Genomic DNA, 72089 nt, shown 5'->3' on the forward strand with positions numbered 1-72089 from the left:
TTGTAAATTTGATATGCATAATAAAAAAACTCAGAGAGAGACTCGGCGTGTTGTGTCGCTCAATTGTTTTTGACAAGTCACGTAATTGCTTCGCAAAGTTGATGAAGTTTGCTTATTGTTTCTCGCGATCCCATTTCTGTTTTATACGTGTCATTGTACAAAACATTATTTAACGAGTGCGCTATAAATAAATAATGCGCACTCGTTAAATCATTTCCTGTACAATGGCATGTATAAAGCAGAAATCGGGCCGCGAGGCAACTGATCAAATAGGCATTGGTGATAAGGACTGGCCACAAAGACAAAAATGTGCATAAAAATAGCCTGGGGTCACCTATAGGCAATATCATGGCAACATACTTCGACAAGCGTTGTCCAATATTGGCCTTCCAGAGCTTGGCCAATTGTTGGCTTGTCGCCTTTCCCAAGCGCCAGCCAATGATAGCAACCGAGGTATTGCCAAGCTCGGACACATTGGCCACTGATGATTTGCCATGCTTGGTATTGGCAATTACTTCTGCTTGGGCCGCTACAGCTACTGCTGAATTGTCGTAATCATCACCATTTCGCTTTATTTCGTTTCGTTTCATTTATTTCACTATTAAGGTCCCGACGGCATTACATAAGGGAGGTCAAGCGGCGAGGTACAACGCAATGTTCAAAATAACCCACACCAAAGCAAAACAAAACACACAAAAACCAGGATGGAATAAAAACGAAAGCAAAACAATGAAAACATGAATTTGGTCTGAAAATATAACAATACATATTTGAGAAATACAAAGTAGGGGAGAGGACAAATATAAACTACACCACAAAAACTAAAGGTTGGCAGGTAATTAGGAACCACCAAGTTCCACAGACAAAAGGTCATTAACCGTAGTGCCGAACGTTTTGCGGTCGGGGATAGATGCACAGTGCTCGGGTAGGGCATTCCACATGACTATTGCGTGCGGAAAAATTAAGAGGTAAATGGTGATGTACGGCGAGGAGTACGAGCAATGGGACTGCAGTGATGTAGGCGTGCTTGAGTTCTGTGCGCTGGTAGAAGCAATGGGGTACGTGAGCGGGGATGATAGAAGTATCTGTGAAAAAGGCATATACGGACAATTCGGCGGGATTCAAGCGTTGGGAGGGAGAGAAAGAGCGCTTTCTTGCAGTCCCGCTGGTTCTATGGGAGTATTGCGAAGATGTGAAGCGGCCGGGTCGGTTATCGAATGACTCTAATTTGGTTTTTTGATAGGCTTGTGATGGGTGCCATATTGCCGCTGCATATTCAAGTTTTGGGCGTACGAAAGTCATAAAAGCAAGCTTTTACTTCAGTGTATGCGGACTTGAGGTTCCGTCGAACGTAGCCAAGAGTTCTGCATGCTTAAGGGAAGATGGTGTCGGTAGGGGTAGTCCGCGATAGCGAAGGCGTAAATTGAACCCCGAGATATTACTGCAAAGCAGTTTATGTCTGATTCCGCCAAGCCCCCCCCCCCCCCCCCCCCCCCCATCAGTTTTCATACCGATGTCACCGGTTTACTCGGCGCCTCTCTAGGGCTCCGCCTCACCACTTCTGACACCTCTTTCACAAATACGTTTCCCCTCGCCTCCACCGATGCTCCTTTGACAAGTTGCTCAGTTGGCAGCTAGTGGCGGTATGCTGTTATAAGATGTTTCTGAAAAACAAACAGATGCGCGTGTGGACATCAAAAAATGCAATGACGATTACTACACTTTCTAATGCGAAATTCCTGCGCAGCGCTACCTCAGCAATGGCGCATATCTGCTGCGTCTCAGGAAGTCCTCGCGTTATCAGCGAACATAGGGCAGCGTGCGCTACACTGCTGCTACCTCACAGTGCGTCGCCGCTGCCCGCCAGCATGTTGAAAATGGTGTTTAAACCTCCCGCGCAAATGGCACGTGGTTCGGACAAGCCCCGCACATGGGAGCAGTAGGCACGTTGCTGAATATCGTGTTTGAACGTCCCGCGGCAACATCACTGGGTTTTGATTAGCGGAGAATGGCACAGCGTCTGGGCAAAGTGTCAGGTGCAGGCAGCTCTGCGGACGCGACATATGAAACATGTGTGAGGGAAAGCCAGCAAGAGAGATGACGCCGTAGCCGCACGCGTCGTACTCTACTTCACCCTTGTCTAGACGCTCCTCTCCGTTTCCTTTCTTTCATCGCTGCTGCGTTCGCTCACTCCGTTGCGCGTACATAAACAGACGCCGTTCCCGCGAATCCCAGGTAATGGCTGCCAAAGGGCTGCTCCCTAAAACTAACGATACCCCCCGTCGCCGTATTCACTCAAATTTACTTCGCCAAGTAGCCGCCCACCCCCGCCGTAGAAGAGGAACTTCCCCAGTTGGAATGCTGGCTTGAGCCCATATTTTGTTTTCAGCTTGGAAGGCCTTCCGAGCGACATTTTCCTCGAAGTCTTTCAGGCCTAAGTATGTGCCATCATCGGTTGCCGGTTCGTGCATGAAGTGTTTGGGGAAGAAAAAGGGGGGACACGCACAGCTAAACTTCATGCCGCTACAGATAAAATGCCGGTTGCACTGGTAATTAGAAGTCGAAATTACATGGCTCAATGCGGTTAGTCGGCTGTCCTCCACAATCCAGTGGTTCGGGTGTGGGTTGATGTGTTACACAGAGACATCTTACAGACACCGTAAGATGCAGACGAGGGGGAAGGAAAAATTACGGTCTCATGTTTGTACGCTAGAGTAGAGATCAAGGCTTCCAGGATTAAGTCGTTATAGGACGGATGCACGCCGTTCGTTCGGAAGAAGAAGAGCAACAATTGAAGCGTTCGAAAGAACACAAGCGTGTACGGGCGTAAAAACATCCGAAAGCTGCTGGCACCGCCGGTCCCGCCTGAAGTTCTGCTCATGGAGTAGCGGCGAAGCTCTTCCGGATGACCAGACAATTGCACGCTTGGAACGCCTGCGTGCGCCAATATCACTTGAGAGAACGTTCAGGGAATGGTTTCGACGGCATCTGTCACTTCTAAGCGCCCGCTATTGACCCGTTGCCGGTTTATGTGTCCTTGAGTTTGGGAAAGCAATAGCGAAGACGTGTTAAGACTTGAAATTTGATAGTAAATCCGCGGTGAAGTATTTTTCTTTGGCTTCAGCGAATTATTTATTTTACTGGTCTGTGCAGTGGCGATATTTTGCGCAAGCATCTGCTGTGTTTTATAATTACGCAAATCAGTACAGGAGTTTTTTTCTGTTGACTAGAGATTTTAAGCGCCTAGTAAACTACTGATTGTTTAGTCAGTTTTTTTTTCAAAAAGTAAATAAATTGATTTTTCAGCTTCTTATGTGTTTTCATAAATATTTCCTAGTTAGCATTGACGGTGCGATATTGGTTGGTATGCAGTAAGTTTTCAAAGAATAGGGCTAGATGACAATTTTTGCGCCATAAGGGCCTCTAATGTAATCGGTGATCTTTTTATTTTCAGGCACTTTTTTGTAATGGCAAGGATAGGCAAATGTGAAAAAAATAATAAATGAGACCAGGTGACCGAGTTACGCTAGATACGTGATCAGGGTTCGTGGTAAGTAACATGTCGAGTGTGTGATTGTCTCTAACGGGACATAAAAGGAATTGCTAACAGTCAAGCGTAAGCTGAATGAATTTGTTTCGCTCGTTAGTTGCACAAGTACTAGGAGTGGAAATGAAAGTGAACATTTCGACAGACTTCTGTCTGGTTGGGAAGTTACTGAACTGAGATTTAATTAGGCTCCAACCAATACAAAGGCAAAACCCGCATTTTCATTTCCTACCCCGCATTTTCAAAGGGGTAGGAGTACACATAGCCCAAAAGCCTTCGACAACTATAGGCTGCTTAATCCCCCGCCCCAAAGACCGGCCGACAATAGAGAAGGCGCCCGGGGTCGTCTACCGCATTCCGTGCACGGGGTGCAACGCCTTGTACATTGGTTAAACCAAAAATCTGCCGGAGAGGATTAGGCAACGCAAGAACGACGTCCGGAAGCAGAATAGAGTTCGCAGCGCAGTCTCCAAACACTGTGAAGTGGACGACCACAAAATTGACTTCTCCGGAAAGGCCATCCTCGAAAGGGAAACGCACTGGAGGAAGCGCCTTTTCCTCGAATCGTGGCATATTCAACGCACACCTGGGAATGTTAATCGCTCGCTTCGCACTCTTCCCTCGGTGTACACACACGGATTACGTGCCGCAGCGAGGGGCTTTGTGTGAGGCCAGCAAATGTGAGACTATAAGACCGAGCTGCAGCGTGGCCACTGCCATCCCTGAAGAAGAAGCCGAGCCGGCTTCGAAACGTAGGGTTTTTTGCCTTTTTGCCTTTGCATTTGTTGGAGCCTAATTAAATCTCAGTTGGAGTGGAAAGTACGATCCAGAAATTGAAGGATAATTAAACTCCCCGAAAAAAAATGTTCATCGGGAATTTTTTTGGCGATAGTTAGAGCACGCATGAGCAAGGAACAGACCGAAGTGTGGCTACCGAGAGGCCGATAGCAGATGTCCAATACAGTATAAACAGTACGATTACGCACACATACCCAAGCAAGTTCAAGACAGTCGTCGTAAGATAGGAAGTACAGAGAGGATTACGCCACCACGCCTTCGGTCCGACCGTTCGCAGCGCTATACGGTGAAGATAAGATTATTCGGGAGTACTTCTTTATCACCAATGTCAGGGTTTAGCCAAGTTTCAGTTAGGAGTACAACGTCAGCATCTACGTCTTGAATTAGGGTGTAGAGAATATCACGTTTGGAAATTATGCTGCGGCCATTTGTTAAGGTCCGTTGAAGGGTTGGTATGGTAAAGTGCGAAATTTGGCTAAGATCCGTAAGGAGAGCCATGCATGCGATGTGAGTGTGTGGTGGTGGATACATTTGTAAATATTTCACTTTCTTTCGTCTCTGCTGGAAGCTCTTGGGTGCATTCTACAATGCTATCAGAAACCGAATTATAGGAAAAGCAGCATTTGGAAACCGGAAGCATGCCAAGGTTAAGTTTAAAAGCCCATTTTGCGGGCGGATGTGCTTTTGTAGCTTATATCGAGTCAGGCGAGTAGCAACAGCGAAATCTTCTTTAATGTAGAAGTCTTGACGAAATCTTCTGTTCTCGAAATCTTCTCTAAACTTGGATCCACAAGGTAGGATACCATCTTTTGCTTTGACGTTGTAAATTTAATCATGATGGGTCCGTTTTTCTCGGCAGGAAATGTAATGATGCGGTGGGCGCGATCCAAGTTGTTAGAAAGCTCCGGAAATGTGAGTTCGGCAGGAGAAAATGTTTTAACCTTTTTTTCACACAGTCGCCCTGTTTCCTTAGGATCGTCATCGATACCAAAAAATGTTTTGGGGGCATGCGGTTGCGAACATCAATGTCAGCAGCATTTAGCATGGCAAGTTCCGGTTTATGCTGACCTGGTTCTGCATGGATCTAAATATTACGTGAGCACTCTTGTTTTGTCCAAGTCCTGTCATGCTTTCTTGGGATGAGGGCAAAATATTACGATTGTTTAACTGCGTGCGTAGTGAATTTGACTGTCTTGAAGCACCGTAATGGCGCCCAGGATAGAAGAGATAGGTTTAGGCGGTCCAGGATTTAGTTCGACGTACACGGAGGGCGGTAGTATCAAAACAGACAGTATAACACAAGCAGTCATGTCGCAGTACAAGTTGAAGTTTACAACTTGCTGAGAAGTGATGCCCCCTCCCTCCCCCCCCCCATCAGCAGAACACGGTCCCTTGAGCAATATTGCTTAGAATGGACAAGGTAACTAACCTGGAATGTTAATAGTGATTGAACATCTTTTGGCATTCGGTGTGGTGCCCCAAGCGGGCGTTGTAGCTTGCTGTTATGTGTAGCACTGTGTCGGGAGACGTGACGGGTGACGTAGAGGCTGGTGGTTGTTGCCATGCGAATCATGATCCATCCAAAACTGTATTTCGGCACGATTTACATATTGAAATTCGGTGCTTCGTGAGTGAAGCTTGGAGGCTGGTCCGGGTGTCCATTGAGGGCTTGGAGTCGGGGCGACGCTGGCTGGGAGCCAGGAAACCACGACCGGGAAGGTTAATTGTGCATTGAACATCTTGTGGCATTGGATGTTGTGCCGTATGTTTTATGGGCGCTGACAAACTAAACTGCGCTAAAACCCGCTTGGCTTATCGTTTTGGACGATATGCCTAAGGGCTAGATGGCAGAGCTTAAGAAAGTCCATGCTTGGGCAGCATTCTCCTGTTTGTCCGTTTTGAAAACGCGTGTTTTGCGTCTGTTTATTGTGACGCACCTCCATTTGTAGGAGGTCTTTGGGTTGAATTTTCCGCAGATCTTCTTGACTACACCTATTTTAAACTATTTTTATGTGTCTATTGTTCCCCTCGCGAGCCACAACAAAAGGACGAAAAATCGTCCGCTCCAAGTAGTTTGCTCCGAGAAGCCATAGCTCATAGCTCTGCGTATTTGCATAGCGTAACAACCGGGTGTTCGCTTTTAGCCAATAAAGTCTTGCTCAAAACGGGCAATTCTGGGACCAACACCGAAATACCACACCTGAAATATATTTCAATATCATGGGTATTGAACACTAAAGTATTGAAAAAGTGCAAGAAATGATGCTTCGAACATTGATGAATTTGGGAAAGTAAAGAAATTTTACTCCATCACCCGCATTATGTACTCTGCCTATCCCTTTTTCGCTTGTCATATTTGTCTTCTGTATCAGATGTGTCATATGCAGCTGTACTTGACTGTGGGTGCAATAAACATTTTTTTTACTTCTGTAGGTTTGCCACTTTGAACAAAGAAAATACCATACTAGAATTCTCAGCTTATCGGATGTACAACTTCTTCTTGAAAAAAGAATGGTAGAGTCCGAAAAGCTGAGCTCAGCGGCAAAAGCGTTATCCCATTTTTTTTCTTTTGGAGAACGACTGAAAACATTTTCAAAGCTTTTTCTGATGCTGCTTCTTGGGAAACAAAGCGGCAATTTTTATTAAACAATCAACACTTAAGGAGAACCTTGGACCAATGCATTTCATATTGCGGTAAATACTGTTTTATACTTACATCCCAGCTTCCCATTTTCTTTACCCGAATTTTAGCATTGGTTTTATGCAGCTTTCATCAGTTCTGTAGGTACGTCCGTTAATGTAACTGTCGTGACAACACTAAATAATCATTGAATAAGTATGCTCACATCTCCGGTTGCGAATTGCGTGTTAGTTTTAGGTAGGTTTTAAAGTTAAGTATATTTAGGCCCCCTAACTTTTTTTCACAACCGTTTTGTTAAGGATAGCTGAGCTTCGGGAAGTCTGTTGAAAAGGTGAATAGGAGTACCAGTTCGCACTATACTTATGTGACCAAAAATAAATAAAAATATCAATCTAGCTCGCCCCCCTCGCGCGGTGGCTCAGTGGCCAAGGCGTTGCGCTGCTGAGCGAGTGGTCGCGGGTTAGATTTTCGGCGGCGGCCGCTTTTTCGGTGGAGGTGAGAAGCGAAAACGCCCCTTGTTCAAGATTTTGGCGCACGCTAAAGATCCCCAGGTGGTCAAAATTAATCCGGAGCCCTCCACTACGGCGGGCCTCATCGCCTGCGTTGCGTCGGCGCCTTAATATTATTGGTATTTATATATTTTGTATTTGTTTATTTATTTATTTATGCCTTCAATACCCGGAGGGCGTTACAGAAGAGAGTGGTTAAGTTTCGAATAGACAATACAATTACACAAGGGGAGATAATACGTTACAGTAGAAATGCGGTTTAAATATAGAAAACGATAATCTTTCCAGAAATTATACAAAGCTAATAGCAATATACAGGCGCAAAAAATAAAATAAATACAAAGCGAGCATATGAACTTATGGAATGCAATTAAAAACCACTATCAAACAACATCACCGTATCATACCAAAATACAAGCAGAAGAAGATACAAAATGAACACATGAACACACGGAAATTAAACCCACCTACCAAAATGAAATCACTATAAAAAATAGGAAGACCGAATACATGTTCGATAAATATACAGTGAACGTGTGTAAACAACACGACGCAAAAAAACTGTTAAATGAGAACGATAGTAGCGTTCGGTGGCTGTTCAAAATGCGCGCGCATCGGTGATTGTGGCGATTGAGGTTGACAGGAGGATAAATTGTTTCGATGTTTTCGGGATGAAGGAATCAAAAAAGAGAATTGTATTGCAATGCGGAGTTTTAACATTGTAGGGATGATCAGTGCGTGGTTAGTTTTTTTTTAAGTGGGTCAGTGTGGTAGATTTTGTGAAATAGATTCAATAGAGCTGCTTTTCTGTGCAAAGAAAGATTGGGTAAATTAAGAATGAGTTTCATAGATGTTACACTTGATATCCGACAGTAGTTGGACAAGATAGAACGTGCGCTGCGATTTGGAACGGATTTTAAAGCGTTAGTAAGATAATAGAATCCTGGGTTCCATAGTGCGCCGTGATATTCTAGCTTTGGACGGACTAGTGTTTTGTAAAGCATCAATTTCAGGTCAGAGGGGGAGCATAAAAGTTGCGTCGGAGGTACCCGAGGGTCCTGTTAGCATTGTTAATTATGTATTTCACGTGCGTTTCCCAAGATAAGTTATAGATTAGTGGACTCCTAGATATTTTAATGTCTTAGTCTCTTCAAGTTGGCGGCCTTCGATAGTGTAAATGGAAGCTACAGTGGGATTCAGACGCCGGTAAAGTCGCATTGGTTTCAATTTATTAATGTTTAGACGAATTTTCCAATCGGTACACCAGTTAGAGACTTTGTTTAGATCACACTGTAGCAGTGACGAGTCATAATTTGAAGAAATGCACAGTACACAACCACCCATAAACAATCTGATGAAAGAGTTATTTGAGCTGGGTAGATCATTGATATAAATTAGAAAGAGAACGGGACCAAGTACAGATCCCTGAGCCATGCCTGATGTGACTGAACAGAAAGAATACTCAAAATCATTAGCGGTTACAAATTGTATTTTATTAGACAGAAAATGTTTAATCCAAGGGTCCCGATTTAGGGGCCAGATTTAGCATTCGAAGCTACATGCAAAGTATCTAATGACAGACAAGATCGAATGCTTTGGAGAAGTCCAAGAATATGCAGTCAACAAAAGATCCCTTATCTAGAGCAGGGAAAAGGTCATGTGTGAAAGAAATGACCTGGGTCTCGATAGAAAATGATTTCATAAAGCCGTATTTGCATGAACAAGAAAAAAAGTATTTTCCAGAACCTTAACCAGCTGGGAAAGAATTATGTTTTCGAAAAGGTTACATGGAATGGTAGGTAATGAATGTGGACGGTAATTTAATGGGTTGTGCAGTTCGCCCGACTTGAATAATGATACCACCTTGCCTATCTTCCAATCGTCAGGTAAGCAATTCGAGGTTAATGACTGGGTGAAAATGTGAGCAAGAATTATGGATGAATATACTTCGGTGCTTTCGAGAAATTTTGAATTTATTCCATCTACTCCAGATGGCGAAGATAATTTTAAATTTCTGATGAGCGGTAAGATTCCACCCCAGTCAATAACAACTCGTTCCATTGGTGAGAAAATCGACCGCTTCGCTAGGACACAAGTTACTATTTGGGGACGGTTGAGTAGACGCCTTCTTAAACACGTCATTCAAAACAAACCGCTGTTTTGGGATGTGGGATGACGGCACCGTTTTCATCAACTAAAGATACCGCGTTGTTTTTTGGAGCACCTATTATAGTCCAGAATTTCTTGGCATTTTCAACAAGCCGGAAGGTAAGTGCATTGTTGAAGAAAACACGCTTTGCTTTTTTAGTTATATCCTTGACAACAGCAAAACTTTGGTGGTACGTAGCCCATGCATCAGGGTGGTTGTACTTGCGCGCTTTGCGAAACTGTCGCTTCTTTCAATTTGAAATGCGCTTGAGGGAAATATCAAACCAAGGGTCACGGGGTTAACAAGGCGTTACGCGCGAGGGAATATAGTTTTTTATAATAGGGTGAATTTAATCTTTAAAAATGGGCCCGTTAGTGTTTAGTGTAGGTTCATACAATTGGACCTTGAAATCATTTACGAAGGCCTCCAGCACAGTGGTAATAGCTGCAAAGTCGGCCTTGCGATAATCCCTGATGCGTTTCGCTTTACTGACGGTTCCTTCAGTATCTGTGTTTACCGAGAAGTGAAAAAAAAACGTTCCTGAAGTCGTGGCGTGAGGGCGCGCGAGTGGACGAGATCTGGTAAAGTGGTTAAAATTAAATCACGTACATTAGCGTTTCATACGGAAGTGCGTGTCGGTTGCATTACAAACTGTGAAAAATGAAAAGTGCTACACAAGTCAAGAAGTTCTGTTGCTTCACGGGAAGAACATGAAATGCTCGAGCCACTTGCGCACCAATTTATTTGAAGGTAATTGAAGTCGCCTAAAAAGAATAGTGGAGAGTTGTGGAATCTTAGAATAATGGCGTTAATTACGTCATAAAGATCACTGCAAAAATATGAGGGGGCGTTAGGTGGTAGATAACAGGCACAAAAGATAGCGTTTTGGCATATGTTGCGAACACATGGGCAGCACTCTTCCAACGCAGTTGCAACCGAAATATGGAACGAGGGATGATGATTCGCGACAGCAATGAGGACAACTCCTCCCGACCTTGTGCCTCTATCGCCTCGACAGAAGCAAAATTATTTGTAACATTCAAAAATTTTGCAGCATAAAACCTCCGCACACAGCCACGTCTCCGTTAGAATAACTACATCGGTATTACAAGTACCGATAAACTAGGACTATTCATCGCGCTAATTCAGAACGCTGCAAATGTTTGAAAATAAAAAAAGGAAACTTCATTCACGGAACTACTAACATTTCGCTATGAAGAAGCAGTGCTGGGCATGCCTGTTTGAGCGCCCAAAACAGTGCCAAGAGGAGAAGGGGAATTGTCGTCAACGTTACTTTCGCACACAGTGTCAGTGGACGGAACATAAACTTAGCATGTTTTTGTTAATCATCAATTTGTTTTAACGAATGAAAAAGTGTTTGCCGCCAGCTTTACCAAACTCAACGAACTTCTTGCGCGTGCTTCGAGTCGATATGTACGTTCAATCCAGGGGGTTTTAGTTGTGATCGGGAAGAAAATATCGACTCCTTAGTTTTGAAATGCAAAATGTGACTATTAAAGGCCGGCACGCATACGGAAAAAACATTCCAAGGCGATGGGTGCGTTCGATTGCCTCGTCCGGCAATTCAATTTTCAAAGCAGAAGAAAATGCATCACGAATCTTGGTCTCTGATTCGGCCCAGGATTCGGCCATGGTGTCGGACAGTCCGTAAAAAATAAGATTTTGGCGCCGAGATCCGTCTTCGAATTCATCCAGACGATGATTTAAGGATTCTGTTTCGCTGCGCATAGCATCAGAAAACAAGTGCCATTTGTCAAGCCCAGAACAACCAACGTACGCGGCAATAATTTCCTCTACGGCAATCAGCCTTTTAATAATCTCGGCTACGTTTTTTTCCACAGTTCAGCTGAATTATCTTCAAATCATTTAGTTGTAAAAGCACCTCTGCATGATCCTTGTCAATTATTGCGTTCAGGGATTTTAAAAGGAACAAGAGATCATTTGCATCCCCGTAATCTATCTTTACACCATCTTGTGGTCCAGGGTTTTCTTCACCGTCATCACCTAAGAGCAATAACTTTACAACAAAAACACAACCGCAAAGTATGACAAAAAAGTACTTGGGCATGGGATGAGCAGCAAAGAGACATTGCTGAAGCGTTTAAAAACAGAGGGGCGCGGAACAACCTGTGCAAGATAGCAGAGAACATGACGGAACCGCATGACGGCCGGTTTCGCATGCCCTTTGAAGGTTATGGTGTCTGGGTCGTCCTTATATAGGCGCTGATGAAACGATGTCGACGTCGATGGGGTGGATACGAAAGTTGAAGGTAGCAGGATTGCGCCACGATTGTCAGCTGGCAACAACGGGCGCTCTCCAAACATCTCTTGCGCAGAACACGATGACGTCATGGGTGCATTCCTCTTGGGTAGTGCTTGCCACATGCCGCTAGTTGAAATGACCTGCGCAAGATAGGAGAGGAGGACATGACGGAAACGCATGGCGGCCGCGCTCCCATGCCTACTCGGTAAACGGCTTCCTAAACGGCAATGGCCCCTTTATCTGGTGAAAACCTGTGCATCTTGAAGACATTTTTATCGTGTTGTTTGATACTGATTGCACTTTGCACGCGTTGTAAGTGAATAACTGCTTCATATTTTTTGTATATAAGGAGGGGCCTGGGAAAACCGTGATTTCGTAGGTGAGGTGATAAAATGATACCTCTGAATTTTTTCACCCGGTTAAATCTTGTTAACATAAATTCCACTGGTTTGCCTGTAATCATAATTTGCTGTTACCTAATTCACAGTCTAATTATGGAAAACAATCTGCCTACTTTGCCGCTTTTGTGTTTTGGAATTCCCTGCCAACTAACGTTAGACTCTCTTCGTCATTGCGTGTATTGAAAGGGTGTCTTCTTGAATTGTTTCTACAGCCGTAACCATATTGACTCTTTTAATTGTCTAAATGCAACATCCTGCCTTCTGTTACCCTTGAATATGAGTTAATTTTGTTGATTTGTTTTATCTGCTGCCAATATTTCATGTACCATTGACAATGCGCTTACTCACAGGAGGTCCCCTTTCAACCCTTAGCTATTGGACCTCCTTCTGTATTGTCACTCACGTATACATAATCAATGACCAAATAAACTTTTTTTCTGATTCTGATTCTGATTCTGAAGTGTCCAAGATTCGGTTGAGTCTGGCAAAATGTTGTGCCCTTAACCGAGCAATGTGAGCAGGAAAAAGGTCTTTCAGAAGCAGTACCGGTGACGCCTTAAATGTTTTGAGCAGTGGAGCTGTGGCCAAGCCCCATCACGGAAGTGTAGCACCGTGAGCCATTAAAAACAGAAAATTATGTATTCACAAAAATTGAACCGATCACAAAAATTGGCACCGATAACCCCTCTATACTTGTCTAGCCTTCCATAGGACCGGGGCTATGCGCTTTATTGTGTATGGATGCTGCGCGATACAGTGATAGTGCTCCCAGAAGACAGTTCTGGCAGCATATTCTGTAGTCTTCCAGTACCTGTGATCTAGTCAGGGGTGAACAAATTGTGTATACAATAATGCGGAGTGAGTGCAGCAACTGTTATTATTCGCGAATGCAGAGTGTGGACATCTTTCTGGCGTAACCTAAGCGCTGAGTTTAAAAGAATTTCTTGTCAGGGGTCAGTTAAGGCCATTCTGTAGCCTGCGTGGATAGGGCCTATCCTTTGTTTAAATTACTAATTACTTATAAAGCAGTCGGCCCAGTATTACCTAAACGGTACAGATAAGATATTCCACAGCACCCCGTTAAGTCGATGAACCAATGGTTTCTGTTACGGGTTTCTTTAAATTTTTATCAGAAGTCAAGTTTTCACAGCTCATTTTTAACAGTAATATATCAGAAATCTCTTTCTTTGAGCGATTTTATATTTCATTGGCTGTTTTAGTTCGACCTAAATTTACACCTAAAAATGTTACATAATCCTTGTTGTTTGGGCTCTCTCCCCTCGCTGGCTTTGTACTACCACCATCTTCTTCGGCAACTGGCAAAATCTGCAACCATCATAATCTTCGTCTTGTCAGTGGTGAGTAATGGACAGTTTTACAATGACTCAAGCAAACAAAATCATGGAATGATTATGCTGAGATCGAACACAGCACTTCTCGCGAAATTAGTTTTAAGTTGACGGGATTAAGCTCGATGGAATTTTTTTCTTGCCTATTTGGCGTTTATGCCCAACCACCCCCGTTTCTGAACATTGATCGTGCGTATTCCGCAAAGTTTCACTGTTTGTGGCGGAAGGAACAATGTATTATTATTCTTTATTTTTGGGCAATGGTGTACTTGAACTGTTCAATATTGAAGTGAGTACATTGTTTACTGTTAGGAACAAATGATCTGTACGAACGGGGAGTCAGGAGCCATGCTACGGCTTATTAACAGACACATGGAAGAAAAGCAATCAATATGCGAACGTTTAAAAACCGCAAGCAGAAACAATATTTCAATAACACAGACAGTAATAAACATAAACAAGTGGTACATCAGTTATTGTGGCTGGAAAAGCAAAGAAAATGCAAGCAAAAACAAGGTAGTGCTTTGGGGAGGGGCTCGGTGGCGACACTGTGTCCACGCAACTGCTCAACTCTGGAAACAAGAAGCTCCACATCGAGATTACTGTCTCCCGGTGTATAATGTGTCGGTGGCCCGTGGGTAGGTACTGTAGCAGAGAGCGTAGGCCTAGTTCGAGATGAGGCCTCGCTGATGAAGTCCTCGCTACCAGCAAACCGCTCCCTTGCCGGGTGTTGACAGATTTTACTCACGCCTATGTCGCAGGGGTTACTAGCTTGGTATTGCCTTCTTCTACAAGCTTCATTCTCTGCGTCGGTTTGGCTTTCTCTCAGTCAAGGGTTGCGGAGTCGGTTCGTCAGATTGGTTATGACTTTGCCGCACCCTTTCATAGCCACTTCTTTACCAGCACAGGGTCAGTTGTGGTTGCGTGATTAATGAATAACGTGAAATTCATTGAAACTATAATTTTTTATCAAACCTTTGGTTAGCCAAGCATAAAAAATATTCTTTTATCAATTTGATATTTCTTTAGTTCCTCTAAATGAGTGGAGATACCAGTTGAAAGACTGGATTCTCTTTTTAAACGCTGCCACATGGTATTTCTTCTAATGAGTTTACTTTTTAAGACCAAACAAACAAATTACGATTTTGTTGTTTTGACCAGAGAAGTTGTCGCGCATGTTGATGGACTGGTAACTCTCGCGGCACACAGATTGCCTGGTTCTCAATTGAAAACACATATATCGGGCTGCATAGTGTGAAAAGGATGCGAAAAATTGAAATGTACCAAAACAATGTAAATAAGATACTGCAATGTTGATACGCAAGACGCATTTACGGAATGGTCAAGCATGAGGACCAGAAATTATAGACCAGTTTCGATCCTTCCAGTATTATCAAAAGGCTTAGAAAAGATCATTTACATCCGAATGAACAATTTCTTATCCAAGCACTCCGTGCTTTCAGAGTGTCAGTTCGGTTTTCGGAAATGCAGGTCAACAGAGACTGCCCTGCTGAAACAAAAAGAAACAATAATTAAGGCATTTGAGGCAAAGCATCTTGCTCTCGGGATATATATAGATTTTTCAAAGGCATTGATGTAATTAATCACACAATTTTGTTGGACAAACTTTTTCATTACGGCATCAGAGGCTCGGTCGCTAGTCTTATACGATCATACTTGGGATACCGCCGTCAAGTAGTAGCTCACAATAACATCTTCTCAGACATGCAACCAATTTTGTCTGGTGTACCACAAGGCAGTATTTTAGGCCCTTTGCTGTTCCTATTATATATTAATGATATCTTTTATAGTTCATTGCCAGGTAACATGATAGCATACGCGGATGATATCACCATGATAGTTTCGCAGAGCACAGAATCAACATTGTCAGTATATGGCAATCAATTTCTCGAATACCTTCGACAATGGTGCGAAAAAAATTACTTAAGAATAAATACCAACAAGACAAAAGCTGTAATATATCGAGCGAAAAACAAAATTATACGTGATAGTATTCAACTGGTGTATGGAAATATAGTTATTGATATTGTTTCAAACATAAAGTCTTTAGGCGTAGTCTTTTCAGAAACACTCAGCTGGGATCTGCAAATCAACCAAATACGCAATAAAATGAATAAAATAAACGGTGTAATATGTAAACACAGGTGCTCTCTTCCAACGAGAGTGAAGCTAGTCATATACAATGCTTTTTTGCTTCCAGCCATAACATACTGTCATACCGTGTGGGGAACAACAACAAAGAAAAATATTCAAAAGTTACTTGCAGCACAAAAACGAACAGTTAGACTAATTGTAAATATACCATGGTATGCACATACAGAAGGCTACTTCAGACAATATGATTTAATTAAAGTTAATACCTTATACGCCTTTAGATTGTTAGTTATGTATAAGAATGCAATATCAAGAAACAATGAATCATTTATTTCCATGCCTCAACTCACACGTCATGCCACTTCTTACAACGTACGCCAGCGCCTGGCGTGGTTCCTGCCTTTTTTCCGTACTAACTATCGACTACAGTCCTTGTGCTATATTTTACCATTGTATCTAAATTGCCTTGAAAGTAATAACATCTGCCTCGAAAAAACTTCAAAGAAAAAATTGTATACGGTTCTTTACCTGTTCGAATCACTGTGAATTGTGTTGATGATACTGCATTAAATGGTTTGTCAAGCAGCAAACTGCGCGAATAGCAAATGCCTTGTGCTGTGTTTTAGAATTGTATTTTGGGTTTTATGCTGTGCCTTTTAAGATATGTGCTATGATTTTTATGCCTGTGTTTATTTTATTTTGTTTGTTCTCGTGCAAGTGTGTTTTGTGATTTTATTTTATCCTTCTGAGCGACCAACATATTACGTAGACATTGAAATTGTGCTTTGGCCAATGTACGAAGCGAAATGTATATGAAATAAGCTGTCGGGTTGGGCGTACGGGGTCTTCAAGCTGCGTTTTTTGCAGCTTTTTCCCATGCGTCCTCTCTCTACTGTACCACAGCAAGAGAGAAATAAAGTTTCTATTCTATGAGGCACTGACAGCGTAACGCACACGCAAATCTGGTGTACTACTGAGCACAAGGATACGGGTTCGATGCGACCCCGGTGTTGGTTTTTCTGATGCAAGCGAAAAGAGAAAGCACCCATGCGTCGAAATTTCGAACCATGAAAAGTACCACCAGGTGTTCGAAGATATTGTGACAGAACTGTTGAATAAAAACGATAAGCACAGCAGGGGAAGGTGTTGTTCTGCCTGTATATAAAAGAGGATAAAGAGGTTCTAGCTACTGGTCTCTTTTCTCTCTCTCTAGCATTCTTCAGCATTGACATCGTAGTGAATACATTGTATTTCTGTTCTTGTGGATCGTAACATCTTGGTGAAGGTTTCGGAATTTCCCATCTACAACAAAACTCCCTAGGAGTCGTCAAATTAGACCATGAAGGTTTCAGAAGTGACGCTGCATTGACGACCCCGACAAAAAATGCTCTGCCGCTTCACCTGCACCTTCCAATCTTCTTGATGTCCTTGTTGATGGAGTTCATGTCCAGGCACTACTTGACACGAGAACGAACATATCTGGGATAAGCCGACTCAAGAAAGTGCTCACTCCTGCCACATCCCGTGCTTCTTATGTTGCTGATCAAACTTCCCCTACATTTGTCGGTATGTGCACCGCTCGCGTCGTCATCGCCGATCACCCGGTTCCCGCTTTGTTTACTGTCTTGCCCCAGTGCCGCCATGACCTCATTCTTGGCGTTGGTTTTGTTTCTCAACATCCTGCGCTTATCGACTCTCGGGAAGGAGCCGTGCCCAGTAAATGTGCCCGAGGAAGTGCAATGTCGCTTAAGTCCGACTGAGTTCATTTTCCTCTCACCGTGAGCTGCTACTAATGCCCTAATTTCGTTCTATTAAGCGTTCTATGTTTCAATATTTCTATTAACAGCGATGTTCTATTAACCGTGACGGGGTACGTTCGCACACCGTGCGCACTTCCGCACACCGTGAAGCTCGGGTGGACGCACGCCATGGTCATGTGTCCACCCGAGCTTCAAGGTGTCGGTGGCTGGCTGCAGCCTACACCCAGCCAAGCCAGGAGACTTTCCAGGCTTCTTTGTTCGCAGTGGAACCGGCAGGCAAGATGTTTCAGATACTACCTGCGTGTCTACTGTGCCCCTTCTGTCAACCCGTCTATTGTTGGCGGGTTCTTTTCGCAGGGTACTAGCAGGCGGATGACTTACAGAAGTTTCTCATTTCATTTCATTTATTTTACCCTCAAGGCCAGAGGCATTACAGAGGGGAGTGGGTTACAAACACAAAAGCACAGATAATACAATGCAGCAAAAGAGGTAGTGTATAACAGGTCTATGTGGTTCCTAAAGTAACAATGTTAGCTAAAGTTATGCTAAAGTTATGTTAGCTAAATGCGGATGTTAGCTAAAGTTATGCGAAACTGTTGATGGTCTTCAATGGCGGCGATTGGTCCGGGAAGGTGGTTCCAGTCATATGCTGTCTGAGGCATGAAAGACTGAGAACAAGATTTTGTGTTACAGGACATGATTGCAACTTTATGACGGTGATCAATGCGGGCAGAAACATATGAAGGCGCGAAACCAAGATGGAATGCAAGTAGGGATTGTGATAGTATATTCTATGAAATAAACAAAGACGAAAAAACTGAGGACGATGGGCGAGCTGGGGCAAATGCAAGGTATTTTTCATGGATGTTACGCTAGATGCTCTACTGTAATTGCCTGTAATAAATCGCGCAGCGTTGTTTTGAACGAGTTCGAGAGATTTGATTAAAATTTCTGTGCCAGGATCCCATATTGGTGCAGCATAATATAATTTAAATCTTACCAAGGATGTGTACAAAAGTGTCTTAAGGGAAATAGGAGCAGGTGAAGAGTTACGGCGAAGGTATGCAAGCATGCGGTTGGCATTGTTAATTATTTGTTCAATATGCAATGCCCAAAGAAGCGACGACGTTATGTGAACCCCTAAGTAGCGATACGACGTTACGGCTTCAAGCGGGACATTGTTGAGGTGATAAATGGCTGGAGAAGATGAAATCCGTGAGACACGCATAGTTGTACATTTAGTAGTGTTTAGTTCCATGTGCCACTTCCTACACCATGCGGATACCGCGTCAATATCATGCTGAAGCAGGCTAGTGTCGTTATCGTTGATTATTTCGCGAAAAATAACGCAATTATCGCCAAATAGGCTAATACTAGAAGACACATAATCAGGTAGATCATTATTATAAATTAAAAAGAGAAGGGGGCCTAATACCGAACTTTCAGGCACGCCAGAGTGAACAGGGCTAGGAGATGATTCTTGGTCATTACACGTTACGTACTGTGAGCGGTTCAGAAGAAATTGTTCTATCCACAAGAAAGTGTTACTCTCTATGTCACGTTGGCTAAGTGTGAAGACAAGGGATTGATGGTATACTTTATCGAACGCTTTTGAACAGTCAAGAAAAAGGCAATCTGCGCATGAACCACGGTCAAGAATGGTATCAAGTTGATGAGTGAAGCAAAGTAACTGCGTTTGGCAAGAGAAAGTCTTCCTGAAACCGTGCTGATAAGGCGAGAAAAATGAATTTGTTTCAAGGAAAGTTACTAAGTGGGAGTACAAGATATGTTCTAAGATTTTACATGGGATGCCGGTTAACGATATGGGTCGGTAATTGTTAGGCGAGTCTTTTTTACCAGACTTAAGGATGGGCACCACATTCCCGACCGTTATTTCCCCTTTCTTATTTAATCTCGTGATGATGCCGGTGGCCAAGCGACTATCCCGCCTTCCACACGTCCGACACACGATCTATGGGGACGATATAACGCTATGGATGGCGGGGGGCAACACTGATCACATAGAAGCGTCGCTACAGGAAGCGATACAACAAATCGAAGAAGGCCTGCGGGGGACGGGACTTCGATGCTCGCCACAAAAATCTGAGCTTCTGATCCTCCCACTTCTCGGATACTGGCGTAAACCGTCCGCTGCAGATGCAGTCAATGTAACGCTGCAAACAGAGGACGGCTCTCATATCCCCCACGTCAAGCGCACCAGAGTGCTAGGCATGCACATTGATGCGAGCAACGACAACCACACCGCCCTAGATCGACTGTTGACGAAGACGGGAATCGCCACCCGCCTGATCAAGCAGGTCTCTACGAGGAAACCTGGAATGAGAGAGGCCAACCTCCTCCGTCTCGTACAGTCATTTGTGGTAAGCCACATATCCTATGTAGGCGCTTTTCACAAGTGAAGACGACATGAAAGGGACAGGATAAACGCGGCGATCAGAAAAGCATACAAGGCAGCACTAGGTCTACTCGGCAGCACTAGTAACGACGCACTTGCACGACTGGGAGTACACAACACGCTGGAAGAGATAAGCGAAGCACAGCGAACGGCGCAACTCAACCGGCTAGCTACCACCAATGCTGGCAGGGAGATCCTCCGAAAGATCGGTCTACGACCGCCACAAGTCGAATCCTACGGACTAGAAACTCCCGCGCAAGAACGAATCAACAAAGAGGTAGTACGTAAGCTGGTCATACTACCGCTACCCCGCAACGTACACCCAGAACGCAACGAGGAACGCAGACGGGCCAGAGCCAAGGTCCTGATCGAAACTCACGCAGACGACTCGCAAGCAGTCTATGTCGACGCAGCCAAACACCACTGCAAACCGGATATATTTGTACTGGCAATTATCCGGGCAACGGACGGCCAGACGATCAACGCGTGCAGCATACGTGCCACGTCGGCGGAGCAGGCGGAGGAAGCCGCCATCGCCTTGGCTCTCAGATGCCGACCGGAAGTAACCACGATACTCAGCGATTCTCACTCAGCCATCACCCACTACAGCAGAGGGTACACTGGAGCCCCGGCGGCCAAGATACTACCCAATGTCAAAACCACCACCACACACCTAAGATGGTTTCCAGCCCACACGGGGACCGTCTCTGGACGCTTCGCCAACCGTAACGAGGAAGCGGACGCCGTCGCGCGTGAGCTCGCGTGCCGCACGACGCCCCCCGCCCCTCGGAAGCGGAAGAAACGACCACAGCTAACCTCGAACCACTCATGGAATTCGGAGAGATACTCGGCTGGTACCGGGAGACCCGCCGACAACTACCCACGCCTCATCCAGGTTTAAGCAGAAGAGAAGGTGTCCTTCTACGACAACTACAAACCAGGACTGTCCTCGCACCGGCACTCGCTCGACATGTGAACCCCGGATTGTTTGCGAGTGTAATGTGCAGTGCCTGCGGGGACGGACCGGCTACCTTAGCCCACTTGATGTGGAGGTGTGGTGTTCCCGTGCAGGGGAATACCTGGGACTCGTTTCCACCGGACATTGAACAGTGCGTCACGTCGCCCCATCAGGCGATGCAACTCCAAGCTATCCAGCGGCTCGATGCTGCGCTCGCCCGGCAGAGGCGAATGGAGACTCCTCCTAGTAGCCAATGACGAGTCAGGCAACATGGAGGTCTAGCGAGACAGAGGGGTGGCGAAGCCCTGCGCGGCATGACCCACTCCCTCACACGCTGGATAGTGATAATAAAGTCTTGTTCTCTCTCTCTCCCGACCTTCCAGTCAGCAGGGACTGTGTGTCTGTCTAGTGACTGCTGAAAAGTATAAGCCAAAATAACCTAGGAATGCAATACAGTGTTCTTAAGAAATTTTGCAGTGATAAGGTCAGAGCCGTGACTTGATGACACTTTCAATGATTGAATAATTTTGGCAACACCTTGTGGATCAATTATTATAGGCGTCATTGGCGGGTAATGCTATTCGGTCTCACAGGAAGGTAAATCGCGAGAAGAGGTTACAAAATTAGGAGAAAATACACAGTTAAGTACGGATCGACAGTCAACATTCGGTATAGAAAGGCCACTAGAATCGACTAGCTGTATAGTGTTACGCTCTGGGTGATTAATAACGCGCCAAAACTTATTAGGATCGTTAGTAAGCGTAGAGGGCAATGTATGTTGAAGATACCTTTTTTTGCACGTTTTAACTGGCCAACGTAGGCGTTGTTAGCGAGTTTGTAAGAAGCCCATTGTTGGTCGGAAGGAAAGCACTTAGCTTCCCTGAAAGAACGTTTCTTACGATTAGATAGCCGTTTAAGGTGGGTGTTGAACCATGGTGCATTTGGGTTAGAACGGAGACTGCGCAAGGAAATGTATTTGGTTATCAACTCGTGTACTTTATATTTAAAAGCGTTCCTATTCGTTTCAATCATTCTTTCGTCAATGTGCTCTAACAAAGGGCAAATAAACCGGGAAAGTTCGGTGTTAATAATGTCAAAGTTTGCATTGCGGTAATCACGTATTTGTTTGGTTGTGCTGATCGTTTTTGTGACAAAGGTTCTAACATCAAATGAGATAAGCAGGTGATCACTAAGTCCTGGTAAGTACGATACTTCAGGGACGAGTTCGGGGTTAGTAGTCAATACTACATCAACGGTGTTAGCGACTGCATTTGAAACTCTTGTTGGCTCGAGAATTAGTTGTGACAACGAGAACAAAGAGCACAGGTCTAAAAATTCGGTACATTGAGTAGAAGTCGGCATGCATTTCGGAGGTACAGCAGTCCATGAAATTGACGGAAAATTGAAATCACCTAATAAAAATAGCGAATCATTCGGGTGACGTGTCGTAACAAAATAAGCGCACCGTGCAATTCGGAAACAAAGAGGGAGGGCGGTAGCAGACCCCAAAAATGCATGTGCGATACCCAATTTCTACACATACACAGACAGCTTCAAGCTCAGACTGAACATGAATGACGCGTGACGGTATAGATTTACTTATTGCGAGCAGTACACCACCGCACTGACGCAAAGGTCGGTCGCGTCGATAAATATTAAAACTTGACTCATGCAAAAAAATTTCGTGGTCATTACATTTGAATGCAACCATGCTTTTAATATTGATATTATGTCGGCGTTACACGTATCAATAGCAGAGGTAAGAGGTTCATTTTTGTTAATGACACTTCGCGTCTTAGCAAGAAGTATGGAAACATTTGAGGCTGGTGAAACAAGACCGTCTTCCCGCTCGACTTCCTATGCTGAGGAGTTGCGTGATGATGGTGGTGAGGCGTTACACACCGAGGATCTGAGTCTTTCACACTATCTGCCTCAGCATCATTGGTAGCAGCGTTGCGTGACGGGACCAGTGGAGCAGAGTTTGAAGTTCGGGACGTTATGTTAAGATTGCTGTCGGTCTACGCATCATACGCAAAGTACTGATCATTTATGGGCAACTTTTTGTATTTTAGCGTAAACTGGGGGGCATGCGGTTGACGTTTGGCGAATTCCAACAGTTTTTTCCTTGCGCGTCGAGTTGCTGGGGCGAAGTCATCCGAGACCGAAATGCCGTTCTGTTTAAGTTTGGGACGCAAAGAGAGTATTTTTTCTTATGTGTGAAATTGTTTAACTTCATAATTACTGGGCGGCAATTCGCCTCACAAAATTCGCCCAAACGATGCGCACGTTCAACAGTATGGGAGGGGAATTCGCTGCCTAGTGCTGAGGAAATAGCCGCAAATGTTTTTTGTTCTATTTGCGCCCACGTTTCGCGCGAGTCAGGAACATTATGAAATATCACATTATTTCTCCTAGCTCGATCTTCAAGATTGTCCAGCCGGCAGTTTAAATTTACGTGTTATGACGTCAAACGCTTAGTAGTTTCCTGAATACAAGCGTATTTTGTTTAGGATCATGTTCCCAACGCTTCCGAAGAAGAGGCAGCTTCCTTTGGATGGCCAAGTCTTAGTTCTTGGTAACTGTCAGGTTCCCAACCGTTTCCACGTTCTCCAGCACGGGCCAACGTTCTGCCTTCCTCCGGACCTCAAGCCGATAGATAAAGTCGGCATGAGCCGCTCCTTCTCGCACCTTGCAGCGGAGTCGGATTTCAGACTTTCCAACGGAGTGTGTGAAGGTGATTGGTAGTCGGAGGGAAGGCCACAACGATGTGCGCAGGTGGGACGGATTGTGAACTTTTTTGCGACTAGTGACATTAGGGTCCTTGTGCCTGAAACAGAGTTTTTTTGTGCTCTTGCCTGAGGGAATGTTTTCTCAAAAAGCCAGTGCTGCTATAGAGAAAACGTTTGTGCCCGTGACTGTTCAACCAGAAATGTAAAAAGGCAAGCCGTTCACCTCACTAAGAGGCTGAACCTTGTTAGCCTATCAGCTTCTGTAGAGAACGACAAGGGGACGCACAGCTGGCCGTCATCTTCAGTGCCTAGTCCCACAAAACAGGCATTCCTTGCAGTGCCATTGTGTCTGAACGCCAGTCTTGGCAGCATAAATTTCAGGATTTCTACTTATGCATTTGAAGTCACTGAGCCTTGTTAACCCATTTTTTTGTCCTCTCTCAGCAGGTGGTTACGTTTTCGGTAACGAAAAACCCTGGTCACTCCACTGGCTTCAGTGTAGACATTGAGGATTTCTTATACAGCCTGCCACATGGTCAGTTTATGCAATCCGTGAAAAACTGTTTTACTGTACTCAACGATGAGGTTGCTTTTTCAGGTCGCTGTGAAATTTCGGTTCAGGAATTTCTTGAACTTTTAGACTTTTACCTGCACTCCACATTTGTTGAATCGGAAGCCGAAGTGCAAATTCAAAGATCTTGAGTTTTTATTGGTTAAAGACTGGAGCCTGTTTGAAGCAACCTTTTCCTAAGTGAAGTGGACAGGTCCCTTGAGCGTTGGCTTGATGGTTCACCTCTAAAAGTATGTACATTTGTTAATGACCACATTGTCGTCTGGCGCAGGGCGGACATAAAGCGAGACATGATTGATATTTTGAAGAAGTTTAGGCAGTGCAGAATGCGACTGAATTTCACCACAAAAGTTCCTACTGATAATGCTATCAGGTTTTTAGATTTGACTCTAAATTTCAGTTCGGACACGTTTGCTGAGAGTTCAGCCCGAGGAGTGCAAAAGCGCTCTTGAATTTCTCATCCTTTTACTTGAAGACAGTCAACGGTTTAGCTGTCAATTGCCTGAGGTCTTCCTTGAAAAGGTCGTACCAGCACTTACTGCAGCCTAGCTTTTGTTGTCAGGTGACCCGCATAAAGCAGGCAGGGTTTTCTAAAGAAGTGATAGTTTGGGCAGCGCACCGAGGCGTAAAAGACATCAAGCGCCCGCCTGGACTCACTGAGGTTAAGTGTGAAATGGCCAGTCGAGATGAGAGAATGGTGGGTGTACCTTACACTCATTTCGTGGCTAGCCGATTGAAAAAGGTCGCACCGAGGTTTGATTACAAGGTAGTGTTGTCGGCACCAAACAAATTGCCCTTTATGTGTGGGGCGTTAAGCAAAAAAAGTCAACTAAAAAAAAAACTCGAGCAGACGGGCGCAGTGTCAAACACGAATAACCATACTTAAAATGCGCGAAAGCCGTTGTTTAGCGATTCCCGATTAATTGCGGTGGATCTTACGTTGCCCAGACGGGCGGGTGCCTGAACATCTGTCTTCGAGGACACTGCTCTTCCTTCAAGGGGACCCTGTGCTAATTCCTATCTGACCACTCCAGGAGGCATGGGTGTGTGTCCCTGCTGGAAAAAAAACGGAAGTCCTATTTAAGCACCCTTAGCAACGTACACGCCAGGTGGCGGAGGCTCACTTGATCTGTATGTACATTAAGAATAGAATTTGTGTCATCGCCCCATCTGTGTCCCTCCGTAATGAGCAGTTCGCCTAACTTGAAGATAGTAGTAGTAGTAGTAGTAGTAGTAGTAGTAGTAGTAGTAGTAGTAGTAGTAGTAGTAGTAGTATTATAAACAATTGTTTGGCATAAACGGTAAAGGAGCGGAGGATCATCTCCTGCGTTGGTCTTGAGGTGATCGCCCTTTTTGGTCGTAGTAGAAAATTTTATTGTAAATTTAGACTATTTAGCTCTGATTGGGTGGTGCCCTTAGTCCAGGGCCCCATTTGCTGCTGGAATCCGTCTTGCCCGGTCGATCAATTCGCGCTGGTCGTTCAAGGCTAAGCTGGAAAGAGCGGCTTCCCATCCAGAGTGGGAGGGGCTTGGTATGCCTTCAGTGAAAAGGCGGTAAACCTATTGGCTTTATGATGTTGGGTCATGATGTTATTGATCTGCCGACATTCGCGGGGAACGTCGGCCATTTTTGCGGCGTGTGTGTGATTCCTTATTCATATCCCATTGTTGAATTACGTGAGTTTGTGGTGTGTATGATGGGCCACAAGGGTGCGCTGTGTCGAGATTTTCCGCTAGTGGTTTTAATAAAGTGGGTTGTTAGTCAGTGCTTGTCCCGTGTAGTTTTCCTCTTTGTCCCGCGTTTTTCGGTGCTTGTAGTTAGCGTGTCGTTTTTGTTCATCATCAGCGTCAGAACGAGCGCAGAAGGGCTGCCTTTGTGTCTGCAACGTGTTCCTTCATGAGAATTTCCATGTACAAAAACAGCTACTGAAGAGCCTTACATCGCATTCTGCTGGGATGAATGCAGTCAATACTGCCTGCTCGCCAAATCCGCGCGTGTAAGAAACGTCTGGGTGTATTAAGACACATATCTCCACAAACAGCTCTATTCTTACCGAGTCTTGTCACGGTCTGTAGTTAGAAACTTGGTGAAGCGATACCTGCGCACACGCGTGAGTAATGATTATCACTAAATCAGATTCTGATTCGTAGTACCCGGCTCGAAAGAATAGGTTCAATTGACTCATTACGAAACAATTTTCGGCTGCTTTTCCCTTCATCCTTCGAGAAGGAACGGCGAGAATACTGGCCCTTGCTGCTACTTAGCTTCCGTGAAACATTTTGGCGTTAGCACTGGCTAAAAAGGTTTTCGAAGAAATCGGCGGTCATTCTGCATTCCACAACAAGGGCGGAGGGATCCCCATGAAAAATGAGGCCATCTGTTTGTCCTGTTAGTTGAGTACCACAGTTCAATAACAGAGATACATGCCGCGAGCGTAATCTTTTGTTCTCCAAACGTTCACCATTATCCTCATCTTTCAGTATAATAAGTCGTCAGTCATGTGAGCGGGCAAGAAATCAATAAAACGGTGTTGAGTAAAAACAGCGCCTCCGCGACATTAGCACAGATCGCGCGACTCCCATCCAAAATTGCCGAGCCAAAGAGGTCAGTGAGCCTCACCTGCTCGTTCATCGGGGGCGCCAACAGGAAATAATGAAGCTTAGCCTCACCTTGCCTTGAGAGTTTTCGCGCACGTACTGGCATGTGCCACGAGCGAGTTTTGTATAGATGGATCCTGTGAGGGAAGAGGTGATTAGCCTCTTTCTCAGACGTCGGAGATCAATGGTGCTCGGAATGATAGCCCCTTGCAGTACTTCTGAGCCATCCTATAAAGCAAAGTTCTATGGTTTAGCCAAGGCATTGAGTTGTGGCTACACCCCCGAAGTGGTGTGACAGTCACGAGGGACAAGTAATCGGGTACCCTCGTTTGGGGTCACAACGCGAAAGCTTTCGGACGTATTACGCCTCACCTGTCCTTTGCTATCGCAACACTATCGCTTTACTTACAAATCTGATTCTTCTTATTTAAAGTATCACAAAAATTATATGCCTTGAGATTGGCGAACAAAACTTTTACTGCTTCAAAACTGTAAAAACAAATATGGTTATGGAAATAACTTCCAAGAACAGGCTTATTTTATACTTTTGCGCACGTATAATGTTCTTAAAGCTTTTTCTCCAGTCTTGCATCTCTACAGAAGAACTCGATGATGGTTTGATTTTATTGGCGCAAGGCCGACATTGGAAAAGAGCGCCAAACACAACGTGATTTCATGAGGAGAGAACACGAAATAAAATCAGTTAAAAACTATGAGTACGGCTGGTGTAAAGGGCCAGGGTGAAGAACAAGAGTGGTAAAAGATAAATAACGTGGCTGGGGTATAGGACCAGGGATTAAAGCTATGGGTGGTATGAGATGAGTTGTAAAAAGTGAACTTCTGATAGGAACTTAAAGGTGCACTGAAAAGAAAACATGGCATCATCTCCTAAGAAGTATGATGGGTGTGGTGGAATATGTCGTGTGTGTAGTTGAGGGAAGTGTTTGCGTCGCGTAGTGTCGAGTGCCTTACATTGTATGAGGATGTGCATCACGGATAGGGCCTCTCCGCACCTGCTGCACAGAGGTCTTGGAGATCCAGTGAGAAGGTGCGTGTCACCCGTTTCCTTAAATTAGGGTGCACTGTCAGAAGATATGGGGAGTCGACTCAAGAGAGCCAACAAACCCCACCGAATCTACAGGGCACAGGTGACAAAGGGGGTGGCCGTCTGATGTGCGGCTTTCGCCGACTAGAGCGGCAAGAATGAGCAAGATCCTTGAACGAAAAACAGCACAAAGACTTATATTTAGACAGGCAAGTCACAAATACATGCACGAGGTAGCAGATCGATAATGACAGACAACTTAGATGGAATTCAAGTACAAGAAACAGTCCAATTAAACAAAATTATACAAACAGGAGCGCTAACAAATGAATATTACGAATCGGAGCAGTTAACTATAAAAAGAAACGAACAGTTTGATGCTTATGAGAGACAGAGTCCCAGCATATTCACCGACCGGGCCAGACGATGCACCGCTGTCGGAGGCGATTCGGCTACCTGGGAAGCGTGGCTTTGCTGTAAGCCAGGCCGTCCGAGACGATCGCGGTGCTTCGAGGCCCGGGAGTACGTTGGAGTCCTCCAGGGCGCGGGTCGCCGATGGTGTGATGTACAAACTGGCAGGTGCAGTTGTCAATCACGACGTCCAAACGTAGCTGGCTTGCTTAGGCGCGGCTCCTCCTTTTATAACCGTGCCAGCGTGGAGGGGGAGAGCACAACACGCAACGCGCCCGCCGCCGTCAGCGAATAACTTCACTCTTCTTCCTTCTAGAATCATCGCCGCTCTTTAGCACTGGCAAGGCCACGCGCACCTCCTCGAAAGTACTGGAAGCTTCGACGAAACCGGAGCGGCGGAGGTTTTATTTTTGTTGTTTTCTGGCCGGCCAGCCGGCGTGAGATCGTGTTACCGTCTCTTCGTTCGAGAAACTTCCAGCCTTGTCTCGGGCGAATAGAACCGAACTGAATAAATCGAACGACTGCAAGAAGAATTCGGCGGTGTACAATGAAAATGAAAAATTTATAAGGTACTTTTAGACGTCGTACGCTCGAGTTTGTGACACAGCCCCCCAGTTTCAGAATATTATGCAATATTATTCCCAAAACTCACAAAGTCGTGCGTAAGCGTCGTTCACGTTTAGTGAACAAAAGAGGCTGTGCCTACTATCCCAAAATCAAGTACAGCCCAATGTTCTTCATAAGAATAATGACAGGTACAGAATTCGCGTACAGAACAGCGGTTTGGCGCAGATTTCTCAACAAATACACATCCTAGGGACAATTCATAAGTTTGAGAACAATAAAGTTCTAGCAGTCGACAACCGCAGCGTTCTCGAATGCCATCACTAGTCACGCCAACAATACACGGCAAATGTACTGTACAATCAATGGTACACATAGTTACACTTCAAGTTCGGTACAATATAGAAGCCACGAATGTAAACGTCAGGCACCACCTTGTGAAGATACAACCTAAAATATTCTACTCGTTGTACACAATGACAGGTATTCCTGGATTTACACTCTGCTTAGGTAGTCTGCTCCCACATTCTCGCTCCCTTTAATATGTTCGACTGTGAACTGGTATTCCTGTAAAAGCAGACACCAGCGGAGGGCTCTACTGTTCAGCTGTTTTGCTTGCTGAATGTAACGGAGTGGCTGGTGGTCGGTTTGCAAGATAAACGGCCGACCGTACAAGTACGCGTTGAACTTTTGGACTCCCCAAACAAGGGCAAGACATTCTCTTTCAATAGTGCTGTAAGAGGCCTCTCGGGGTACAAGTTTCCTGCTGGTGTACGCTATAGGGTGAAGCGTGCCCTCATAGCGTTGCATGAGCACGGCTCCGAGGCTGGTTTGGGAGGCGTCAGTGCGGAGCACGAATGTCTTAGTGAAGTCTGGGAGTCTAAGTATAGGAGGGCTAGAGATGCGCCGTTTGAGCTCTTGGAAGGCTTCTTCTTGAGCGGTACTCCACTTGACGATGTTGTTTTCCCCTTTTTTGGTGAGTTCGGTTAGCGGTGTGCTGATCTCGGCATAGTTCGGAATAAACTCGCGATAATAGCCTGTTAGGCCGAGGAATGCGCGAACTTGCCGTTTTGTTTTCGGGGCCGGCGCTGTCTGGATCTTTTCCAGGTTCTTTTCCAGTGGTGCTAGTTCTCCTTGCCCAATTCTATGCCCGAGGAAGTCGATCTCTTTTGCCCCGAACTCACACTTGCTTGGGCGTACGGTCAGTACAGCCGCTTCAATTCTGCTGAAAAGCTCTCGGAGTGATGCAACGTGCTCTTCCCACGTGCTGCTGGCAATTAACACGTCTTCGTAGTAATGATTAACACCGGGGACACCGTTGACGATTCTCCGCATCAGCTTGGCGAAGACAGCGGGAGCGGTTTTGATTCCGAACGGCATGTAACGGGACTGGTAAAGTCCCGATGTTGTGGAAAAGGCAGTCTTGGGTTTGGACTCCTCCGAAAGAGAAATTTGCCAGTACCCTTTACAAAGTCCAATTTGGAAAAGTACTGTTTGCCGCCTGCGGCCTAAAATAGGGCATCGGCTCGGGGCATTGGTTCTGAATCGGCGACTAGTATGTTGTTGAGTTTTCGGTAGTCTACGACGAACCGATTGGTGTGGTCGGGCTTTTTCACCAGCAACACCGGGGAGTTATACGGAGACACCGATTCTTCTATGATTTCCAGGGTCTTCATGTCCTGAACTTCCTTCTCCATGTTCTCCACCGTAGCAAACGGCAGTGGGTATTGTTTTACGTGAACTGGAGTGTCGGTGGTGAGCTCTAGGTGGCATTCCACCAAATTAGTTTTTCCTGTAACGTTCGAGAAATCTTAGACTGTTGCTTCAGTTCTGCCTCAATTTGGGCCTTTTGCGTTGTTGTAAGGTGCGGGGAAAGTTTGACGTCAGCGATGCCTTCCGTCTTGACAAATTCCGGAACCGGTATGCTGCTCTCTTCACTAGTTTCAGACACGCCACATATCGCGTTGCACATTGTCTTTTCGGGGTTGGGTTTCCTTTCTTCGTACTTCTTCAGCAGGTTAGCGTGAAAGATTTTGGGCCCACTGGGTGTCTCGATGACGTAGTCAGCTTCCCCTGTTCTTTCTTTCACCTCGAATGGTCCTTTCCAGTGGAGAAGGAGCTTGTTGTTATCCGTCGGGAGCAGGATTAAGACTTTGTCTCCGGTCTAGAATCGTCGATTCCTCGTCTTTCGATTGTACAACTTCGCATAACGGGCCCCTGCCTTCTCGAGTTCTTCGTGCGCTACGCGACAGGTTTCTTCCAGCCTGTTACGAAGGTCGAGAACATGTTGATACGTAGTTTTGGTCTCCTCATCCAGACTGTCATTACTCCACATCTTCTTAAGGAAGGACAGGGGACCTCGGATGTGGCGGCCGTACAGTAGCTCGAAGGGAGAGAATCCGAGGCTTGCTTGCTGCACTTCTCTGTACGCGAAGAGTAGTGGAGCTAGGTAGCGATCCCAGTCCCGGGGTTTCTCCGCACACATTCGCTTCAATATGAGTTCTAAGGTTCCATTGAACTTTTCAACCATCCCGTTGGCCATCGGGTGGTATGGGCTAGTGTGGAGTTGGCGTACTGAGAGCAGCCGCGCCACTTCCTTCATGAGTTCGGATGTGAAGTTGGTCCCCCGGTCACTCAACACCTCTTTGGGGACTCCCACTCGAGAAAACCGCTCGACTAGCGCTTCGGCGACACGTTCCGTCTCGATGCTTGGCAGTGCAATAGCATCCGGGTACCGGGTTGCACAGTCCATCAGCGTGAGGATGAATCGGTTTCCGGCCTTCGACGGTGGGTGGATCGGACCGACGATGTCAATCGCCACTCGGTGGAACGGTGTTTCTATAACCGGCGTCCTTCCCAGTGGTACTCGTGGCACTCTTCCCTTGGGGATCGTTCGCTGGCAAATGTCACACGAAGCGACGAACCTCTTCACGTCTGCTGTGATACCCGACCAGTAAAAGTCTTCCAGTATCCGGTCCTTCGTTTTCTCCACACCCAAGTGGCCAGCCATGATGCCGTCGTGGGCCGTTTTCAGGACGGTTGGTCGGCGGCCTATGGGGACGACTGGTTGCCGTACTTCCCGACCGCTCTTCTCGGTGAATCGCCGGTAAAGGAGGTTATCTTCCAGCTTGAACTCGATCTTATGCTTATTCTTCGAGTTTTTCGTCTCCTTGCCGATTTGTGCGAAGCAGGATTTCAAAGAGTGGTCCTTTTCTTGTTCTTCGGCATAACTGCACTCTTCAAGTGGTTCGGACGTCGGCGCAGGAGTCTTTAACGGCTGAAAGCGTCGTGACTTCTTTTGTGACTGTGCTCGTGTTACCACGGCCACGACTTCCCCTTCGGCCGAGACATCGGTCTGAGGCTCATCCATAGCTTGCTGTGTGATCGTGTCTGGGGTATTTCTTCCTGGGTCGGTGAAGTTATGGGGTCGTCAGGGCCTCTCACACCGTTGATGTTGCCGAGAATGAGGTCGTACAGCGGCGTCTTCATGCAGAGGGCGTTAACCCTTCCGCTGTAGTATGGAGTCTGTACCTCGATCTGAGCCTCGGGCAAATTCCGAATGGTGCCGTCCGCTAAATACACGAGGCTAGTCTCCCCTGTGAGATCTTCATCTCGTACCAGGTCTTTTCGCACGATCACTAGGCTGCATCCTGTGTCACGCAAAACCGAAACATCTTGATCGGCCAACTTTCCCTGAGCAACGGGCATACGCTCCCCTCGGAACTGCGATCCCGTCATAATAACCGCGTTCACGAACGGGATCTTCTTGCCATTCTTGAGTTCTACAAAGCCTTCGCTGATCTCGTCGGGCTTTGGCTGCTTAGGTGGTGCGTAGACGCACGAAACTTGACGTACTTTGTTGTTGCTCCTGCAAACGTCTGCCCTGTGTCCGTGACGCCCGCACTTGAAGCATTTTGGAGCGTTGCTTCCCGCGAAATTGCTCCGGCCGTTATTTGCGTGGTGTCCCAACTTGTTACACAGGTAACACTTGGGCGGGGGCTTCTGACCGGCCGTTTTCTTCTCCGGCTCAAGGCGTCCAGAGTCTTCTCTTTTGTCCCTTTTTGCCCTTCCTAGATTGGTGCTTCTCTGCTCCTCAAGGTACTGGTCGGCCAGTTCCAGCATTTCGGCAAGAGACTTCACTCTTCTTTCTTTCAGATACAGAGAAAGACTTGGGTGACACCCATTCAGAAATTGCTCTGTTATAAGCAGCTCCCGCAGTGATGCATACTCCTTTCCTATTTCGGCTAGCTCTGTCCAGCGGTCGAAGTAGTGGCTCAGGCGAGCCGCAAATTGTGTGGCGGTTTCGCCATCTGCGGGCGTTTCACTTCTGAACTTCTCCCGCAAGCCATCTAGTGTGAAGAGAAACCTTTTCAACAGCGCGGCCTTGACCTTGCTGTAATCAGCGGCGTCCTCTGGGGTCAATCTCCCAAACACGCTCAGTGCTTCGCCGCTTAAACGTGTGCTTAGAGCAGTAGACCATTGGTCTTCCGGCCAGTTTTGGCTTCTGGCTATTCCTTCGAACCGACGAATGGAAGCGTCGAGATCATCCTTTTTTTCGTCAAATGCCACAAGGAGCTTGCTCGGGTTCAGGCGTACGCCGTTATTTTCTTCTCTTATGCTCCGATCGGCTGACGTAGTCTCTCTCCAAACGCAGTGCCTCGATTTCTGTTTTTAATTTCTCTATCTCATCATTGCGTGCTTTCTCTTCTCGCTCCGCTTTCGCTCGCTCCCTTTCTGCCCCTGCCTGGTGGGCTTTCTCTTCTAGCTCCGCTTTCTCTCGCTCCAACTGAAGTTGCCTCTGAAATTCTTTCTCTCTTTCTCTTTCAGCCCTCTCAGCCTCTTCTCGTGCTGCCTGTCTTGCTCTCTCAGCCTTCTCGTTTTCTTCTTTTCCTTTCTACGCAACCCACTTTCGTAGTTCGGCCCCTGACAGGCCAAGCTGACAGCCCAACGCTACGATTTTCTCTAAATCCATGATTGCAAATGTATCGCAATCTAGCCACAATACTCTGGCCTCTAGCTAGGTATATCTACACAGAGAAAGTTTACAAGAGCACCAACTTATGAAGGCAGTAGCAACCTATGCCCAAAAAAGTTCCAGGCCCTTTCTCCTCCCTACCGCTCACATCAGACGGTCCTGTCGCGGACGCCAGAAATCGTCACCCGTTTTCTTAAATTAGGGTGCACTGTCAGAAGATATGGGGAGTCGACTCAAGAGAGCCAACAAACCCCACCGAATCTACAGGGCACAGGTGACAAAGGGGGTGGCCGTCTGATGTGCGGCTTTCGCCGACTAGAGCGGCAAGAATGAGCAAGAGCCTTGAACGAAAAACAGCACAATGACTTATATTTAGACAGGCAAGTCACAAATACAAGCACGAGGTAGCAGATCGATAATGACAGACAACTTAGATGGAATTCAAGTACAAGAAACAGTCCAATTAGACAAAATTATACAAACAGGAGCGCTAACAAATGAATATTACGAATCGGAGCAGTTAACTAAAAAAAAGAAACGAACAGTTTGATGCTTATGAGAGACAGAGTCCCAGCATATTCACCGACTGGGCCAGACGATGCACCGCTGTCGGAGGCGATTCGGCTACCTGGGAAGCGTGGCTTCGCTGTAGGCCAGGCCGTTCGAGACGATCACGGTGCTTCGAGGCCCGGGAGTACGTTGGAGTCCTCCAGGGCGCGGGTCGCCGATGGTGTGATGTACAAACTGGCAGGTGCAGTTGTCAATCACGACGTCCAAACGTAGCTGGCTTGCTTAGGCGCGACTCCTCCTTTTATAACCGTGCCAGCGCGGAGGGTGAGAGCACAACACGCAACGCGCCCGCAGCCGTCAGCGAATAACTTCACTATTCTCCCTTCTAGAATCATCGCCGCTCTTTAGCACTGGCAAGGCCACGCGCACCTCCTCGAAAGTACTGGAAGCTTCGACGAAACCGGAGCGGCGGAGGTTTTATTTTTGTTGTTTTCTGGCCGGCCAGCCGGCGTGAGATCGTGTTACCTCCTCTTCGTTCGAGAAACTTCCAGCCTTGTCTCGGGCGAATAGAACCGAACTGAATGAATCGAACGACTGCAAGAAGAATTAGGCACTGTACAATGAAAATGAAAAATTTATAAGGTACTTTTAGACGTCGTACGCTCGAGTTTGTGACAGTGCGAGTGTGTTGCATGAGTGTGCCCTATCCGTAATCTTGCCAAGGCGACTTCAGTGTATCTATTGCGTGTGTCGGTGGTGTATGCTCCCAAGTGTGGTTTTAATACGTGTAACTTGTTGTCTGTTTGTTGGCTCCAGTGTGTTTGCCATGTTTTGCGAAGTTGTCTGATGTGTGGTTTCACGTCGGTGTATGGTAATGTGGTTATGTCTACTGTATTCAAGAGTTTAGCAGCAGCCATTCGATCCGCTGCTTCGTTCCCGGCTATGCTACAGTGGCCAGGGTCCCAGCAAAGGACTAGCTCCAATTTGTGGACATACACAGACCTAATACCCTTGACTATTAGATTTACAACGTCATTTTTTGAAGACTTTGTTGACGACAACGCCCGCACGACACTGAGGGAGTCTGTATATATAATGGATTGTGGGATGTGACTTTGAAGGATATGATTAACAAGAATTACACCATAAGCCTCTGCCGTAAAGATACTGGTATTACTATTAAGAGTTCTAGTGACATTAAGGCGGGGCCCATGCGCCGCGCAGGACACAGAGGTGGCAGTTTTTGAGTCGTCCGTATAAAATTAAGGAAATTGATACTTCTGCTGCAAATACAAGAAGTGCTGCAGAATTGCACATGTGGGAGCTCGGTTTTTATCTACATGTGTGAAAGATGTGTCGCATAAGACAGGGCGGAGATGCAATGGTGCTATAAAATCTGTTTGAGAACTTTGTATGGTGTCTAAAAAGGAGACAGAAAGCTCTGACGCTTCCTGTCTAACTCTGTAAAAGAAGGGCGCAGAGAACGATGGTCGTTTTAGGATTAGTGCAGTCATAGACGTATCATAAGAAGCTGATTTAAAAGGATGGTGTGGCATAGATGAAATTTTAAAAGCAAAAAGGAGATGCGTGTATGCTCGCTGACGTTGTAGGTTCCACTTATTACACTCCACATAGAGGCTTTCGACCGGGCTAGTCCGGAAAGCTCCACATGCCAGCCGGAGCCCCAGATGAAGCACTGGGTCCAGCATTTTGAGGGATGTCTTACTTGCTGACCCATAAACAACACTTCCATAGTCTAATCGTGAACCTATCAGGCAAGTAAAAACACGTAAAAGAAGTTGTTTGTCAGCACGATATGAAGAGTGGGAGAGAACCTTCAGTATATTCATAGCCTTTAGGCATTTGTGTTTAAGTTGTTTTATATGTGTGGAATGAACGAGAGCTTTTCGTCAAGGACTACACCTAAAAACTTGTGTTCATTTCTGACTGGGATTGAGACACCACTGAGTTTGATGTATGGACCCGGCCGAATGCCACGCCTTTTCGAAAACAAAACACAAATACACTTCACCTAAATAAATTTAAAACCGTTGCTATCTGCCCAGCCAGCTAGCTTGTTAACACCAAGCTGGACTTGGCGCTCGCAGATAGACAGGTTACAAGACTTAAAGGATAACTGCACGTCGTCTACATAGATTGAGCAGGAAATGGTTGGTGGCAGCGCCTTCCGAAGAGAGTTCATTTTTTACAATAAACAAAGTGCAACTCAAACTCCACCTTGCGGCACACCGTTTTCATGCACATCAAGTCTAGAGAGTGCAGTTTCAACTCGCACGCGAAACGTTCTTTAAGACAGGTAACTGGCAAGCGTGTTCATCATGTTACCCGACATGCCAAAGGACTTCAAGTCGCTAAGGATGCCGTACCGCCAAGCAGTATCTCCGCCTTTTCAAGAGCAAAGAAGATCGTTATACAGTACTGCTTGTGGAGGAAAGCATCTTTGATATAAGACTCTAATGCAACGAGTTGATCGTTGGTAGATCGCCCTGCCCTGAAGCCTGCCTGGCAGCTCTCGAGAAGACCATTGTACTCTAAGAAGTACACGAGTCTCCTGTTTATCATCTTCTCTAAGAGCTTACACAGGCAGCTGGTCAGGGCAATGGGGCGATAACTGGCGGGAGAGGAAGGGTCCTTCCCTTCCTTTCGGAAAGCCACTACTATGGCCTCCCTACAAGAGCGAGGAATGTGCCCCGAAAGCCATATGTTGTTGTATAGATGTAGGAGTGTTTCAAGAGTGTCTGGGTGTAGGTGTTCTATCATGGTGTATGTGATTTTATCTGCACCTGGAGCTGAAGTCTTACATCTGCTCAGAGCAACCTTCAGCTCATGAATTCAAAAGGGAGAATTGTGAGAAGTGTGCGACTTGTTGTTATCACGCAGGGACTTCTTTTAAGTGCGAATGCACTTTATAAGCGACCCTGAATTCCGGCGACCGCCGTCCGTCCACATAGCAACAGCTGCGGGTGCGCGCGCTCCTCGTCTTCCTTTGCAACGGGGGGAGATGGGCGCGCGCTGCCTGGCCGCTGACATGGCACATACCCACGTGGGGGATTGGCCAGGAATCTCCTCGTCTTCCTTGGCAACGGAAGGAAATGGGCGCGCGCTGCCTGGCCGCTGACATGGCACATACCCACGTGGGGGATTGGCCAGGAATCGGGCGTAAGAAGGGCTAATGCACCCGCTTAAAGGTGTACTGACACGAAATTTCAAAGCTGAGATCCGCTCTAGCAATCAAGTACAACGACAACACAAAGAGGTTTCTGTGCATGGCTCATACCCACGTGGGGGATTGGCCAGGAATCGGGCATGAGAAGGGCTAATGCACCCGCTTAAAGGAGTACTGACACGAAATTTCAAAGCTGACATCCTCTCTAGCAATAAAGTACAACGACAACACAAATAGGTGTCTGTGAATAAATGCATCTTTCTTTCTTTGTTGTTGTGTGTGTGTGTGATCTCTCTTTCGCGAACATTACCGAACCGCGCAAATTCAACTCGTGCATTCGCACTTTCACATTCTTCCCCTCGGGGAAATGGGGGAAAATGTCTACATATGTTTTGTGTTTCATGAAAGTGTTTGTGTAGTGTCCTGAACTGGACACGTGTTCGAAGTGTTGTGCAAGTGTGTTAGCCTGTTCTTCCAGTGTGTCGACTGTTGTACTAACCAGGGGCAGGCTGTGTGTCTGTTGTCCTTTCAGTTTTCGTATTCGTGTCCAGACTTTGTGTGTGTCAGTGTATGAGTTGATGGAAGTGAGGAAGGTGCGCCAACTCTCCCTTTTCGCCTCACGACGCACTCGCTTCCCAAAAGCCTTTGCCCGTTTAAAAGAAATTAGGTTGTCTGACGTGGGGTACCGGCGGAGGACACCCCACGCCTTGTTCTGGGCCTCTCGCGCCCGCCTGCAGTCCTCGTTCCACCAGGGCCTCCTTGGGGTGTGGGACCCACTGGAGGCCTGGGGAATCGAATTCTCGGCGGCATCAAGGATGTGCGCCGTGACGAGTTGGGCGGCTTCCTCCACGTGTAGGTGCTTTATGGACGTGTGGTGTAGTTGAGATCTTTGTGTGAATGTGCTCCAGTTTGCTTTTGATTCATTGAACCTTTTGTGGGTAGATGGACTGCTCGGACCTATACCTATATACGTTACTGAAGTGGGGAAATGGTCACTACCATATGGGTCTGTGCCCACACCCCACTCAAGACATGGAAAGAGAACTGCAGAACCAATAGCCAAGTCAAGATGCGAGTATGTATTGTGTCCTAAGTTATGGTATGTAGGCTGTTTTTTGTTGAAAAGGCATGCTCCGGAGGATGTAAGAAACTTCTCTATCAGGCGACCAAAGGAATCCGTTCTGGAGGAGCCCCAAAGAGAGTTGTGCGCATTATGGTCGCCTGTTAGTATGTATGGTTCGGGCAGCTGGTCAACCAGTGCCTCGAAATCAGAGCTCAGAAGCACAAAATCAGGAGAGATGTAAATGGAGCATACCGTTATCAACCTACTAAATATTATTTTACAGATCGCTACACCCTCGAGGACAGTGTTTAAAGAGACAGGGTGACATGCTAATGATTTCCGGGCAATAATGGCCACACCTCCTGTCCTTTCTCAATACCATGTACCTATTTAAGAAATTTGTTTGTTTAAAGTTGAGGTGAGTTTCCTGGAGACACATGATACTTGGCTGACTGGCATGCAGAATCTCATACACATCGTCAAGATTTTTAAGGGGGCCTCTGCAGTTCCATTGGATGATATTTTCTGTTCCCATTATTTATATTTAAGAATGACTGAAATTTGTGTGTTCGTGTGTGTTCATGTGTCATCTTTCGGGGCTGTTACTCTTGGATTGCGCTTTTTGGGCCTTTCTGTAGGCTTGGAAGTCGGTGGCCGCTCCTTGCGCTGCGTTGCAGGCAGGAACGGCCCGACATCCTTCTCGTCGTCGGATGTCCGAGGGGTGCCCGACGGACCGGGCCCCCCGGACTTGGCCCCCCTTCGGGAGCCTTTCGTTTGAGCTGCCACCGTCGGGGGCGTCAGAGGTGGCGCAAGCGGTGCGGTGGCGGTGGGAGCCGGTGCGGGGCCCGTGGTGTCCATCACCTCGGTACCCTCCAACGCACTGGAGGACGAGGAGACAGAGGCGGGAGCGGCACCGGTCCCGACAGAAGTGGTTTGCACCACAACCGTTGCTGCCTCAGCAAGCGGCGTGGTGCCGGGTTGGGCTGCGTGAGGCAACCCAGTGGGGGGCGGCGGCGGGACCAGGTCAGACTCGCTGAACTGGGTCCTTGTGGACACCAGACGCCGCTCCGCCCCCCGGCGAGCTGCGTCGGCGTACCTCTCCAGAGGGAAAGAGGCGAACCTCTTTCTCGCCTCTGGAAAGGTGATGTTCTCAGTGACCTTAATGTTTATTATCTTTTTTTCGAGTTGGAATTTTTCGCACTTGCGGGAGTATGCCGCATGCGGCCCCCCGCAGTTTACACAAGTGAGAGTTTCGGATGCGCAGTTCTCGCTCGGATGATCGTGCGCCGCGCATTTTGCACACGTCGTTCGGCCACGGCAAGAGTTCGTACCGTGCCCGAACCGCTGTCACATAAAACAGCGCCGCGGGTTCGGGATGTAGGTACGTATTGAGCACCGGATAAAACCTGCATTTAAGTATTGTGGGAGAACTGCGCGGTCAAAGGTCAAGAAAATGTGCTTGGTGGGAATCTCCCTGTCGTCTCTCCGGATAGTGATGCGTCTCACGGCAGTGACGCTCTGATCCTTCAAGCCGGCAAGGAGATCCGCATCCGTTTCGTTCAAGAGATCTGTCTCGGATATCACACCCTGCGAGCTGTTGAGGCTCCGATGGGGTGTGACCCTGATGTCCAGATCAGCCAGTCTAGTCTGAGCTAGAAGCTTTGCAGACTGCTGCTTGTCATTTATTTCTATTAGGAGTTCACCAGACCTTTGTTTTTTGCACTTATACGATTTTCCTACTATGGCTTCAAGATACTTGGCGATCAAGAAGAATGACTGAGATGCAAGAGGATGGGTTGGATTGAGGGATTCCATGACAAGAAATCGAGAAAAATGATCCGGTTCAGGAAAGCCTAACGACGGCAATGGAGGAAAGGATACTTCGGTGCGGCCCCTTTTCAGGGACCGATCACGGTTGGGGGGGGGGTTTAGACAATACCATAAACATAGTATAAAAGCAGAGAGACGGGGGTACTTTCTCCTTTGACCTTACCCTGGTAGTCAAAGAGGTCCCGGAGCTCCCTGCCTGGTAGACAGGCAGGGAGCCCATCGGCCGGAGCTTGACCAAGGCTCCGACGGCCACTGTTTACAGCTTCTACCCTTCACCTTTAAACACCTCGCCACGGTTGGACACGGCTTATGTTGGGAGCTCCGGGTCCGCGGTGTCGCTGTTCACCGTCACCATGAATACTCAAGGTGCCCCGTGCGGAGCAACAGAATAACTCAAACCGCTCTAAAACATGTTGCCAATGTTTTTATTATCGTGAGGTCTTTCTATGCTTAAAACACTTAATGGCAAAATGCTGAATTCCACTCTACTGTGGGAACCCCGCTAATAAGGCCGCGGATGAAATGGCTGCTGCTGCACGTACGAATAAAGCTCGCATTACAGTACCCACAATTATCTGAAGCTATACATCGAACAACACCTACTTATAAATTGCAAGCCGACTGGACAGAACACAAACTACTCGTAATGAATGCACACTTGGGTCTATATACCAACAACACTATTCAGATACACCTAAGTCAACAAGGTGGAGTTAGAGATAGGTAACACCAATTTATTGCACTCGTACCTGCTTAATTGACCACCAAGATCTCCAAGTAACAATGTTATGCTGGGCCTACCCGTACTGCACATCCTCATTTTTTACCCGGAAGTCGAATCATACCGACGCCAATGTGCCCATTACAGTGAATGCAACATATCTCACTAGGCCATAATACTTTTAGCTGACAAGAAATATATCAGAGTTTAAAATTTTACTAGTTTGACATCCAGCGAATTATATGTAATATATACCTAACATAATTTCTATCCGGTTCTCTACACCGAAAATAATTATCGCTTCCAGGAGACCAAAAATTTTTTCCCAATTTGAATTTATACATATTCGTACGTACATTTAAAAATGTATATAGCTCTTTGCTCTGCGTTGACCTTGCGTAATAAACCAAAATCACGATCATCGTGTATTGGTCCACTCACTTTACAGGTCTGAAAGGAATAGTAGAGCTGGTATTTACACTTTCTCACCATTGAAGGTAACTATTTATTATTTGCAACGAAAAGTATATTTCGTATTCGCTGACACACGCACACAATCTTTAGAGCCTGGTGCTCCAATGTTTGAACGTTATGCCTTGCAATGGTTAATATACGTGATAAAACCACAAATATATGTTTCGGCCGCCTTTTATTTTTTGATAATTAGACAGACTACTTTTTTCTTGCTGGCTTGTGGTTTTTACGAGACAACGCGGTGGCGTGTGACTGAGGTTAAATTTTAAAAGTGTTAAAGTATCGAATAGAAAATTGACAGTTGAAGGCGGCGCGTGAGGTTGGCGCTCTAAAACTCTGGGTAACTTACACATACAATCTCTATTCACATTTACTCAAGTAATTATTCTGACCTCATGGGTTGCCATTTCATAGCTTGCTTCCGAAACTAGATTGAGCAAGTGACGTTTTAGCACAGCTATTTTGAGCAAGGGAGCCGAACAACTGAGCACAAGCTAAAACGCTGAATTTTCAATCCCTCGTTAACTTAGTAAGGGTAGCTCAATGGCGGTGCGCGTTCCTTTATCCACTTTTTATCGAACGTAATAAGCAGTTTTAACACTCCTCTCTTGTTTTTTTCTTGATGTAGACAAAACGCTGATTTCATTTTTTGGTACCTCACTAAAGTGTAGCCAAGTTTGACAACCAAACTACTCATTCTGCTTTTGCGAAAAAGATGGTTCCACAGCTACCGTGACGACTCTAATCTCCACGTAACATTGACAGAGGACGTCTTTCACGTTAAAGCAGGCAATGAGACTCCAGGCTTCCCACCAGGGCCTAGAGTTGTCATGGCTAGAGATACTTCACGCCACCGACGTCTTTACCAACTTCCACGGAAAGGATGCCCAAGTCTTTCGGATTGCGATTGATAATGTGAGCGTGCCTGAGTTCAACAGTGACGTAAGTGCTGTATAGTGCTAATTCCACAGATGACTTCAGCCATCAATGCTTTTTATTTCTAGTTCGATTACCGAGGAAATTATTGCAGGTTTATTCTGTTCTTAAATAGGCGTTGAGCGTGTTCTTTTAAGAGAAGCTTATTTATGGTAGGGAAGCTGGCATACCAAGTCCCTTTTCCCTTTCGAGAATTCAGCTTTCCAAGAGCGATGCCTCAAAGCAAGACCGCTTAGAGCGAATGGAAAGCACTCGAATTAGGAGAACTTCCGGTATGCTTCTGGGCCATTGCACTGTACACAAAGGTCGCTGCTTACCCATCTAGGTATTTCCGCCGAGTTATTTAGGGTATGTATTATAAATACCATACTCATTCCGCGCAAAACGACCGTATTTAAGCAGGTATATTTCTGAACACGACTGGAGTTTCCATGCATGCCTAATTTACACTGGAGTAGGATAATATTTCAAGAATTGTCAGAAATTCAAGATTCTCAGAGATTCTTACAACTGGCTTTCTGTCCATCTGTGGGCCATTTAACTGAATGAGTGCATTAGGAATACAATACTATTATATGCCTAACCCGAATAAATAAAGCAGAAGGCCACTCGAGAGGATAGAAAACAGGCTAGATCAAAAAGAGTTTTATAATTCGACCCTAAAGATTATATTCTGGTATTGATATCGTGTAACTAAAACAACACGAAAACTGTTAATATACCTCTTCGGTAAAAATACAAAAAGTACTTACCACAAAAGCATGCTGCAAACAAAAAAGAATACAACGTTTATCACGTAGTGCCTTGGAGATAAAAGTTTTATATTGTTCAGAGTAAGACGTACAGCCACTAGATGCTACCTACTTGAGATACAATAGAGCTACGCGACCGGGACATGCCGGCTATGCTCGGAGCGCTTGCGGGAAAGAAGGAACACTACGTGGATTGTCTGTGCTCGTACCCCGGCCACCTTGCCTGACTGGTGACTCGTCCTAACTGAACTCATTTGCTGTATACACCTGCCAATACAGAATAATTAATTGTGCCTTCCTCGTAACATGTTATGGTGGAGGTTGTGATTCGATCTCTATACATGACATTCACCCTACACGGAGCTTCGTAGCGGTCGCCACACTGCTCTTCAGACCATGACAGAGAAGGAAGCAAGGGTTGGCAAGGCACCGATCATCATCGTATCCCACCAAACAGAACCCGGTACGTTCAACGGCACAGATGGTGTGACATAGAAGACTGGTTCTGTATCTATGAGCAAGTTCGCTCTCATTACTTTGATGCTAGTGAACGTCTGCAATTTTTTAGTGGCGGAGAACATACTTGGTTTGAAACCAATGAGGCCAGGGCAACAAGCTGGGACTATTGCGAGCAGAAGCTTGGCTACATTTTAAGGCAGCCCGAAACTAGCCGCCTTGCTTCCAAAAACAAGCTGGACTAACAAATCGACAACCTGATGTCTGGAGAGGACAAAGTAGCAAATTTGTTGAGAATAGCCAATTACGCTTTCCACCTGCTTATCCGCAACGCCTGCACGTGTGTCGACGCAATAATTAGAGTGCTGTCGCATTGAACAGGCAAAAAGTCGTCACATCACACCGCAGTACGCCAGCCTCCTCTAGACTGCTGAAACTTCGCTTCGTCGTGTGAGGACCTTCCCCCAGCCCTGCTTCGGCAGCTGAGCTTAGTCCTTCCCCAACCGCGAGCATCAGTAAGGTCGTACGTCGCGAGCTGAAGGCTATGGCTCCGGTACTTCACAACCAGCGCCAGATAGCGGTAAGCTGGATGTGCCCCTCATCGAGGCCGTTGTCCGCGAAGAAATTGCGACCGTGGGCTGACTACCGCCTGCTCCACAAATTGCCTCCATTTTCGCTACAGCTACGTCTTGTCCGAACGGCGGGCTGACTTCGGCCATCCTCGCTCTCGGACAAGGAACCTCGCTGAATGGCGCACTTTAGACGATAGGCCCATTTGATTTAACTGCCGTCGGTATGATCGTGTCGGCCGTTACCACCGCTCCTGCTGGCTTTCACCGTATCTAAAGCCGTCTGTTGATTCTGCTCCCGTGGACACCAGATTTTTCCGTTTCATGAATCGCGATCCGTAGCCGTATGCCTAAAATTCCGCTCATGGTTACCGATTAAGGCGTTCTCTATCTCTACAGCGCCGCCAGTACCACTCGCAGCAGCCTCGCCATTTTCAGTCGCCGGCCGGGGGCGGGATCACCTCGGAAAACTTAGAAATGCTGCTCCCGAAGGTGACGCTGCTTTTTACACCCCTGCCTAATATGCTCTTATTACGATACTGGCTCAACACAGCTAACTGAAAGTACAGGTGGGCAGTGTGACCGTCGTGGCCCTCATTGACACTTGTCCGAAACTTTCTATTATGACGGCTGGCCTTCGTTGTCGTCTTCGTAAAGTACTGACCCTCACCCGCGCTCCTCCTCGTGCTGCGCGCGTCGCTGACGGAGGTACGCCTTTGGTAGCCGGCGTATATCCTGCCCGCGTCAACGTCGCCTGCCAACGAACGTTTGTTTTTTCACAGTGTTGCACCAACACCCACATGACTGTGTTCTCGGTGTTGATTTCATTTACCACCATTCTGCTCTAATTGACTGTTTATGAGGAATACTCCATCTTGAGCTGCACTGTTCTGACGCCGCGATCAACGAAATTAAGAAGAAATTACGGTTGGTATCAGCGGACCGCTCCCGTTTACCTCCATATACTGCCGCTTATGTCCAATTGAGGCCAAGCCCCCCCTGTTGCAGACAGCGCATACGAGGTTTCACCAATCGTTATAGTGCCCCTCACGGCAATGTCACACCGCTTCACATTCTGGCTAATTTAATTGACAACCAAGTTGAGCTACCGTGCTGCAACGTGTGTTACTCTGCGCAGCTCCTACTGAAGGGCATGTCGCTCGCAATATCTTCCCTTCTCGATGACTATCACGTTGCCACTCTGACCATCCATAAAAACCTTGATCATTCCAACGACTAATCACCAATTCCAAAACCCTACCATGGTTACGCTGCGATGACTTCCTCTGATCTACCAGCAGCAAGAGCCGGCCAGCCCCTTCATCTCTTGTACTCTTACCTAGACCATCTTCACCTTGGCAACTGTCCCCTCGGAAAGGCAAGCACTGCGGCACACCGCATCAACACCGGTGATGGCAGGCCCGTTCACCGAAGTTCTTACCGCGTGTCTCATAGCGAGCGTAAAATCATCCAACAGGAAGTGGAGGCCATGCTCCGCTAAGATATTGTGACGTGGCAATGAAGGCACCGCTCGTAATAAAATCTATTACAGTCAAATACAAGCCGGTGGGCAAAGCAGATCGAATGTCCTCGGAACAGCGCACACGTCTGCAAGGCAAGCAGCGTCGTCGTCGTCTCCCAAGGCTGTGTACCAGCTTGGCAGTGGCGCATATCCCTGAAGGAGAGGTTGGCCATAGCTTAACACTTGGATTTCCAATCTGCCAAGGCCCGTGACATAACCTCCGGCGGCGACCGCACAGAACCGGTGCAAACAACGAAACAAGGTTAGAGGCAGCCTGGTTCGCGGGAGTGGTACGGCTTCAGACGGGAGACGTGCACAACTTGCGACATTGAATGAGATGAAGGCGAAGGTGTGAGGGGTCCAATTTCGTAGGTCATGGGAGTTACCATGCGTAGGATGCGGTAAAGGCCTGTGAAACAACAAATCAGTTTTTCAGACAGGCCGACGTGGCGCCATGGGGTCCACAGGAGTACCAAACTGCCAGCGGCGAAGTACACATCGCGACGGTTCTGGTCTTGCGGTCTTTCTGGGGTGTTTGTGCAGTCGATATCCTGGCGCGGGCAACCTGTCGGGCCAAATCAGCATGCGCTACCGCGTCTCGTGCGTATTCGGTTGTGAATGTCCCCGAGTTAGGCAACACGGTGTCCAATGGTAAGGCAGGCTCTCGCCCAAAAAGAAGAAAGAAAGGGGAGTAGCCGGCAGCGTCGAGGCGAGAAGAATTATAAGCAAACGTAACGTCGGGAAGTGGTTCGTCCCAGTCGCGGTGGTCGGCGGACACGTACATGGCCAGCATATCCGTGAGCGTCTTGTTGAAGCGTTCAGTAAGTCCGTTTGTTTGCGGATGATAGGCGGTTGTAAGATTGTGCTTCGTACGGCGGGAACGGAGGAGGTCATCAACAACTTGGGATAAGAAGTACCACCCACGATCCGTAAGCAGTTGATGAGGGGCCCCGTGGTGCAAGATTACATCATCTAGGAGGAAGTCGACTATGTCTGTGGCACAGCTGGTGGGGAGGGCACGCGTGATAGCGTAACGCGTAGCATAATCCGTGGCGGCAGCAATGTAATTGTTGCCCGACCGGTACAAGGGGAAAGGGCCGAGAAGGTCCACTCCTACACGGAACAATGGTTCTGTGGGAACATCAATTGGTTGAAGGGGGCCGGCTGGAAGCAAACGAGGTGTTTTTCGGCGTTGGCATAGATCACAAGCCGTGACGTATCGCCTCACGGTCTGGTATAGGCCCGGCCAGTAAAAGCGCCGACGCACGCGGTAGTAAATCCGAGCCACGCCAGGGTGACCATCTGTGGGCGCGTTGTGAAGCTCGCGGAGGACGTCGGAGCGGAGATGCTAAAGCAGTGCAAGTAGCTCGTCAGGCCCGTCCCGCAAAACGTTCGGTGGAACAAGATGCCATCACGAAGCATAAATTCACGCGTAGAAGGGTCGGCAAGCTTGGAGCTAAGGCGCTGGATGATCTTGTAAAGCGACGGATCACGGCGCTGATGGTCTGCAATGTTGAGAAAGTTCGACAGAGCGAATACGCCGGGGTCGTCGTCATTGTCTCGAGGGTCAGGGGGGTAAACAGGGTGACGAGACAGGCAGTCCGCGTCCCTGTGCATGTGACCAGTCTTGTAGACGACCGAATAGTCCTATTCCTGTAGCCGTAATGCCCAACGACCAAGTCGTCCGGTGGGGTCCTTCAGAGTGGAAAGCCAGCAAAACGCATGGTGATCCGTAACTACAGCGAATGTTTTGCCGTACAAGCACAGACGGAACTTGCTGACAGCCCATACAAGTGCGAGGCATTCACGCTCAGTGATAGAATAGTGGCGTCCGGCGGGGTTCAAGAGGCGACTGGCATACGCTATCACTGTGGTGCCACCTGCTTGTTGCTGGATCAATACAGCTCCTGTGCCATGCCCACTTGCATCAGTACGAAAGTCTCTCGGAGCCGTATCATCGAAATGGGCCGAAATCGGAGATCGGGTGAGATGGTTAATGAGCGAGGAAAAAGCCGTGGCTTGTGCGGAGCCCCGCGAGAACAAGGTATCGGTCTTCAGAAGATCCGTGAGCGGGCGGGCTATGTCAGCCAAGTTCTCGTTGAAGCGGTGGACGTAAGAGCATAGGCTAACAAAGCTGCGAACGTCTTTCGCAGATCGAGGGGCAGTAAACTCTTTGACGGCGCGCACCTTGTCAGGGTCAGGTCGCACACCAGCAGCGTCCACTACATGTCCCAGGATCTTAAGTTGTTGGCCGCCGAAACGGAATTTGGACGCGTTGAGCTGGCGTCCGGCACGGCGGAAGACCGCAAGGATGTCCGCCAGACGTTGAAGATGTGTCTAGAATGTTGGGGCAAACACGATGACGTCATCCAAGTAGCAAATCCACGTCGACCACTTGAAACCACGCAAAAGTGAGTCGATCATCCTTTCGAAGGTCGCAGGTGCATTACAAAGACTGAACGGCACGACCTTGAATTGGTACAAGCCGTCCGGCGTAACGAAAGCGGTCTTTTCGCGATCCATGGCGGCAACAGCAATCTGCCAATAGCCAGATCGTAGGTCGATCGACGAGAAATAGGACGCACCGTGAAGGCAATCGAGGGCATCATCTATTCGAGAGAGCGGGTAAACGTCCTTCTTAGTGATTTTATTCAAATGCCGGTAGTCAACGCAGAAGCGCCACGAACCATCTTTCTTTTTGACCAAAACGACTGGTGATGCCCACGGACTTGAAGAAGGTTCAATGACGTCCTTGTTCAGCATTTTCTCTACCTCGGTTTGGAACGATTGCCCGTTCTGTTTGAGACACCCGATATGGTCGCCGCTGTATAGGGGCCGCATCGCCGGTGTTGATGCGATGCGTTACCTCCGAAGCCTGGCCTAACGGACGGTCGTCCAAATCAAAGATGTCCCGTGCAGTTGGCGAGCTTGTGAGGCAGAAAGGTCCGACGACATCATCTTTGTTAAGTCATCGGAGGTCGGTGGATGATCTTCCGGACCGTCAGGAGCACTTGGAGGGACATCAGGGGACACAGAAGAGAGCTGGCATCCATCCAGCGGAAAACAGTGGCCAGTGACATTCCCTGTGGAAGAACTTGGTAGGAACGACTAATATTCAAGAACGGCAAACTCATTTGATTTTGTGCGACCGTGACGACTGTATGAGGAAGCACCACGTTGTGCTGTAGGAGAACGTCAGTAAGAGGGAAACCATGTACTCGCCGTCCGTGACAGGTGTGCACGGGGACAAAGGAACGTAGGTTATGGCTTTTGTTGCTAATCGTAGGTGTTTGGCAGAGCATAGACGGTGGTAAGGTTCAGTGTCGGCAACAGGACCAATCGGCAGGTCAAGACGGAGGATGCAGGAGGCGCAGTCTATGAGGGCGGCGTGGGCAGTAAGAAAGTCGAGGCCAAGAATAATGTCATGAGGGCATGCGTCCAAGACGGTGAATTGAACTGGTATTTTGTGTCCTGCGATGCCAACTCGAGCTGTGCAGAGACCTTCTACGGTAGGTGTCCGACCGCCGGCGACTCGTACAATGTTGGAGGGAGCAGGCGTCATTACTTTGTGCAGGCGGTGGCTAAGGGGCGAGCTAATAACTGAAATGTTCGCACCGGTGTCTATCAGGGCGTCCACAAGAATACCATCAATATCAATTTCCAAGAGATTGTGTTTCGTCGTATTAGTGAAGAGAGGATTTTCGGGCCAGGTCGGAAATGCAGCATCAGCTCCGGGAGCTGCATGAGTTAGTTTCCCGGGGAGGTAGCGGCGTAAGAAGCAGGTGGGGAGGGGCGGCGGGGTTGAGGCGAACGAGACTGGCGACGGTGTGGGGACGGGGAACGGCCAAAACGCGTGGTCAGGGAACTGCCGGAAACGTCACGCTGCTGGTAACCAGGCATAAATTGGTGGGTCCTGTAGCTGGAATAGCTTGTATCAGGAAACCTTGGCTGCGGCGGCGACGACCGGCGGTAACGGCCGTAGCGAGACACATGCCCTACGCACGAAAAATTGAAGCAAATTGGCCGGTTGTCAGCGGTACGCCATTCGGTAGGGCTGCGACGGCGGTAACGGGGTGGGGTGTCGTCACGGCTGGGCATTCCGCTCCGTGCGAAGGGGATGGAGCAGCTTGCAGGAGCATGCGAGCACGTCAGAGACACACAGGATGAATTCCCAGGTTGGCCACTTCTTCACGCACGACTGCCTGGATGAGTGCAACAGTCGGGGCATTTCGGGCATGGCCGTATTGAGGTGCGATAGCCGGAACCATGGCCTCTATTTCGCGGCGCACTATCGTTGTCAGAGGGTCGGTATGAGTGGGCCGGTCATCGGTCGGCGGGGGGCGGGGTGGCGTTACCGCATCCGCACACGACGATGTTGCCGCGGTGTGGGGGAGGCGGGTGAACGAGTGCGCTAGGCGACGACACTTCGCCTCTTCAAACCGGCGGCATTCCTTCAAGACGGACTCAACGGAGGAGCACTCTTTGCAAATCAGCAAATTAAAAGAATCGTCCGCAATGCCCTTAAGGATGTGCCCAACCTTGTCAGACTCAGGCATTCTTCTGTATACTTTTGAGCAGAGCGCCAAAACGTCCAGAATGTAAGCCACGTACGACTCGGTGGATGACTGGACACGAGAGGAGAGGTCTTTCTTTGTGGCAAGCTGGCGCGCCGTTTCTGCTTTCGCTGATCCCAACTGGTCAGCCTGGATTCGTTGGTTTGGAACCACACCAGAGCGGGTTTTTTTAGATTTAAGAGTAAATTTGCCAACATGCAAGTGTCATCCCACCGGTTGTGGGTACTGACGCGCTCGTACATGCTGAGCCATTGATCAATGTCCTCATCGTCAGCGCCAGAGAAAAAATTCCCCCGCATTTCCCCGAGGGGGAGAATGTGAAAGTGCGAATGCACGGTTGTCGGCCCGCTTGCGGCGCTTGCGCTCGGCCCCCGCAGCCCACCGCCTCGCCGCCTTTTCTTCCATCTCTTCCATCGGGTTTGTAGTATCACGTGTACACCACGCAGTTATCAAGCCGCTATAACGCCGCTGAGTCGCCAACGCACGCCGCTGACGACGTAGTTTGAATGCGTTAAAGATATAAGGCGCGTCTAACACTGATATCACCGTCGCGTCCGTAGCTTGGTCGGTCGGACGAGAACCGGCGTATTCAGCATGGTATGGCCGATGGGCAAAGACTTTCTTTTTTAAATTGCACACGGGTACACTTTCAGTCGCTACTTGGATGAATGAAAGGGGGCTCTCGGTTCCATGGGGAACCGACTGCCCCATTTGCAAACAACCCGAAACTGTGGAGCATGTTTTTCTTCATTGTTGGGCCGCAGTGTTCCTTTGGGATGTCCTCCAACGGTCACTCCAGAAAGATTTTCCACTTAGTCCACACGGTATTTGTTTTTTGTGCATTGATAGAGAGGATGGTGTACCATTTGACAGTGTCATGTTGTTAGGTCTGCACAGCATTTGGCGTTCTCGCATGGCTTGGCTGCATTGCGATGTCGACGCGCGACCAACGAGACAGTATTTTAGGGAAAGTGTGTCACAGTTTGTTGAAGTTCAGAGAGCGAAGAACTCTCCGCCAGAGTGGTTGTCAAAAATTGAACCCCTTACTACGCTTAGGGAATTTTAAATAACAACACCGGCCCTGGGGGGCATGGCGGCATTACTGTGATTTTTTTCTTTGTCATTGTACCTGGTACCTTGTGTTGCTGTCCGAGATGAGCAATAAAGAAAAAAAAAGTAGCTTGGTCGGTAGAGCGTCGCGCTGCGGCCGCAAAGTCCTCGGATCGAAACCTGGCGCCGGATGCTGTTTCTTTTTTAAATATAGAGGAGCACTGCGGACGCCGCCGACGCCGCCGCCGCCGACGCCGCCGGCGGTGGATGGTTTGGGGTCGCTTATAAAGTGCATTCGCACTTAAAAAAGCCAGGGTTGCGAGGTGGGGAGACAATGACTATCGGGTTGGGGGATGCAGGCTCACGGGTTGGTGGCATCGTCCCGCGATGGGTGTGACGTCCTGACTGAAGCTCCGTGTTAAGTGCGAATGCACTTCTTAAGCAACGCTGAATCACGCGTCTACCGCCGTCCGTCCGTCCGCACCACATACCAACTTAGGGCGATTGGCCAAGAAGAGTTCCTAATTTCTTTAGCACATACCCACTTAGGGCGATTGGCCAAGTAATCTGAATCACGCGTCCACCGCCGTCCGTCCGTCCGCACCACATACCCACTTAGGGCGATTGGCCAAGAAGAGTTCCTAATTTCTTTAGCACATACCCACTTAGGGCGATTGGCCAAGAATCGGGCGTGAGAAGGGCTAATGCACCCGCTTAAAGGAGTACTGACACGAAATTTCAAAGCTGAGATCCGCTCTAGCAATCAAGTACAACGACAACACAAATAGGTGTCTGTGCATGGCACATACCCACGTGGGGGATTGGCCAGGAATCGAGCGTGAGAAGGGCTAATGCACCCGCTTTAAGGAGTACTGACACGAAATTTCAAAGCTTAGATCCGCTCTAGCAATGAAGCACAACGACAACACAAATAGGTGTCTGTGAATAAATGCATCTTTCTTTCGTTGTAGTTGTGTGTGTGTGTGTGGGATCTCTCTTTCGCGAACATTACCGAACCGCGCAAACTCAACTCCTGCATTCGCACTTTCACATTCTTCCCCTCGGGGAAATGCGGGGAAATTTTTGTGCCAAGACTGGCGGGACAGAGGTAGGAAAGTTGCACCTCTACCACAAGATGTAACATGGCAATGAAGGCAGTTCTCGTAATAAAAGGTATTACAGTCAAATACAAGCCGGTGGGCAAAGCAGATCCAATGTCCTCGGAACTGCGCGCATGTCCGCAAGGCAAGCAGCGTCGTCGTCGTCTCCCAAGGCTGTGTACAAGCTTGGCATTGGCGCATATCCCTGAAGGAGAGGTTGGCCATAGCTTAACACTTGGATTGCCAATCTGCCAAGGCCCGTGACAATATAGTAGAACCTTTTTCCAGTCCATGGGCTGTCGTCGTCATCTTAGTAAACAAAAGACAGCAGCTGTGCGTTTTTGTGTCGACTACCGCAACTAAAACAAGATTACAAACAAAACGTGTACCCTCTGCCTTGAATGAATGATGCTATTGATTGCCTCCATGGGGCAACATACTTCTCCTTCATCGACCCCCCTCACCAGAATGGTGGCAGCTTGCGATCGACGACCTTGACCAAGAGAAGACAGCCTTTGGAACACCAATTGGCTACTATCAATTAAAACAGTTGCCGTTCGGCCTCTGCAATGCGCCAGCCACATTTGAACTTATGATAAACACTCTATTACATGGTTTAAAATGGTCCACATGACTCTGTTACCAAGATGACGTCGTTGTATATTCCCCCGATTCTGACACTTACCTTCGCCGACTTGCCGACGTGCTTGATAGGTTCCGATGGGCGGGTCTTCAGTTAAACTCGAAATAATGTCGCTTCGGACACCTTAAAAGAACGATTCATAGCCACGTTTATGATGCCAATAGATTAAGGCATGACCCAAACAAATTCGCGCCGTCCCGCACTTTCCTATGCCGCAGTCGACCAAACATGTGCGGAGCTTTGTCGGCCTGGGATCATACATCTGCCAGTTTATACAGGACGTTACCACAGTCGCCCGTCTCCTCACCAAGCTTCTTCAAAAAAAAGCGACATTTTCTTGGGCCCCGATCAAGCAGGTGCTATAGCAAGCTTGGTTTTTCTGCTTATAGCATCCCCTTGTTGAGCCAAGGCGGTGCAGGAACCGAGAAATTAACCTCTCCGTGGTACAAACAAAGGAGGGTTCATTTGTGTGACACCCAGGACAGGAGTTCTACGTTCGGTTTCTACAGGGGCGAGCCTTGTGCAGTCTAGGCTCTTCATTAGGGCACGGCTCAACTTTCCTACGATGTTTGTAGCGTCAATAACGTTACCTGTAGGCAGAATTGTGTACGAATTCACACCTGGAGACAGAAACCACAACTTTTGGGTTCAAAATTGGTTTCGCATGATTAAGGATAATTTTTTTCAGAATAACTTGAAGCCTTTTATGATGCGTATTGGGTAGATCATGCCTGTTTAGTACACTGTCATTTTCTGGTATTGCGTGTTTGCAGAACAAACGAGTTTTCTGTCGATTTCGAGGTTGTGACGGCTTGGTGCCCCTAATCTTAATCAATAACTTCGGCTTTGTACTATATTTTCCGCATTCGTACGTTGCGCAATCATTGTCGTGCTTTCTGCGTTGAACTGTCAAACATATTCAGCGCCTAGGAAAAGGTCTCATTGGTGCAAGAAACAGAGAAACGAAACCCCCTCGACTACTCGGAAGTATACGACCTTGGGTTCAAGAACGATGGAAGCCATAGACCCCACTGATGCCGACAGACGTGCCTATATACCGAAGGGCCCATGATACTATTGACCACAGCCGACTCTCATCGCGTGCTGTGTAATCTTGGTGAGTTAATCAAGAGCCGCATTTCACTTTGTAAGAATATGATGGCGGACGCCGCAAAAGAGAACAGTTTATTGAAGCTTCCTGCTATCACAATCATTACTATAAAACGACAGACACTTCGTGCAATAATACAGACAATTCGAGCAGAAGCCCTGGCAGCAGTGACCTGCTCGCAGCGTAGTTACCTAGAACTCAAAAGCTTTCTTTACCGCCTCCAACAGCACGAAGCCAAGCCTAAAGAGTAGGACAACGGCCTTGCACCATACATAACCAGCGGAGGTCTGGAGGAAGAATTTACCACAGGCTCTGAGTGGGAAGAGATTATTTTCGACACCTGGACCAGTTTACGATGCGCTTTAGAACAACTAATAAAAAAAGAATCTCAGCGTACTACTGGTGCTACATCTCTGATTTTTCGTACTACATCTCGGATTTTTCATTTTTCACTTGTATCGAAATCAGGGAAAAGGCTGATAGGTAATCGATCTCCACATGATTCAATTGTGACGCCGCCTTATAAGATTATGGACATCGTTAGTGAAGCCATTCCGAGTGAAGCCTCACCGGACAATTTCCAAATAGCGAAGCCTGGATGCATTTGTAAGCAGCACTCAGAGAAAAAGCCGCATGTCAGTGACCAATTTCAGTGTCGGTTACCTTCAACAGACCTCAGCTTGAAGCAGGTCCCACGGAATCGAAATCACGAGAAGTTTCAGCGTATACATAGGGCATACATGACACAAGCAAAAGAAAGTCTGAAAAACTGAGCCAGAGAACTTTCTCCTTGCCAAAAGTTATGTGCATCAGTCAAACCTTTTTCTAGGCGCTTAATTCTTTTGACAGTTCAACTTGGCAAGCGCACCAATTATTGGGCAACGTACAAAGGCCGAAAATGAAAAGGAACACCGAAGTTCTTGATTAGGATTAGGCGAACAAAGCAGGCGCGCCCTCGGAATCGACAGAAAACTCGTCTGTCCTGCAACAGACAAGACCAGAAAAAGACAGTGAACCCAGCAGGCATGATCTACACAATACTCATCATTAACGGCTTCAAGTCATCCCGAAGAATCGTTCACTTTCATGCGAAACCAACTTTAAACAAAGAAGTTGTGGTCTCTGTCTGCAGGTCTGAATTCGAACAGAAGTCTCGCTACCTGAAACGTTATCGACGCTACAAACGTCCTTGGAAAATGCAGCTTTCCCCTAATAGAACTTGACGAAACTGACCATGCCAGTGAAATGGACTACAGGGATAGGACAGCTAGTTTATTCACTCTTTTTGGGCCAGGAGGGTGTTGTGAAAGAAGTTTCCCGATTCCCGCGAATTCTGACATTATTATCATCATAATGTAAATTGATTTTATGGTATACGCTCTGCACGTCCTGGCCATTTGTCTTCTGGTTTTGAACACGCTATTAAGGGGTATTCTGATCAATCCTCCCCAACAGAAGTCCAGAAAAGCGTCAGTGGCCACGGCGTAGGTGCGCTTCTGGCACAACAACAATGTGGTGACCAGCGCTATATTGCACATGAAAGTCGTCTTCTGTCTACACCCGAGCCAAATTACTCCATCACAGAACGCGAGTGTTTCGCCTTGGTGTGGGCAATTGCCAAATTTCGCGCCTACCTTTAGGCCCTGCATTTCTCTATTGTAACGGATCATTATGCTTTATTCTGGCTTTCCTTGTTGAAGGATGCGACCGCATGTCTGGGTCTGTGCTTTAAGCTTTCAAGAATACACATTCCCCTTCGCGTACAAGTCTGGCAACCGACATCAAGATCACGAATGTCTCTTCCACAACCCCGTCGACCCACCTAATACGTCTACGCTTTATTCCTATGGGTGCGTCATGCCAATGGATGATTTCCTGCGCATAGGGAAGAGGAACACCGCACAATTGAAGAGATGAGGATGCAAAAGCGAAACCTCGATTCACGCCTTCTTACTCCAGGATGGCGTGCTGTACCACCGCAAGTTTCGCTCTGATGGTTCAGCCTTGCTACTTGTTTTCCCAGAGCACATGTGGTTGTCGGTACTACAGCATCTCCACGACGTTCCCGCCGCTGGTCACCCTCGTTTAATTCGAACCTATGCCCACACACACCGCCGCTTCTACAGGCGTGGTTTGTGCAAGTCCTTGTGGCGCTACGCCCGCACATGCGGCTCTTGTCAACGGCGCAAGACCCCACCTGTTGTGCCAGTTGGGCCGCTACAAGCGACATATGTCCCAACTGAACCATTCCGTCAGTTTCGCATTGAATTACTAAGTCGCTTTCCAGAATCGAATTAAGGAAACAAATGGGTTGAAGCTGCTACGCACTACACCACGCGTTTCGACATTACTTGTGCAATTCCGGCAAGCTCTGCGACTGAAGTTGCAGATTTTCTCATCCGTGACGTCATTCTCAAGCATTACGCCCCTTGACAACTTTTTACCGACGGCGGTCGGTACTTCTGTCCAGAGTTGTCAGCGACATTCTCAGTTCCTGCAATACCACCGACAAGAATTTGACTGCCTACCAACCTTAAACAAATGGTCGTATGGAACGTTTTCACCGAACACTCACGGACATGCTCTAGATGCTCGTGTCAGCTGAACACCGAGGCTGGGACAATGCGTTAACTTACGTCACATTCGCCTACAACTCTTCTCAACATAGCACGTCTGAATACTCTTCTTTTTATGTCCTTTACGGACGTGAGTCGACATTTCTCATGCGCACATTGCTTCTTCCTGCCCAGCTGCAACGTAATACCCTAACGAAGCAATCACACGGGCCGACCTCGTACGGCAAGTGGCTTGTGCGAAACTCTCAGCATCCCAAACGTCGCAAACGTTCGTCACTATTGCTGCCAGAGGAGCGTTAGCTATTACCCTGGAACAGTAGTTGTGCCCCACTGGTCGATTGGGCCTCTGTCAGAAACGTCTTTTTGTTACAACGGTCTGTATAGCCTTTCTCGTTAGGTTACAGATGTGACATACCAGGTTTACCCAGTACTGCCAACCTGTTCACCAAGTGCCCATCAATAAGATATGTTTCATGTAGTGCGAATTAACCCCCACAGCGCGCCCCACTCCTGTTCCTGCTACCTATTACCGGGACAGTGCTTTTCTTCCTCGAAGATTATGTTCCGAGGAAGATGAAGCACAGCCACATGCTTGCCACGTGAGAGACAATAAAGCTATATGACCGGGCCATGCCGGCTATGCACCTAGCGGTTACGGGAAACAAGAAGAAAGGCGAGGATCGTCTCCGCTCGTACTGCGGCCCCCTTGCTTGACTGCTGACTCTTTCTACTTGGATAGAGTTACTGTAAATATCTGCAAATACACCAGCACTCCTTGTACCTTCCCCGTAACAATAACTTATTGAATTATTTTTGCATTCCTTCATTCAGTGCCTAATTCGAAGCTTCATCGAATTCAATGTATAAAAATTAGTGTCTTTTCACCATGTGAACAAGAATGACCTGCGAAGCACTATGCGCCTCTCAGGTGGCATAAAACTAAACACGTTTCTTTTAGTTTGCGATTCAGTATAAGTCATAGCCAAATAGGAACTGAAACTTATAAGCCCTCGGGCTGTATTTTAGCGGAAAAAGATATAGCTTTCTCTGACCTTCCCCCGTCGTTGGTATCTTACGGTTTGCTGTAACCTACCATCCGCCACCGCAAAACCTCCGAAAAAACCGGATAGATAAAATTGGGCTGTTTGACGCCCACGTTCGAACATTCTCCAGCACGAAAGACATGTCATTAGTAAGGGCATGAAACACACAGCTGCGCCTGCAAGCCTACTCGCAACCCCCGCATGCATGAACCCGCAACCCGTAATTTGCTCGTGATTAAAAGTGAGACATCGCCGCAGATGTTGTTTTGAAATCCCCTTAAGTTTAACTAGTATTATAGCTCACGTCAGATTTCTTAGTGAGTACGTTGCGGTTCATTCGCGAATGATTCGCAGCTACCCGCGGACCTGGAACTTGAGGTGGTAACGGTGGCGGCGGCTTTCTGTTGTTTTTGTGCTGATTCGCGCTTCTTGTCGGCCGCCGCTTCTTTATTTTCCGCTCTTCTTCCTGCTATCGAGTGGCAAGTGCATCGCACAGCTAGTTGAAACGTAGAAGGCTTCGAGCCTAATTTTCACTTACGAGCCCGCAGCTGTCTGTTTCCCTCCCCTGCCGTAAACATCTTATTGATTGTGTAGCACACAAAACAAGGCACCCAATCCACTTGATTACAAAATGAACGCTGACAGGGCGCAATGAGCAATGAGTCTTCCATGTTCAAATCTCCCACACCACAACGGGTATGTCGAAGCTAGTGGCCGGAAGTCCAGATGTGCATGTAGGCCGCCTCCTTTCACCCTCAACCAATTTGCGCCTATACGTGTACACGGCACAGGCGCATACTTCGGCCTGAAATACACCGACGAAAATGTCACTCGGAAAGCGTTTATATGTCAAGAACTCTAAACTCACGCCGGCGGTTTGAAATAGGGAAGTTGCTGTTCAATCGGTAGGAATTTGTGCTGCTTGGTGACGTCGAATACGAGAGCACAACGGCGGCGTCTACATAATCAGCGGTAGCTGCTTTCGGTCGTTCTGCGCCCATTCGCGCTTCTGTTTATTCTCCGCAATCACCTTATAAGCGCACTACTATCATCATCAGGAGATTGCGCAACTTGTGAAAGAGGCATCGGTGGTGACGATTGGTCGGCGGTGGCAAGTAGGAGCCTCGGAGAGGCGCTAAGTAAAGTGGCTGCACCGGAATGAAGACGGTTGGACGTGGTGTCATAACATATACTGCTTCGCACTAAAACGAGCGTTATTTTGAACGTGAGTAGTTACAGCTACCGATTATTCAACCTCCGCGTCACCGGGAAAGTAGCGGGTAGGTTGCGCAGTCACATCCGTATCCCTGTCTTTTCGGGATAGCTCGGATGTAGCGGAAGGCGCTCCCATTGAGAGCACCTCGTGACATCTCACGTCAAAGAAAGTGGCGACGTAACCTCCAATCGGCCTTTGGCTCGGCAACTTTTGATGGATTTGCGCCATCTGTCCTAGTATTACCGAAATGCACTTTTTGGCCAACATTATCATATTGATTGGTTCCCCTTTCCTTTGAACGAAGACACAGCCAGTCTGCTCAGCGCAAAAAAGGGCTATGAAATGATGATCGGTTGTCCGCCGGCGGGAGATCGAGCCAGGGGCTGTTAAGGTTACGAGCCTGGCGACTAAGCTATTTCTCCACAAAAGCAGGTCGCTATTCTAGTGCAAAGAGCAGGAGGTGATGTTTGGGCTGCACCGTTGACACGGACGCGCCCGTATTTCGCCCGCGCCGCATGCCGGGTCTGGGACGACTACTTTTAAAGTTGCGAGGCGGCATTGCAGACACTCTATGCTTTGTCGTGGGCTCTGCCATCGTTAGGCTGCGCTGCATGCTGGGAGTAGTATTAGTAGCACCTTTATTGGTAAGGAGGGCCAGAGGCCGGTTTAGGGAAGAGGAAGGGGGAGTAAGGGGAGGGGAATGCAGCGTCTTTTACAGGGACGTGGCAGCTTGCAGGGACCAGAGTCGACCCCAGCTACACTGCCCGTGCTAGGCCACTTTGGATAGCAAACAGCTCTATTTTGCGCAGTAGAGGTTTGTCCATAGTTGATAGTCTTCTGGGGTGCTTGTGGGTGCATGGAAAGATGTAATGATGTCTGAGCGATGTTGCGAGAAGAAGGAGCAATCCCGAAGGAGATGATTGAGGTCTGCATATGTGAGGTTATTGCAGAATGTACATTTGAGAGGCAGATTGGGTGAGAGCCATTTTCGGATTATGTGGGGGGTGTAGGCGGCATTTGCTAGGAGCTTGTTGAGAAATACCTCACCGGCTCGTGGCAGGGGAGGAATGCCGGTTAAGTACCCTTGTGGGGTGGCAGCGATGTAGCGCTTCCTCTTGTCGCGTTTATGTCAAAGTAACTGCAGGGAAGGAGGTAGCGGTGACGGAGTCGGCGTGCAGGGAACCAGCGGAGGTGTGATACTGCTCTCCTGTGCCGCAGAATGGGCGGCCTGGTTACCCGTGCAAGCTGTCTCGTGGCCGGGAACCCAATCAATCCGTACAGATACCCCGTTGCGATGGAGTAGGGCAACATGGGTCAGGATTAGTTGTGTGAGGGGGTTGAGAGAGGATTGGCGTCTGAGTTCTCGAACTACGCCGAAGGAGTCCGTGAGGATTCGAATGTGGGATGGGGGCATCTGCGAGACGTCGAAGCTTATGTGGTTGAGGGTACCGATGACAGCGTGGAGCTCAGCCTCCAACGGCGTGATGTGGACAAGGTTGAGGCTTGCTGTGCCGCTGAGATCTGGGTTCTCCGAGCAGTGCCAAGCTAGACCGACGATGTGGTCCCTGACGCTGGCATCCGTATAGATGTCAATCTCTCCGGGCAAACGGGACCGCTTGAGCTTTTCTAGGCGCTGTTTGCGCAGCATGAAGTGACCGCGCGGGACTGGTTTCGAAGGTGCATTAGGGGCGACATCCGGAAGAGTCCATGGAGCCATTGGGCTTAGAAGGTTGTGCACCTGGATGGGCCGTTGGTTGTCCCAATCTGAGAGCGCCAGTCCTTGCAGGGTAATAGTTCGCTTGAAGTCCGCTTGCATTCGAGTTTCCTTCATTAGCAGATCGATGGGGGGAAGTGGAGCAGCTTGTTCCAGTGCCGTAATTCGTGTATGCTGAGTAAGCCGGTTATAGTTCGGAGTGTGGCTCTGTGAAGGGTGTGGAGTAATTTGAGATTAGTCTTGCTGAAGTCATATACAGGGGCACCATATGCGAGGGCACCGATGGCCACAGCACGAGCCAAAGCAACGCATGAACTTTGTTGTGCACCACCGTACTTGTTAGAGAGGCGCTAAATAAGGTGAAGCATCGGTTTCCATTGCTTTTTTTTAATTTGGTTAGCCAGATCTTTGGTCTGTTGTGACTGCCCAGGGGGATTCCAAGCAGCCTTATCAGGCGAGGACTTGGTTCTGATACTTCCTCGCCTGATAAGTCCTCGCCTGATACTTCCGTATCAGGCGAGGACTTGGTTCCGTGAACAAGGAGGAGTTCAGTTTTTTCAGGCGCCATCTGAAGCCCGAGTTGAGGCAGATGGTTCTCAAGGCTTGCGACAGCCGCCTGAAGTTCAGTAATCATACTGTCTGTGTTTTCGAAGTCATTACCTTCTGTCCATATCGTAATATCATCCGCGTAGATGGCGAAACGGGCGGATGTGTCTCGCTCGAGTTGACGAGCCATACGGGTTATCGCCAGATTAAAGAGGACTGGTCCGAGTATAGAACCTTGAGGAACTTTTCTGTCCAGAAAGTAAGTACGGGGCGACCAGCCCGGCTGGGAACCGTTAAGTTTTATGGGTCTACTCCGGAGAAAGTGGCACACCCAGTCTTGAGTTTTTTGGCTGGGATAAGCTTAAGGTAATTCCTCTAGAATTGCGGTTTGACTGACTCTGTCGAAGGCCTTGTGGATGTCGACGGCTAAAACGTAGTCTGGTAGGCCACAACTCTTTGCCGAGCGGTTGATAACACGACGTAGAAGCCACAAAAGAGCCGATAACTCGAAAATTGCAGACACATGCCACTATTTGCAGCGGCTCTGCATGCCCGTGAATGAATAAACAATTTCAAATTCCTGAGCCTGGTTTTGACAAAACGTGTTTTTGTTTACCCATCGTTACCATGGAACCGGAAATCCTCAGTTCTTTTGTTTTACACGTTCCGAAACAGAAAACGGATTCCCTAATAATAATTGGCTCAAGATAAAGCGGACGATAAACGTACTTGAGCAAGCCTAATGGATGCACAAAGTGCGATCATCCAGAGCAGGATCACCTTGCGTTATGTCATCCATCAAGGTCACTTACTGAGATAACGAAGTAGTGAGATATCAATTTCTGGTCAGTTGGTGTTATATTCCCCCAATGTTTGTCTTTCGCTAGGACACTTTGAGCAAGTTGCAATTCAACCTGAAGCAGACGCTGCGTTGTGTCATGTACCGCTGCGATTGTGATGTCGCGCTAGACCCATTGTGGTTGTGTTTTGTAATTCAAGGCATAAGGGGCGGAATAAACGCAGTGAATATGATGAGAGCTGAACATTACGAAGAAGAGATTACGCTACGGGAAGCACATCAGCTATTGAGCCGCAGAACTCTGTACTCTCGAGATTGACTGGACAAAAAGTTAGCCTCATTTTTTCGGGATCATTTCGCTCTCGTCGTGGAACACAGCGTTAACATTGAATTTTCAGAAATTCTTTAAAGCAGTTAGAAGTGCCTAAGTGGTTTCACAAAACCGGTATAGCCGACAGGGCCGGCATTTCCACCACTCCTTTCTCGGGATGGCGGGCAAATTACCCGAACATTGCTTCGTAATGATTCAAGTGAACGTTTCCCTTTGCAACGAATACTACAAATCAGACTCTCATTTAGTGAACGTCATAAGTGATGCTTGTGCACATACATCGATCATAAACTTCTCAAATACCGTACGCACGCAAAGACGGTAACACTAGAGCTGTTTGTCGGGAGATATGTCTTAGAACACCCCGAGCCTTCTTTCTTGCAGAAATTGGGCGGACAGACAGTATTCAATGAATTTACCCATGAAGAACGCGATCACGCCTCCCTCCCTGTCTCCAGTACCTGTTTGTGTGCGGGGGCATTGTTGTGAAGGTGCAATTGGCGACATGTAAGCAGCCCTCCTGCTGCTACTTCCGATACGTATGGTGAACAAAAACGACCTGCCATCCTACTTGTTTCAGAAACATTTCTGCCAGAAATGGTCGCGGCGCCAAATTGGCGTCATATTTTTTCAACTGGTTAATGAGGGCGGAGAAGCGTTGCCCTTTATAGGCCTCCTGCGCTGCCCAGGGGGCGCTGCGCAAGCGGCTTTCGGGCAGTACTTCCGTGTAGTACAAAGCTGCGTGGGTACCATAGGATCCCGTTTGGACAAAAGCAAAATGAGCTCGATTCTCCCATTTTTTTTGTGACATGGTTACCAGCCCATCCCCGACGCGTCCGATCTATTTCGGCGATGAACTTGGCATTAAAGAAAAAAAGCTTTGCAGCGGTAAACACGTTTACAGCGCCCACGAACGTGCCGGGACCGTGACAGCGCTCTCCCACTCGCAGGTTCACCGATGGATGGTGGTATGAAGTAAAATTTGAAGTAAAACTTATACTTTAAACTAATACTCAAGGTGACAAAGACTTCTCAAAACAGCCCATCAAAAAAGAAGAGTGACGCAATCGGCGATCTTCGCGCTTTGAAAAGCCAGCGAGTCCGACGGACCGCTGGCTCGCCTGCTGCGGTGCGCCGCCCTTTTGAGTACCTGCACACTATGCGTGCGCTTTTATTAAACAGTGCTCGTTTGCGACGGCGTTACAAGTACATGGTGCAGCGTCAGCTTGCCGTTTTGTTGCGTGTCTCAGTGACAAAATACCGCGACCGTCAGAAGCGTGAAATCTCTTTTGCGATTCCGAAATAGGTGGCCGTAAAACCAAGTGGTCGGGCGAACTGAGAGGCCACTGCCTCTACGTTGTTTGCGCTCACTTTACTTAATAACGCTCTTGTAGCATACATTCTCAGTTCGCACTTATTAGGCTAGAATGAGGGTCAGCAAGGGCCGAGTTGCTTGCAGCCTACACGGCGGAGGGCTGGACGGCAAATCTGGTGGGAGCAGGAGGGGGGCTTTGAATTCAAAGAAAAAAATCAGCGAATTTACAATAATACTGAACAACAACATGGCGAAGTGTCCCAGGCAGCACAGGACTGTTCGGCCTAAAAGAGGCCGGTGTACTTTGACCGGTGATTTTCTGTCCGGCCGTTTTCCGGCAGCCATGTTCGGCCCATGTTCAAATGTGGGCCTTTTGGACGTATACGGCCGTACTCCCATGGCTGTCCAACGGCCAGTGTCCGTCTGCCAGTCGACCGGCTTACGGTTATACGGCCAGATTCCAGCTTTAGGGCTCCGGCCATTCCAAAGCCACCCGTGTACGGCCGAAGTACGGCCGCCGGAGGACAGCCGAGATGCGGTTGTCGGACTCCAGCCGGACTAAAGCTACCGGGAATACGGCCGTGCTACGGGCATTGGAGTTCAGCCACAGTACGTTAACTGTACTGAGGCCGGTCACTGAACGTCGCGCAAGCAGATGACTCATTCGCGCAGTGCAGAAGCAGCACAAACCCAGCATTTTGGGTCCAATGCAGCCACATCAAAGTGAGCTCGCGCACAACCACCACCCGTCAAGCTTTTAGCGCAGCCTTGCTTAATTACTAGCCTCAGTTAACAGCAAAATTCATTTATTAAACAGTGCTCACAAATTGTCGTTCCTCTAATTGCTGTGCCTCTGTTACTGCCGAACACAGAAAATATTCAGTTCTTTGCAGTGGTTGAATAGATGTATTGTCCAGGTCCAGATATCCTCTGTGGGGCGGCTTACCTGTCATAAACGGGGAAAGAGGAGGAGGACGGGGGGGGGGGGAAGAAGGCGGAGGGCGCACACTATAGTGGGTTGATCTTCAGAGAGATAAATTGCGCCGCTTTTAGCCAATTTCTTTTAGGGCAATATTCCGGAACACTTTCATGCTATGACTACATAAACTATTTTTATAACAGTTTCTTGACCAATTTTGCTGTATATAAAACCGGCGTGAATGCATTTACGAAGCGTTTTGGTTCTTAAAAAAACACTCAGGAGCATTTATTATAACTCCTTTACAAAAAAGTATGTCCAGTTTTTGCCCATTTTTCTTGCAAAGTCATTTTCTACTCGATCAACTTTTATGATGATCATGCGCAGGGCTGATCCTAAGAAGGAGCGAACAGGTACTTTCATTTTTATCTATTTTAATGTTGTTTTCATGAGTATACGTCCACTTAATAGTCCAAAAGAACTTAATTTTCTTCTAATGTCATACTACGTTCAATAAATTCTAGACGCGTTGCGAATGACGCCCTGCTTCAGTTTGGCTGCAGTTGTATCCCTCTGTGTTCACGCAAGGAAAGGCGTAAAATTAGAGTTATATAATTTGTTTCAAGCCAATAACATAGCAATGGTAGCATGCATACAGGAAACCTTGCATACTGCAACGAATAGGGCAATAAATATTTTATCGGTTAAGGTTGAATGCGTAGAGTTCTCAACCCGTCGGAGCCAAACTTGCGCCTCTGAAAGTTTATTTATTTATTTATTTATTTATTTGTTTGTCTGTTTATTTATTTGTTTTATTCATTTATTTATTCATTGTTTTGTTTATTTGTTTATTTGATGCCTGTTTGCCCTTGCATGCATTAGAAAAGGGAGATACATAACACTAAGCCTTAAATATGAAACAGAATAACAAAATCATTCTACAAAGTGCGCTGAAAATCGTGAATATAAACAGGCAATGCAATCATACGTGGAAGATAATAACACTGAAGTATTGATGTAAAATAAAATGAATCGCGCAAGGCGTCACCTTTAAAGGAAAGTTAATAATTTGCTTTAAGCTAGCGGTCCCACTTTGCGATATGAAGAATGGCGCTTAGACATACTTCTCCCCTTATACTCCAGTTTTGGAATGATAGATATTACGAAAAAAGTTCAACCTGTGGTTTCGACTGTGATGTTTCACGTCCTTCCATTTCAGTTTACTTTTACTTTCTCTCTAGCTAAGTTGAGCGTGCCAATTATCCAATGCGAATCGCACTGAGATATTCTGTATGTTTTCGAGCGTATCAAACAGCTCTTTGGTGTAGGGATCCACGAAAACACATGCATACTCCAAGATTGAGCGCACATGAGTGAAATACGGTTGTTCTTTTCAGTTAGATGGAGGTTCACTGAAATTTCGTCTCAGCAAGCCAAAAACATATGCAGCCGTAACTTTTATGGTGTGAACCTGCCTATTTAACCTCTAACCACTCCCTAAATAAACTCCTAGGTATTTATATTCCTCGGCCGTTGTCATAGCAGCATAATGTACGGTATACGTATTCAATTGGAATGAAGGTTTGCTTGTAAAGGTGCCGTTAACACACTGTTTAACATCCAAAAACCTTTCTGAATCAGCACACCAGGATGTTATAAATTCGAATAAAGATGCAGGTATACGGAATCACGTTCATTCGCTATAGTCCGGTAAACTACACAGTATTTTTGGACAAAGCTATAGGGTCAATAGTATGACAATGCCAAAACCGATTCATTCAGTTCATAGGATGAAATGTACTACGCAGAAGGAGGTCTGGAACACCATCATTTGCTTTTTTGCAGTCCAAGAATATAGTCAACCACTTTAAGCTTATCTATTGCAAGAGCCAAATCGTGCGTGAACTCAACAATCTGCGTTGAGCAAGAAAATCCTGACAAAATGCGTGTTTGCTAGGATGTTGGCGATTATGTTTAACCAAATGAGTCATAGCCCAAGAGTAGCTAAGCTCACCTTCAAACATCGGAAGTAAATTAACAGCTAGGCTTCGTCAGTGACAAGGCTCTGCTGTTATCGCAAATTAAATTTTTTTTTTCTAAACAGCCAGTCGTAAAATCCCATGAAGTACCATAGTGCATGGCATGAACTTGACCCTACCAATGCACGAGCGAGTCTCTTCTACGTTTATCACAAACAACATAGTGCAACTTTGCTTATCGCAGTTGAATTGTAAGCAGAATAACTTGCGCTTTCGCTCGCACTTGCCTTTCTTTGGTGAGGAGTCCTTGACATGGTGGCGGATTAGCTCCAGCGTGGTGGCCGCTTGCTCGACGCCCTTGAAGGCCAGTTATTCTGGTGAACCATCTCCATCTCGGGTCGGACATCTTTGCCGGATCGACGTCTCCAATGCTCTCCATTTCTTGAGGGGGTGAATAGCCTCGAGCTGATGCGTCGACGAAGCCGGCGGCAGAGGCGCGGAAGCGGCGATGACTGGCGAGGCTTAGTTCACCCGTCGGTGTGGCACACACAGTCTTCTTGTGGCAATAAATGACATTTCTATGGACTAAAAGGTTGCCTGCTAATGTCCAGTGAGTCCTTGCACCTTGCCCGTTCACCGAGAACACTCATTACTGTTTGACAAACGATGTTCGTTCATTTAAAACATAGAAACACGGAGCGGATGAAAAACGCGTCCCCCTCGTTCGGCTCCCTAACGGCTTTTTCTCCGCCCAGGAAAAAACCGGTCGGTCTCCTTCCAAACACGTCTGTGCATGACTTCTCCGCACCCAGGCGCGTGCCGTTGTTCGGCTGTATGCCGTTTGCCGAAAAAATGACGTATAACCAGATACTTTACGTAGGCCGGTCTCCTCTTGAACACCGGTAGCCAAATATTCTGTGGCCATTCGCTTGCCGTAATTCGGCCGAGGACAGCTAACCGAATGAAAAACGTATATACTCGGGCCGTACATCGGCCGGTATCCTTCATAACACTCGTTGGCCGTGGAAAACGAATATTCTACCGCCGGACGCGCGGTTCACCGTTGAAACAACGAATGCACGGCAGCCGCGCCTAGGCCGGTCTTCTTTTGAACACCAACTGCCGCAATAATACGCATATTCTGTGGCCGTTCGCTTGCCGTGCTTCGGCCGATTACCGCTTCCCGAAGAAAAAACGGATGCCCTAAGGCCGTACTTGGGCCGTTCTCTTTACCAACATCGGCAGCCGTAAGAGAACTGAATATCAGGCAGCCGGTTAGCTGCCGTTGTGCGTCCGTACATGGGCGTACGGAAAAATACCGAAGCGCTGGTTGCCGAATGTTGGCCGTTCAACGCATGATCGGTGGCTGCCGGAACCTGGATGCTGGCCGGACATGCCAGAAAGCGGCCATAGACGGGCCGGTCTTGGGGCACACTTTCTGTGCCGCCTGGGGTGTAGATATGAGGCAATTCAACTGGAAGACACCAATTCTCTGTTCTTGTCTCGCTGTCTAACTCCATTCGAGGTCAAAAATGGCATTGCAGATTTGAGATTGTTAGCGACGACCCCTTCACTAGAATATAACCAAAGAGTCAGTGACGATCGTATGTAAATATTGGGGGCCCCTGGCAGTGTATGCAGCTGTGTTATGTTATGGTATACAAGTACACATCTCTGCAGGCAGCACACGTGCTATTTGGTGCTTGATTTGCGTTTTTTAATAGCGTTTAATTTATTTTTTACATGTATCCTGTATCCTGCTAGTAAACATGTATCCTGCCGTTCGTAAATCGTGCGGCATAAAACGTTACGCAAGTATAATTTAGTTTGGTAAAGAACGAAACAAAATTTCCATTGGGTTCCAATGCATTGCCACGCCAGCAGTGTCAGCTGCGTCGGCTGCGCAAGTCTTGCGTTCGCTTGCATGCTCCCGCTGAAGAAACCTTTTGCAGTTACCTCAGCATACAGGATGAGCATCGTTGCGTGTTTATGATACTCGTGGACTTTCCTTTCTCGACCGCACGCAAGATGAAAAAACGGTAACTGTCGTCAAGAAGTCCCACGTCGCGACGAGCGCGACAGCTGGCTTAAAAAAAAAGCCGATAAATCCGCTTCTTTTAGCCGATATTATTTGGTTAGCTTCAGCAACTACTTTAAGGGCTGTTTTATACAATATACACCGATTTAACGCGCCACAACCACTTTTCACTCTGGCTTGTAATTGAAAACACATGGAGGGTGGCGAGGGTCGTCTGCTTTTGTACTACCCAGAGCGATTGATTGATTGATTGATTGTAGGGTTTAACGCGCCGACGCAACGCAGGCGATGAGGCGCGCCGTAGTGGAGGGCTCCGGATTAATTTTGACCCCCTGGGGATCTTTAACGTGCGCCGAAATCTCGAACACACGGGCGTTTTTGCTTTTCGCCTCCATCAGAAAAGCGGCCGCCGCGGCCAGGAATCGAACCCGCGACCTCGTGCTCAGCAGCGCAACGCCTTAGCCACTGAGCCACCGCGGCGGGTCACTACCCAGAGCGGTCGGACGCTACAGGCGCTGCATGTCGCCAAAACTCCAGCGCGCGAGGCCTAAACCGGGATGGGGTACAAAGTCGGAAGTGTCGTTTTTTAGAAAGAAATATGTAGCCTGAATGCTTTATCATTCTGTATTGCACACCTTCGTGAGTAAAATCGAGGACTATCGAGCTACGTTTGTGGGCCCCTGTTCGAAGTAGCTTCAAGATTTTTGGTCGATGCTTTTGCTCAATATCGCTCCCATTGTACACACAAGTGTTGCTGTTCTTTGGGTCGTAAAATAATTTCCACGACCCGTCCGGTGGCTCGGTGATTGAAAGGCGGCAAAAGTTTCAGGAATGCCCTGCCAAAAGCAAGAGGCGGGAGCGCAGGTCCCAATTTCAATGTGAACAGGCAAATTCACATGTGTAATGGCAAATGAAATGACCGTCGATGACACACTCAGCAGCGCGAACAGCACGTAGGTATTTTACCTTCCGCTATCTGAAGATATGAAATATATATCTGACAAACTACACGCATCACTAACAATTCGAACTCTGTGATTTGGTATGGCGAATAAGGGGCTAGTCATAACGTACGATTCGTGTGAATCTGCACGAAGGGACACGAAAACTTCAGCGTGAGGCAGGGAACCAGACGAAGTTGCGCAGTCGCCGAGTCATATGACAAAGCGTATGTTAAGTCCTTGTGAACCTGAGCTACTTCGTTTGCTACACGTTGCGAAAGGTGCGCATATCGGCGTATACGAATCGATGCAACATTCAAGCAACAAAATGAAACGTAGAATTTTTGGTGAAGTTTATGAAAAAGCGGCAGTGGGGAAGTTTTTGTAGAGACGTGCTCGGTTAGCGCGGACGCCGCTAGCCGGGCTGAATGTGAGCATGAAGCCCGCGAAGAATGACCCAACAACGCGCAGTTCACTAACACCAAAAAGTCCCGTTTAATGCTCACCAATACCTTTATACAGAGTTGGGGCGCCACCTCCTAGTTGCTCCAATCATAAGGTGGCGTCCTCTACATCCCTACTTCTCGAGCTCTCAAACACCAGTGCTACAAAAGAGCAACACCAACAAACAGTCCTTGCAGCAATCTCACAAATCCAGTCTCCGAGGTGGCACCATGCACCGGGCTTATCGTTAGTCATGGTGGCCTGGTGGTCCTGCAGCAGGTGCATAAGCTGGAGTGTCCAAAGTGTGAGCGGTTGCTACCAGCTGTGGCCCAGGAGACGGCACTTGGATTGCAGATGTCGGGGCCAAGGGGTTGGTGCTCTCCATGTCACCTGAGGGAGCTGACTGAAGATCGCTGCATTGGACAAGATGTCTGCGGTTTCGCACTAGTACGCCACTGGGCGTCTGGACGATGTACGAGCGAGGTCTCTGAGCTGGGCTTAGTACCGTCGCCCTTGACCTCGTGTCGCGCACCCATTCTTCCCCTGCATCGTCGAGAGCCCAAAGGTCATGCGCTGGGTGTCGGTTATTCTGGTCTCTCTGTTGCCTTCGTCTCTGGGCGGCATCTCTGTCATTGAATTCTTTCACCTCGGTCCAATCTCACCCCGGTCCACGGCTCAAAGCCATGAGCCGTGGCTGACACACGAGTTCGCAGAGAGCGTTCTAAGAGCAGTTGAGCCGGGCTGTAGCCAGAGACACCGGGAGTGTTACGACATGCTAGCAGAACCAGAAAGGGGTATGTGGCCTTCAGAAACAACTTCTTGATTGTGCGAACCATGCGCTCTGCTTCGCCGTTTGACGCCGGGTAGCGTGGACTGCTCGTGACATGTGTGAAACCATAGGTCTTCCCAAAGTCCTGGAAAGCTTTACAGAAAAACTGTGGCCCATTGTCGCCCACGACAGTCACCGGGAGGCCTTGTCGGGGAAACGTGCTCTTGAGTGCAGAAATAACGGCCTGCGCAGAAGTGTACCGGAGTGTGATGACCTCTGGGTAGTGAGAACGGTTGTCGACAACCACAAGGAAGTCTTGATTAGCAAAATCAAACAAGTCTATGGACACCCTCTGCCACGGAGATGGTGTCTCGGTCGGAATCATGGACTGAAAGCATTGAACGCGTGTAGAAGCACATGCTGGGCAGTTCTGTACGGCTGCTTTAACCTGGCTGTTGAGACCGGGCCAAAACACACAGCCTCGGGCCACCGCTAAGCATCGACTGATGTCTTGATGATGATCTTGCAGCAGGTTCACGATGTCTTTGCGTAGTGTTGCGGGCCCAACTAGACGTCCACCCATGAACAGCAGGTCCTCACATATGCTGAAGTCCACAAGGTGCTCCCAGTAACGCGTCACGTTGAGCGGCAGGCGGTCTTGTCGAGGCTACCCCTTCATGCAGTATGTTGTCAGCATTGAGCACTCGCCGACTGAACTTTGGTGAGACTTTAGGTCTTCAAGACGTACTGACTGGTTTGAAGGAAGGGCTGCCACGACCAGTGACACAAAAATTACTGTGCTGTCCACTTTGGACATAAGAGCCTTCGGGATCCCTAGATAGGGTGTCTGCAGGGGCCAGGTACTTCCCTGGTACATACTTGATGGTGAACTGATATCGCATGAGCCTAGTGAAAACTTTCTGGATTCAAGGGGGCATGAGGTCAATGTCGGCCAAGCCAAGCAACCTGACGAGCGGCTGATGGTCGTTTTCAACGACAAAGCTGAGTCCGCGCAGGAATTCCTCAAACCTCTGGATGGCCCAAGAGACACCAAGCGCTTCCTTCTCACTCTGAGTGTACCGCTGAACAGCAGTAGTCAGTGCTCTTGACGCGAAGGCGACAGCCCGTCGCTCTCCCGTCCG

General features: G+C 47.6%; 1 pseudogene; it reads right to left on the reverse strand.

Annotated features, from left to right (window-relative positions):
- Positions 1-32159: 32159 nt before the first annotated feature.
- Positions 32160-33816, reverse strand: LOC144140089 (uncharacterized; annotated as a pseudogene).
- Between the last annotated feature and the right edge of the window lie 38273 nt (positions 33817-72089).

This window comes from Haemaphysalis longicornis, unplaced genomic scaffold (genome assembly GCF_048455015.1).
Source record: "Haemaphysalis longicornis isolate Haplotype H1 unplaced genomic scaffold, Haemaphysalis longicornis Haplotype H1 scaffold_5, whole genome shotgun sequence".
NCBI classification, from domain to species: Eukaryota; Metazoa; Arthropoda; class Arachnida; order Ixodida; family Ixodidae; genus Haemaphysalis; species Haemaphysalis longicornis.